Below are 72,089 nucleotides of genomic sequence, written 5' to 3' on the forward strand. Positions count from 1 at the left end.
AAGCAAACATGTACACAGATTTTACCAATACTTCAATCTACTGGTATCTCTATTAATTTGAATCCTTTCGTCTTCTACGTAAACCAGTCACGTGATTTCCGCGTTTTTCAATTCATTAATTTCAAATGAATTAGAAATTAAAAGATAAAGTAGTTAAATTGTAATATAATAACTTATACCTCTGTGACTTTCACTGACAAATGTTGTTCCTCACGCTAGCGACGACTCATCCATGAATACGAAAAAATAAAACTTTTTTTTCTAAAATGACCAGGGGTCATAAAGTCAATATCTTACGTGTTAGTGACTAAACATCATGGTAAACCTTTAATATCTAATATCACTTTTTCCTTGTGAATCCATGGGATAACAATTTATCTGAGATAATTTACTAGATTACAATTAATCTGATATGGTTATTTTTTGTTAAGAGATGAAACTGTTGTCGCCAAAGAGAAGAGAAAGAAAATTCTGATAGAAATTTAAGATGGTGAAAAAAACGATGAACTCACACATCCGATTGTCATGTTTACAAGAGTTAAGGACTTTCCATTGATAACATCTAAAACATTCTCTTAAAGTACTAAAAACATTTAGCCGTAATGCAATTTCCCACGGTTTTGTCACCAAAGAAGCTCGTAATATTTTGCTAAAGACGCTAGGGAGAAATTGATACCAATATTATTGTCCAGTGTTAGTACGAATCTAGTTATTAGTACAATAAATAATATATCTCTTAGTGTTTCTAATATGTCCACCCATGACTGTCTCTGCAATTGGTATTTTTCGGCTCACTCAAGTTCCTCTTGTATAACAGGTTTAACCGTCAAATGATAATGCCGTTTGTAAAATCAAGGACACAGAAAAACATGAACTTGAAACCTGCTACAGACCAAAACTGAACGTAGCAAATAAAACATTGATAAAGTGTAAAGTCGAATTGATAGCACACTCAAGAACGAGCATTCTTAAATAAACCTAAAGGAACTGAACCATTGATATTTAGACAAGATATGTCCATCTTTCCTGAGCAATTAATATCGATAAAAAAAACCATACCGGTCATTCCTGAGCAACAGATATCAAGACAAAAAATTCTAACCTTCCTGAGCGGTTGATATCGATACAAGCATATCGAATCGAGGGCATATCGTAACAAGATGCATCCATTCTTCCGGACTACTTGGTATCGAGAGGAAATGTAACCATCCTTCCGGAGCAATTGATATCGAGAAAAGATATATCTTTCCTTTCTGAGCAATTGATATCGAGACAAGATGCACCTATCCTTCCTGAACAATTGATATTTAACAAGATATGTCCATCTTTCCTGAGCAATTGATATCGATACAAAACATACCGGTTATTCCTGAGCAACAGATATCAAGACAAAAAATTCTGACCTTCCTGAGCGATTGATATCGATACAAGCATATCGATCTAGCATATCGTGACAAGATGCACCCATCCTTCCGGACTACTTGATGTCGAGAGAAAATGTAACCATTCTTCCGGAGCAATTGATATCGAGACAAGATATGTTCATCCTTCGTGGGTTAGTGATATCGAGACAAAACGTACAGGTCATTCATGAGCAAGAGATATCAAGACAAAACGTACAGGTCATTCATGAGCAAGAGATATCAAGACAAAACTTACAGGTCATTCATGAGTAAGAGATATCAAGACAAAACGTACAGGTCATTCATGAGCATATCGAGACAAAATGTACCCATCCTTCCGGAGCAATCAATATCGAGAAAAGACCTATCCTTCCTGAACAGTTGATATCGAGCTAAGATGTACCTTTTTTCGCAGACCATTTGGTTCCAAGATTAGATGAACCTCTCTCCAAGACTTATTATTTTCAACACCAAATGAACTTCTCGGTCCGACCATTTGATATCGAGACCTGATGCATCTATCCTCCCAAACCATTTGGTATCAATGTATCTATCCCAAACCATTTGGTATCGAGACCTGACGTATATATCCTCCCGAATCATTTGGTATCGAGACCTGACGTATATATCCTCCCAACCATTTGATATCGAGGTCTGATGTATCTATCCTCCCAACCATTGATATCGAAACCTGACGTAGCTATCCTCCCAAACCATTTGATATCGAAACCTGACGTAGCTATCCTCCCAAACCATTTGATATCGAAACCTGACGTAGTTATCCTCCCAAACCATTTGATATCAAAACCTGACGTAGCTATCCTCCCAAACCATTTGATATCGAAACCTGACATAGCTATCCCCCCAAACCATTTGATATCGAAACCTGACGTAGCTATCCTCCCCAACCATTTGATATCGAGACCTGACGTATATATCCTCCCGAATCATTTGGTATCGAAACCTGACGTATATATCCTCCCAAACCATTTGATATCGAGGTCTGACGTATCTATCCTCCCAACCATTGATATCGAAACCTGACGTAGCTATCCTCCCAAACCATTTGATATCGAAACCTGACGTAGCTATCCTCCCAAACCATTTGATATCGAAACCTGACGTAGCTATCCTCCCAAACCATTTGATATCGAAACCTGACGTAGCTATCCTCCCAACCATTTGATATCGAAACCTGACGTAGCTATCCTCCCAAACCATTTGATATCGAGGTCTGACGTATCTATCCTCCCAACCATTTGATATCGAGACCTGACGTAGCTATCCTCCCAAACCATTTGATATCGAGACCTGATGTAGCTATCCTCCCAACCATTTGATATCGAGACCTGATGTAGCTATCCTCCCAACCATTTGATATCGAGACCTGATGTAGCTATCCTCCCAACCATTTGATATCGAGACCTGACGTATTTATCCTCCTAACCATTTGATATCGAGACCTGACGTAGCTATCCTTCCAACCATTTGATATCGAGGTCTGACGTATCTATCCTCCCAACCATTGATATCGAAACCTGACGTAGCTATCCTCCCAAACCATTTGATATCGAGGTCTGACGTATCTATCCTCCCAAACCATTTGATATCGACTTCTGACGTAGCTATCCTCCCAACCCATTTGATATCGAGACCTGATATAGCTATCCTCCCAAACTATTTGGTATCGAGATCTGACGTATCTATCATCCCAAACCTATAATATCGAGACCTGAAGTATCTTTCCTCCCAAACCATTTAATATTGAGACCTGATAAACCCGTCATCCCAGACCATTTGATATCGAGACCTGTCGTATCTGTCCCCCAAACCATTTGATATCGAGACCTGATGTATCTGTCCTCCCAAACCATCTGATATCAACCCAAACCATTTGATATCAAGACCTTATGTATCTATCCTCCAAAACTATTTGGTATCGAAACCTGAAGTATCTTTCCTCCCAAACCATTCCAGTGGTGGATTCAGAAACTTTCATAAGTGGGGCCCACTGACTGCCTTAGAGGAGGCCCGCTCCAGTGATTTCCTGCATAAGCAACCAACTATTTTTTTTCAAAAAGGGGGGGGGGGGCCGTAACCCCATCCCGTAAACCACCTCTGCATTTGATATCGAAAACCTGACAAACCTGTCATCCCAAACCATTTCATGTCGAGACCTGATGTATCTATCCTCCAAAACCATTTGATATCGAGTCTAGACCTGATGTATCTATCGTCCAAAGCCATTTGATTTCGCAATTTCAAATTCTAAGAGCTTTCTTCCCCAAACGTAGAATTATATATTTGTGACCTTGACTTTTGACCAATGTCCTTCATGTTATGAACATGTTTCATCATCTGATCATTGCGAAATATTGTTCTAAAAAATTGGTGAGTGCCGATGGAGTTTACATTTGTATTTTCAGGGTTTACAGACCATAATACAGGCAGATTTTTTTTATCATTTGTGTTTCTTGACTGTTGTGTTTTGACTGTTGTGTTTTTTGACTGTTGTGTTTTTTTGACTGTTGTGTTTTTGCATTGTTGTGATTTTGACTGTTGTGTTTTTGACTGTTGTGTCATTGATGTATACCCTACATTTCAATTTATTCGAAATCCTTTTCATCCCGTCTGCAATTTCTTTGTTGAGGAGTAAAGATTAAAGTAACCAACTTCATAGTATTGTAGATATAAGATAAAACAAACGCTTTTCATACATAATACTCTTTTATTTTTGATTTTTGTAACAAAAAAAAACAACCTTTAAACACAAGGTTAAATAGTTAACATGGCATGGTCCTCTGATAGTGTGCACACATAACAAATGCAATATACAGTACAAAACACAACTGGTTCCCTTAATGTATAAAATCAAAAGGTAACAGTAGTTCCAATCTACCAATGAACTGATGCAAGCTAGTATGAGTTATGAAAAATTTGATTTAGAAAAAATGCAATATTTCTGGTATTATCTACGTGTAGTTACAAACTTATTTTTTAATGTGGTTTATTTCTATTTTAATATTTCTGCAAACATATCAATAATATCTTGCACTAGTTAATGTTCTGGGATATTGTTGATAAATGGGCTGATTATTTTCAAAATAAAAACCTTAAAATTAAACCACTTTCAATGTTGCTAGATTTTACAGTTTTCAAATCTATTGAATTGTTTTAATTGCATTGAGAATACACTAATGCATTTACTATTGCAACTGAAAAAAATCTAACATTAATTGTGTTTTCAAATTCAATGATTTTATTTTTGCTATCTGTATATCAAAAGCGTATTACTGAAAACATTTTGCTATCTGTTTATCAAAAGCGTATTACTGAAAACAAACTGATTCACAAAAACAAACATTTTAAATATCTCTCAAACGTCTTTATTTCAATTCCTTACGGAAGCCATGTTTGTTCTTTGCAAACCTTTTAATCATGACATTTAACAATAGAGAATTAAAGCAGTACACAAGAATGACATATCAATTAAACCATCCTTTCTCTAAGACCATAGGTCTCAATAAAACTCCTATTACCGGTCTCGGATATTACTACCGGAAACACAGACATAAATAAAATCAAAACTTGACAAATATTGACATCCTTTTGAACAGAAATTGAAATATGTTCGCTTTACAGTAAAAAGTAAACTTTCACAATAGAAGACTATAAACAGCTTAATTGTATTAATATTTTTCAACATGATCATATCTCGTTCTACAATCAAATGTTTGACAAGTTTTGTTATAATGGTTGATTTCGATGAAACAGCCTTTTGATTCTTACTTAGTTAACAAGTGGCACTAAGTGATGCATACGGAATATTATTTGTCTAGTTAATGGAGGTCGAGAGATCGGAGAGAATGGAAAACTCGCCAATTTCCTATCCTCATTCATTTGACTATAATAACAGCATCATGTAACCTTTCATTGGGGAATAACACAAAGTGAAATGAATAATCGCACCAGAGACTTGAAACGTCACCGTGTAAAAACATTAAACTTGTACTAATCATCCAAAACACCTGTTAATAACAAGCTCTCGATAGATACAATTGAAATTATCAATTAACGTAACCGATATTAATTTACAAAATTGAGGTAAAATGCATTAAAACACTTTTAAGAATTGAAATATAAGACAGTTTTTATCCCCCACATAATTGCACAAAGCTGTAACGACTTTCGTCTTTTTTCTTTCCTGTTCAGGTATATTATATTGTACGATGATATTCAGTACTGATAAGAAAGCAATCTCATTTTATTGCTGTATAAGGACACTTTATTCATAATATGATTGTCATATTAGAACGTATGAGAAAATAATCCCCTATCAAGTTTACAATTTAGTATAATAATATTTAACTTAATGTTTCAGATTAGTAAATTTCCCTATGGTGGAAAAAAATTATGACTTATAGTGTTGTAAATCAGTTACTTAAACAAGTCTGCCCAAAAAAACTTAAAATAAAAATCTACCTATACATTTTGAAGAAAATTTATACAATTTTCAACTATTTAATCATTATAGTTGACTTTTTCTGTAAGACCCATGGTAGACAATTTTGAAATCATTGAGACTATAATAAGAATTCAAAATATGCCAAGTATTGAAAATTGACGTCTGGTAAAGTTTTTAACACATGAGCTTCTCATAATAACTTTTCTTAAAAACATTTATGCAGATATGCTACATTTATAGACAATTATGCACATGTGTCATATTCTAAAACAATATTTGTGTAAATTATCATAAAGTAGATTTATAAATGTTAGAAAAACCTAGATTGTCAACCATCTATTTCATCTATTTTTTCCTAAACTTGGTCAAATTCAGAAGCATGCAATTGGTATATTAATAGAATAATGGATATTATGCTTGTATTACAGTATAAACAAAAATCAAAATCACTAAGAGTTAAATATGGCACTCTAAAACCTTGGTTAGAATAACTAAAGACCAGAAGTCATACTCCCAAAACGACCAAATCCATTGGTTCACTCCAAATATAAATAAAAAACACATATATACATAAAAAAATGCTGCCTAAGTCACAGAAGAAAGAGAGTCTGGAATTAAAAAAAATGCATCAGGTTGATTTAATATGAATTCCTTTTTTTTAAATCTAAAAAAATCAATGATCTAATCTTTCTTTTTCAATTAAAAAATAATGCTAAAAAAATAGACATTTCTTCATGGCACCCAAAACTGTATATGGCACTCACCTTGATTGCAAATAAAAAACAAATCCTTAAAAAACAATTATCAAAAATATTTACAAATAAATAACAAGATTAATTTATCAAAACAAAAAATGTCATGATTGTTTCAAGTTCATGAAAAACAAATACGTTAAAATCTGAAACAAACAGATCTTAAAATTTGTTTTCAATACTTTCATTGCCCCTAGTTACAACTCAATTATAATCAATTTCAAAATTATTACTTCATATCTATCAAGAAATTAAGATAATGATTAACTTCTTGACAAGATTTTAACTTAATATTTATTTATCGAGACTAAATGCGAATGCATGCTTATATTTAGTTTACTGTGCAATAATAACATCTGACCTAAATGTGCAATTGCTGATTATACATGTGCAATAATATTACAATGACTAGATGTCGTTTCCTTTGGCAACAATTTTTTGGACTTTGAAAACTTAGCAGAACAATACAACCTTTCATATAAATGCAATAATCTGTGCCCTACATATGACTTAAAAATGTTTAAATGCACTACACTGATTTACTGGGTATTAGAAGCTTTGTCAGCTGGAACCAACACAAATTGTTTATGATGCAGTAATAGCTTCTACACTGTGAGACAGTGATGTCGGAGGTGAAACCATCCTCGGCGAAGGACTCAAATAATGAATCGGTTTGGTATAATTGTCATTAGTATCTTGGTCGGAGTCCATTGTCATGGTCATGTGATCTTTAGCCTCTTCTTCATCCTCACTGCCGTTCTCACTAGTATTACAGCTGTTTAGGCGGAGGTGATTTGAACTCTCTGGATCGTATGAGGTCTGATGGCTGTATGAATTATTATGATTGTCAAATGAGTTTGACTCATTGTCATATGAGTTGCTGTTTGGATTGTCAAAAACACTTTGATTGTTTGTACTGTTCATGATACTGAGTTCAATTTGTTCCCGAACTTCCTGAGACAAGGTGCTGTCATCTAAATTATCTAATCTGTCACGACTCAGTATAGACTGGTGTGTATTCTCTAACAGAGCATTATAGTCTATGTTCATCCCAGACGGGATACAGTTACCTGTCTTCCAATGAGTTTTGAGTCCACTAGCACTTATGTATTTGCGATTACACTGAGGACATTCATAGGGTCGCTCATTTGTGTGAAGTCTTTTATGAAGCTTAAGATGAACGAATTGAGTGAATTTAGCAGGGCACAATTTACAATGGAATGGCTTTTCTCCACTATGTAAACGCATGTGTGTTTTGAGGTTGCTGGTTGAACTGAAACGTTTCCCGCACACTTGACATTCGTGTGGTTTCTCTCCAGTGTGTACCAGATGATGTTTCTGTAAATGTGCAAGTTGTGTGAAGCCTTTTCCACAAGTCTGGCAAACAAAGGGTCGTTCACCGGTATGTGTGCGCAGGTGAACTTTGAGGTTGGATAATTGTCCAAAAGTCTTCGAACAAACGTTGCATTCATAATGCATCTTCCCATCTCGCTTACGTAATGGGTATGGCAATGACCTGTGACCTCTAGAATCAATTTTAGGCTTGCTTAGGTTGAGAACTTGATCAGGCTGCTGTCCAATCGGATGGAAGGGTGGTGACATCTGTTGCTGATTGGCCATTGGATGACCAGGATGGAATTGTGGGTACATCTGCCAAGCGAGACCAGGATGATAAGGAGGGAATGGAAACATTCCTGGCATAGGATACATCCCTGGCATTGTTGGAGTTGGGAAGTATAATGGGGGCCCAGACGAGGGCATTTTACCCATACCTTGGGTCATCATTTTGTTGAACTCTTCTGTTCGACTCATAAACTGTTGCATCGGTGACTTGTCCATAAATGGACTCGGTGGCATGAACTTTGGTGGATATGGAAAGAATGGATTGAACTGTGGCATTTGTTCGGGAGTTTGCTTCTCTGGAAACTGTTCCATCTTAACCTTATGTTCATGAGCTGGTGTGATCTGAGGTTTTACATCTAGACTAGACTTGTTGAATGGAAACACATTGCCTCCATTTAACATCTTTTCTGGTATTTCTTCACCTGATTCTTTCATTTTCTTGTACAGTAAGTTTTCAATTATGCCTGAGTTCTTTTTTGGTGTACTATGAGCCATTGTTCTATTTTGACCAGGGAAAATACTGGTCGGACTATTCTGAATGGGTGAAACTTGTTCATTTTCTTTGCCACTATCATACTTGTCGTCTGGTGTTCCACATCGTGATTTGTTTTTGTTGTCATGGTTATCATTATCATCACTTGTAGGACTGCCGTCCCGTTTGTGCATGCTGTAATCAATTGCATATCCATCACTCTGACTGTAATCGGTTTCAACCATACATTTTTCCTTTGGCGACCTCTCAATGTCTGGTTTCAGTTCTGGCAGTGCCTCTTTGAACATTGGTCTATTTGGACATATTGGTAGGAATGGCTTCGGCATTGGGATTTGTCTTTCTAACATCTGCCGCCCTGAAAAGATAAAAGAAAACTATAAAGTATTTAATCATTTTACTGGGTATTACTCCCAGATAGCTAAAAAATACATGTTCATTCATAAGTTTAAATTCCTTAGATTTTTTTCAGTTCCCCCCCTCTATCAACCATTAAAGGTCAAAATTGAAGGAGTTTCCAGGTTGAACAAATATTCTTTGGTTGTTACTTGGAGATTCAATGCAATTTTAACCTTGAACACAACATTTTGGTGGCAGCATGGTAACATCATAGTGGCCTATAGAATAAAATGGGAGTAACAGAAAAAAAACTCCCATCAAATGCCAATTGATCAAATGCACCTGGTATCAATCCAAAATGATCAGAGCTCCTCTTATATTATTTTTAAAGTAAATTCAATAGGGTAAAAATGAAATAAGAAGACAGATATAGATGATTTGGGGTTCAATTTTGAGTCTTTATGTAAAAGACAGTTTAGGGAGGCAGATGCGAAGAAGAAGGAAAGGTTAGAGAGTTAGACATGGAAAACGATGATCTTTGTAAAAAATAAATGGGTTCTATGTATTGTGAAAGGTGAAAAGGTTTTAAAATGAATTATGATTAATCTGTGCTAAACTAAAAAAAATATTCTTTGTCATTTGTTTTGTGAACCTCTCTGAACTAGTGATTGAAGCAACTTAAATTTTCGGCAAACTGTACTTTACAGAGAGTGCAGACAAACTGTTTTTTCTAGTTTATTCCAAGTTGGCAAAACCAAATTTCTCATTTCATATTCAAAAAACACATAAATATCAACAAATGTTAATTTAACAAAGAAATAAAAATCTGTAGGAAGATTCAAAAATTTCAATTAAAAAAAATTTAACTTTTAATTTCATTTAAATTTGAGCATTAAAATGTCATAATGTCAATCTCACTGTGGATACAGGTGTCTCATCCAAAAAAATATCTTTTCTACAAAACACTTCCAGCGTAAAACTTTTACAAAATTACAATCAGCAAATTAAAAAAAAAATCAACGTTATAACGATATAGACTCTTGACAGTGCTTTAGCCTAATGAATAGACCGAAGTCTCATCCCTGTGAAGTATGCATGCAATCACTTTATAAAATAGTTGAATAAAACTGAAGTCTAACGAAATAGAAAATGATAATACCGGCTCGTACTTGACAAATCACTTGTAAGAGTGTTTTATATAACTGTTTGTTTGTCTTGGTAAAGAGAGCTTGGTGTTCTAATTCAAAGAAAGAGTACTTGACATTAATAGGCGACTTGTTAACAGTCAATTATTTGATGGCTTCAAAGAGATGATAGACACTCGCCATTATTTTCGTTTTCACTTCAGAAAAGGAATGTTCTCAGTGCTCCCTTATTACGAACGGGCGAACATTTTTTTTGTTATGTTTGTTAATTAATTCAAAATCAATTTCTCACCACTGACGAAAAATTATCTTGACTTTGTACAACTACTTGATTTTAATTCTCAATCAAATAATAAAGGATGATTCTGAAAATGAGAACGCCATTTTTTTTCTCGCTTTGTTTTGGCGAATTACTCATGTCTCCTGGAGGTTGAATCATACAATGACGATTCGTTAAACTAGACCAAAGTCATATTGATGAAGGGAAAACATATTGATGCTATAACTACAGCTGTAAAATGTTGTTGACTTCTGCTCGTACCAAGCCTACATCAGTTATTTTCTATGAAGGTTTTAATATATATTGAATAATGTGTTCTTTACCAAAAGTTATATCTATTTTGAGAAGGGATTGTTATCTACACGAAACTTTAGAGGAGTTGGTTCAGCAGTCCTTTATTTATCTTTTTGAGAAGGGGACGCTATCTACACGAAACTTTGGAGGAGTTGGTTCAACAGTCCTTTATTTATCTGTTTAGAGGAGGGATCTCTATCTACACGAAACTTTAGAGGAGTTGGTTCAGCAGTCCTTTATTTATCTATTTAGAGCAGGGATCTCTATCTACACGAAACTTTAGAGGAGTTGGTTCAGCAGACTTTTATTTATCTATTTTGAGAAGGGATTGCTATCTACTCGAAACTTTAGAGGAGTTGGTTCAGCAATCCTTTATTTATCTGTTTAGAGGAGGGGACGCATTCTACAAGAAACTTTAGAGGCATTGGTTCAGCAGTCCTTTATTTATCTATTTCGAGAACTCTGGTGCAAATGTAAAGCCTCTTCTAAAAACCTTCCTTTTTTATCAAGTTGGGGATAAAACAAGTTTCAGAGTCAAAATAAGAATTATAGAAGTAAAAAAACTTAACCCTGAGAGAAAGAGAGCCTAATACTGCTTAAATCAAACATTTCTGACTGATTGAGAGCTAGATCTAGTGCTAAGTTTTTCTTGCATATTCAGGACAAGAAACCATCACTTACATAGGTTCTAAATAGTTTGTCTAGTAGCTTAAAGGACTAGAAACATGTCTACTATTGGTAAAATGAGGACATTTGCAAGGTTTTTTGTGAAGTAGTTAAAGAATTTTTTTCTTGCTATGACTTAAATCAATTACATTTGGTCACATGTATTTATGCCGAATCAATATTTAAGATGAAATTTAAAAACAAATTGAAGAGCTTATTTTCCAACATCCATAATAAATTGATGTTGATAAGTATCAAAATATTGAGAGAACTGACAATGGATATGCTGGTCGTTGAATAAAGCCTGCTGATTGGTCCATGAAGATTATTATCATCAATGGCCTGAATTTTTTTTTTTATACAGATAAAATCTTTTGGATGACAATTTTATGCTTGGTAATAATCATCTAATTTTAATTATGTAATTACATCTTTGTTCTTTACCTTAACAGACATAGAAACCTTTCTACGACAAAACTTCACGACCTTACTTGGACCAAAGAAGTCAATCGAGCAAATGTACCAGAATTATTTTTCACAAACATCTGTGATTTTTACTTTTTAATGATGATATTTCAAATTATTTTCGCTTCACCAGTTTTAATGATTTCGAATAAAAGCTTGTGTTGTGTGGATTTGATATAAATTCTTTCCGGTTAAATATCGGAGAATGGTTATGAAGAGAAAGTTGTCAAACCCCATAATTAGGGGCAAGTATCGTGTTTCTTGTCAGAAATTATTATTAGGTTTAAGCATACAGAGCACGCCATTCTTGGTCGGTATTTTTTCACTGATTGATATTAAAATTGCAAGTTTGGTATTAAAATATAATAAAAGTCAGGTATTTAATGGACGATGGATGATGTTGGTGATTTTAAAAAGAAATAAATTAACTTCTTAATTATAATAAGTTAATATTAGGCTTGTAATTTTGTTGATTAATATTTTAATCTTTGCTGACATGTGTTCTTAATTATCCTGTGAAATTTTTTTATAACACTTTTAATTTGTTCATATAATAAAAAAAAAAATATTGTTTAGCAAATTCATAAATATTTTTTTTTATATACTGTGGATTCATTTATTTTCATGGGTATCAATTTTTTTGGATTGCTGAAAAACTTGTAATTTCGTGGTTTAGCAGATCTCTGTATACAAAATCTATTGAAAGTATGTTATTTATTGAACATTTTACTTCGTGGTTCACCTGTACCAATGAAACCCACAAAATTGGTATCTAACAAATAATAGTGAATTCACAGTATATTTCAACTATTAACATTTTCTTGACACGATTTTTGTTTTTTATTTTTGTAATGTGGTTTATACTGTTGCATTAACATAATACCACATATCCTTTTATCTGTATTAAATATCAATGGCTAATAATTCTATTTTTATTAGGAAATAGTTTCATAAAATCTAAAATGAAACGTCTTAGCTTTAAGCACAAATAATAAACAATTACAAAAAACGAGACGCTATAAACCATTTTCATTAACTTATTTCATCGTTTTTAGTTCCTTTGAAATTCCAAAGCAAAAAAAATCCAAATAATATCAAACGCACCCTAAGCTAGCATCAGTAAAATTAATCATACAAAAAATTGATAATAGAGTTCTCTAGTACCTTTCACCAAACAAGGCAATAGTCATAAAAAATTCTGTGCTCTTTGTAGCCTTTTCTTATTAATTACTTGTTTTTCAAGAGTATTAATTTCTAGAAGTTTTATGGATTTAGAAATGACGGTAATTTTCATCATGTTTCACAGAATCGTCAGACAAAAATTCAAATATTAATCAAACAGTAAAATACCTAATAATATCTTATGAAACAATAAAACTTGGCCTTTAGCTTCTCTTCACCTTTCATTTTTTTCTTCAAGACAAGATTAATATCCATCACCCAGAAAAGTTACCAGTGCTGATGTATTTAATTAGTAACCATGAGCAGACATTTTCATGGTAATTAGGGGTTGATAATTTATGAATAAAAGGTGACTACCAAAATGTCTTCCCTCTCTAAAGGGCACAAATGTTGATATTATCCCTATTTGAAGGGATTGCATGGTGTGAGCAAATAAAATTCCACAATCATAATTTATAAAAAGGGAGATAATTTGCTGCTTTTTAAGGGAAGAATTTCACCTAAACTACAAAATGTTCCACCTTACAATAATTGATTAATTGATTGATTATTGTATTATGAAAATATCCTATGGCATACATTCTTGTAGTTGTAAAAAGGGCTTGTTAATTACAAATTTGACAGAAACAGTCAACCACAAAAAATGTAACACTAAAATAATGTTCATGAAGATTTTAACAAGATTTGCATACATAGTCTAGAGTTATACAGCTTAAGATTTTTAGTGAGTCTATAATCCGTATTTTTAGATACACTTGGCTTTCTGCTTTTCATGAAAGGTATGAAATTTGTAAAAATAAAATTTAAATGAAGTTTTAAAATTTCAAATTAGGGAAATGGAAGTGTATGATAAGCATATCATTAATCACAGGGTTTTTACATGTATTAATCAGCTACCCTCCTATTCAGTTATATCATCTTTTCTCAATGCTAACAAACTTTCCCAATTACAAGGAATAAAATCAGATTACGAGCTACAACCTAGTATTCCAAGAAGAAACACTTATTGATAAAAAGATACATTTACTACAATAGCAAACAATCTGACAATCAAAAACAGGTGAAAAGAGATTAAAAAGTTTGCTTTAAGGATCTTTTAAGGTGATGGTCATAGGAAAACCTAATTGTATGACGTAGAAAAAATAAATAATGCTACTAAAATGCACTTGTTCTAAACAGGAAGAAATTATATTGTGTTAATTATAAATTTCCAAAGGACCTCATTGTCAAGGTGACAATAATTAACAAATACATCATATCGTCTCATTCATTGTTGGTTTTTTATAGACCTTGTTGAATTTTATTATAAAGGACCTAAAAATATCAGTACTTTCCACATAGAATAAGAAATACTATGAACCATGGTAAAAATTCTCATAAAATAGAAAAAAGTTTACTTTTTCAGTCAAATAGGACTATTGGGGTTTATCCTAAAAATGAAAGATATTTTTTCACTGTTTGTCAACTTTGCAAAGTGATTAAGTACTCTTGTTAAATTATACTGAGTACCTGTTCTATCCATTAGTTACAAGGTTCACAGATTACTGTTCATTAGGACAAAGTTTAAAGGGGGGTAAATTGACTCAGATTTGTTCCAACAATAAACTTCAGGGTTATGAAATGTATAAATATATAAAAAATGATATTAACACCTCCTTTCAAACTTTTTTCCAAAACAAAAACCAATTTCATTACAAAGATAAATACAACACAAAATGGAATCCTTAAATTTGTTATTTTTCTCTAGGATACCAATTTTTCGTTAATTTAAGGTAAACTTTTCAACAAAATACAATTTTCACAGAGGCTTGTATGCCGACTACAGCAACTTAAACCCATAAAAAAATCAATTAAATCCACGAAAATAAATGAATCCACAATATATACTCCTTCTCTCCTCTCAATTCAGTTTTTAAATCAAGATAACCTGGTTAAAACAGATTGGACCCCCCCTTTTTTTAATAACCCCAACCCAATTCCTAAGCCATTAACACGACCAATTTTTTCTGATTTAATTTTACCAAGGATTGGTATAGTTAGCTATACAAATCCTTGCTTTTACAGAATAAGTTAATTCTTATCTTATAACACAAGGGGGCTGTTTTTTTCAAATTTGTGACAAAATATTCAAATTTCAAATTTACAAAAATAAGGTTATACGTTGTAAAAATAAATCATAAAGTGAAACTTACGCCAAGTCTGCAGCATCTCTTCGCCCGTGAGGGGGTAGTTGAGGCGGTCGGCATACTCTCTACAGTACCAAACCATTAGTTCTGTATTGGGAGGAATTGGTTTTGTTGTGTAGAAATAAATATTAAAGTCAATTTGACAGGCGATTAAATTCTGCTGCGCTGTTGTGTTGTAGGAGAAATTCACATAGTGCATCCAACTAGATTTGGTCGTATCGCAATTATCAATAAACTGGTATACAGTATTGTTTTTGAAAACCTGCAAAAAATAAAAAGATATTGAAAATATGTATATCAGTATAAGTTATAAAAAAAATAATTATTTATAATTTTAATCAAATATTTGATTAAATTTGAAGAGCGAAAAATAAAATATTTTTTTTATCAATGTACAGCTGGAATATTATTATTAATAAAAAAATTTTTTTTTTAAATCTACGAAAATAAGTCAAAAATTAGTTCAAACATGTGGCAAAATCTATCTTAAAATCTGATATTAGAAAGTAACTTTTACATATGAGATTATTTTAATCATAAACATTTCTCATATTTCACAAATTTTGTGATGAAACATAATTTTTTACCCCAAATTAACAGGTGTCGGATAAGACGTTAAACAAGCACCTGTGATTAAAGACCTCGCTCCTCAATATTCATCCAACATTTAAACATCTTTTCACTTAAACACAAAAATTAAATGCAACAAAAAATGTTTCTATCAGTTAAAAGATTTAACACGCTATTAGTCCCGCAGGTGAAGCTTCGATGATTTGTGATTGTAGCCAATCAAATTAGGTGTTACAAATAGTACCTACAGCAAACTCAATAATTGAAGTGCAATCATTTACACACGACTTTCGACAAAAATTTAAAATTTTAAAAATTCAGATTTAATCGAAATTATGTGAAATATTTAGAGTGAATATTATAATTTTGAACTGCTGGATTGTGATACAACTTAATTAACATAATTAAGTCCTTTTAAGTTTTATTCGACTCCCAACCTTCATTAAAATTTCATTATATAATTTTCTAAAGTAAATGTCATCGCAGTGTCCTAACAATAGGCTAGTTATTACGATGTTTAAAAATAAGATATGTATCAGGGAAAGTGAACATTAGCGGAAACACATTAATCAAATGAAAATTTAAATATGAGTAATATTTTCTATTCTTATCCATATTTTTAAAATTATGAAAATGATAGAAATATAATTATCATGAATTCAATATCAAGGCTATATGATAACAGACTGTCATAAATAAACAAGATGAATGAATTTTGGACGTCTTGAGCTTTTGCATTTCAATTTATACAGTGATAGGGATTTTTTTTTACATATATACTTAATGGACTGCAGAAAAATTATTATTTTTCTAATGTTATTGTTATAGCATGTTTTGAAAATATTTTGATGCCATTAAAAAGTTAAATGGGAATAAAAGTGAATTTATAAATAAGCACACTTATTTCAACCCCCAAAAAATTTTTATGAGACAAATTATGATAATCAAATTTGAACTATGAAATTATCAAATTTTGCAATTCACTTTCTGTAGGAAAGTTAAAAAGAGAAAAAAAATTTACCTTCCAAATTGAAATGCGTTCTGGTTCTGTGTTGACGTAAGGCTCTTTGGTATACACTTCTCCAACTAGAGGTCCAAATCTTGTTCCTCTTGGAATATAATCTAAACTCCAAACTCCTAAACTCTGAGGAAGAAAAAAAAACACATCAACAATCAAATATTTTTTAAATTGTAGTTGACAATAAAAATAATAGGGAAGAAACCCACTTGTAACTTAAGAATTAAAAGAGAAAAACCTTTTCATCATTCTATACAAGATTTATTTATCTGCATGAAAAAACAAACAACAATACATTTCAAACAATGCATATCCCACCCTTGGAACATGAATAGATGATAAATTTAAAATATTTCATTTCTAAAAAGTACAAGCAAACATTTTAAAATTCAAAAAAAAAAAAGAAAAAAAATGCACAAACAAAAATGATTTTTTTAAGTTCCTACCTGAAAGCTTGTAAAGAAACAGAGTAAAATTCTGACAAGTGTTCCTGTATATATTTACTATAGATATGAATATTAATCTATCACCCCCCACACTTATAAGTACTGATAAAATAAAAGATGATTTTTTTATGATGAACTGATTAAAAGTCAGTAAATTACATCTCTAACTTTGATGGCATCGGGTCAAACCTGGAGCTGTTTTGAAGATAAGCCCAGTTGGAGCCAAGCAAAAACAAAACCCCTATATAAACCATACATTTTTCTAGGTATATTCAGCTGTGTTGAGGAGTGGAAATTAGGTATTTGTTTACTCTGCTTCATGGGGAGCTATTTATTGTGAATGAAACAGAATTCTAGTATCAAATCGTTGAACTATCTATTTAAGCCAGCTGATTTAGAATTGACACAAATCATTTACTTTCATATCGTAATTTTTTTTTTTCTTCATATTTTTATGTTTATTTTATTGATGATTTTTTTTTAAACTGACATTTGAAAAGACCTTTTAAATAACAGTAAAACTGTGAGAGATGATGCACCTAAATTATATTTTTTTTTGAGAATAATTTTTCTGCAGAATTTTTTGTTTTTGTTTGTTTTTTTACATTGTTGATGGTTGATTGTTATCTCCATCAAAGCCTGTCATAATAGCTTATCATCTCATTGACGATTTCCTCACAACTCTTTTATTCTAAATGATTGATATATTTGTGTTTGTACCTAACTTATAACATTATGTTTTTCTAAATTCTCCTATAAGATCGATAAATGTGAAAATAAAAACATGTTCAAACATTTTTTATTATAAAAATCATCTCTTTTGAACTTCTTAATGAGCATTCAGGCAGCTTTTTGGTCCCTAATTTCGTCATGTACCTATGTTAATACATTTTTATTTAATTCACGGAATTTTTTTTTTGAGTTTTCAGCATTTCCTATGAAGAAAAACTAGAAAAGCACTTTTAAAGCACAAAATGTTATTTTCATTTTTTCAAATCTTGTACATATAAAATAAATCTGAAATCTTCAAAGGAACAATCTATAGAAAAGTGCACTTCAATTGTAAAAGCATCCAGCCAAAATTATTTTTTTAACGGTTACTGACCTGTTACAAAATAATGAACGAAAAATATTCCAAACGATAAAATCAGAGATTTACCATCTCAAACTGAATATTGTTAGTCAACAGCTACGTTCAAAGCTCAGAAATTGAAAAAATCCAGAAATCTTTTTCATAAGACAGATAACAACTATACTGATTTTCACCAGTTTAAATTACATCTAATTCAAATAATTTCTCGTACTAAATAATCATTTTTCCACGTAAACTTGACCCTTAGTTTTGGATAGTCATCATGATAATTATCGGGCGCCTTATAAAGCTGGTAAAATTGGTCGATCCTTTCACTTTTGGACAAAACTGATTTTCCACAAATTAACTTTAATACTATTATGATGGTATCAATAACTATATGACAAATATCATAGCGGACTTAATTTCTGTAATTTGTTAGTATCTTATAATGACCTTTGAAGACAGTAACGATCAGGGTTGATCTATTGCTTTTATCCTAACAATAGCCGTATTGGTTAAACGTAAATTAATCTACCAATTTTTTGAAACAGGAATAAAAAGTGACGAAATCTTGAGGTGAAAGTTGGAGAAAGAAATTAAGTAGACGAAGGTCACTTGCAATCTATCGCTCACTTAAATCAAACGATTAGAAAATACTTATCAATAATTTTCCACCTCGTAATATTTTTTCTCCACGCTTGAGGTGTATAATTAACAGTAAAATGAGCACTATCGTTTAACCAATCTTATTTAGTTGTCAGATAGTATGTAGATGTGTTAAGATCATTCACAAATATTTAAACTCTCCAATCAAATCTATTTCTACCGATTTATCTGATTTATCCCGACTTGATCAATATTTTATATGACTCAATCATGAAAAATTTTAATTTCATCAATATGATATAGATAATATTAACTTATAAAGTAAAGATAAATAGAATCAACAATGAGATTAAGGTAGACAGTACTACAAGGTCAAAAGACGGTTAATCTCGTAACACCACCAGGACAAATATCAGTGTCCTTAAAGTACAGATAAAGCATAATAACTGCTGACTAAAGATCTAATAATATCTTAAGATTATTTTTTGGTTGCATAATTATTGTTTAGTAAAAACCTTGAAAAATATAACTTAAAGAAAAACAAAAAAATGTATAAATTTGTGTATACAATTTAAGAAAAATACTCATGAAGGAACATAAAAAATACTTTAAGTAAAGCATTCCTAAAAATACTGTCCTTGTTTGTCATGCAAAAGACTTCATTATCATCAAAACAAATAAAACATTTTCCAGACAATCACATGACAATCACATGACATCTTTTGATGAATGCTCTTGAATTTAGGGAAAGCAAAATATAAAATGCTACAACAGGAAATTTGTTTCTGATTAGTTATTTCAGTTAATGATTGGATAATAAAAGTAAAAGTAAAGTGCCAACAAATTGAATGAAAGAAAGACATGACCAATTCAAAGATTATTTTTTATTAGAGTAATCTCCCCTTTCATATTTAATAAAAGAGTTATCTCCCATTAAAAATGCCAATGATACTTTTCAACACTTTTCTTCAAAAGTTCTGTGGTTTACATAATATAATTTTTTTTATATCATCATCAATATCAATATAAAATATGGTTAACCAGGGAAATTTATGTCCAACTTTTGATCCTTCTTTATAAAAACATGTGTTATTATAAATTATTGCTCATTCATTTACTATTCAAACTTTCCCCATCTCCTTCTTCCATCGTTTCAAGCTTTTCATGAACAAAAATGAGCGGAAAATCATAATCAATTTTATCATTTCAATCTAAATAAACAAATAAAAATTAATCAATTTATCAAATGATAAGGATGTTTATCTGCGGCCCAAATTTTATTCTAATATTTTTTCGTAAAATTTATTTCAAATTTCAATTTCTTTTATCATTAAAAGTGAAAGAATTTGGAAGAACATGTACATTCGTCAAGGACTTTCATTCAAACGAAAGTGACAGCTTATTTTTCATCTTTATGAATATCTCCGCTTGTTAATTATATTTTAAATTGACAGGAAAAGATATCGTATTTCAAAGGAATGAAAGATTTAACTTTCTGATGTATTAATCATGTTATTAAAGCTATGATTTTACATTTAAAAGTGATATAAGAAATCAAATCAAATCTTTTAAAGAATTAACATAGTAATTATACAGTCAGCAGGACTTTTGCAAGGTTTGATTTCGCAAGGTTTGATTTCGCAATTCAGAACCTAATGTTTTGGTTTTTTTCTTCTTCTGAAAACTATTACAAGAGCTTTTAACTATTTTAAATGGTTTATGATTAAAATTTAAGACAACAAAATCTACAAAGCAAATGAAATTGCATTAATTAAAATGTACAATCAAGAATCAAGAACATAACTACCATTCTAAAGTTTCAAAACAAATGAATTGTTTTTTATAGCAGTGACACTTTCTTTTCATTGAACAATTTGAACAATTTAAAAAAAAGTCATCTTTTTAAATAAACATTTTATGTGATCTTATTTTGGATTCCAGTTCATGTTTACCCTCCCCCCCCCCCCCCCTTTTCCAAAAAAAAAACAACTAGCTATCCTTTCTTATAAAATTCATATAACTTTTGAGTGCAAAAATTTTGTTACCTTATTTTGACTGTAAACTGCTCTTATAATGCTTTGCAATAAGACTTTCGATCTAACCAATTCTTGACAAGTTGAAATGGTAAAGCCGTTTGAAGTTAGACATAGAAGGAGTATTGTTTTAACAACTTTGACATAATTCTAGAGCCTAGTATACACGTATTATGTAACGAATCGGTGTAGTTGGTCAAAAGGACATGTCAGTATTCTAAAGTTACCCAAATATTTATGCCAAATGTTTGTACCGATTCTCGAGTGTCGTGGAGAAAGTAACGATCAAATCGATTGATTTCTCCGCTGTGGTAAATTTTCTAAAAACAATGAGATCATCGTTGTCCTTTCGGAGCTTTTCTACTATCACTTTCCAGATAAGAGTGACACGTTAAAACAAAACAAATTTTCCTTGATATTACATGTTGTCAGTCAATGGCGAGATTAAGCTAGACTAACGGAGAATGTTGCACATATTTAAATATCGATAAGATTATAATATTGACGGAGGATGATAAAGGGAGATAACACTAACAATTATCCATTCACAAACTGTTGTTCGAGTGTTTTCACTACTCTCTCGTAAAATACTTGTAATAGCTTGCTTTGTCCATTTATCGTGTATTTGTTTATTTATCCGATCATCCTAGATCATATGATGTGACCTCTTGATTTCAAATGTCATGTGAAAGTTTCAAATCAAGGAAAACATTTCTTATTCACAAACTATGTGCACTTTATAATTTTGATTAATATATTTCAAAATGTTTTTTTTTTATTTTTTATCTTCACACCTGCACAAACATTTGCAGAAAATAACAAACTTCTATATTGTTCCATAGTAGTGCAAGCTGCAGTTTAAGTACTTTTTAAAATATGAAAACTGCAAGCAATCCTACTTCAAAGACTGCCTTCCTAACTTTCAAAGAAAAAAATCTTGAAACTAAATCCATTCCTGTCAAAATTTATACTGAAATTAAGAGTTCTTATTCTTTTTGTTCCCAACCTTTATTTATATATCATTTGATTTGAAAAATATGTCTCAATTTTCTTTTTCTTCATTTTCAACTCCCATCCCTTTCCCTCATTCCATATATTGGTTACTCTTACCTTAAATACAGATTAATTTCACAAACTGAACTTTTTTTAAAACAAAATGTCATTTCTCAAAAACAGCACCACATTTATCTGAATCATTCTATATAACTAAAACTCTCAACTTTCCAAAATAAAAAACGTGTTATCCTTTCTCTGTGTATAAATAATTAACGTAGAATTCTAACCTTGATGTAAAGTATCAAAACACTCCACTCTTACACTCTTGACGAAAAGTGACACTCTTATTAAATACTAACTTTTACTGAAAACTGACCCGCTAGTTAAATCTTGTAAGATCAGACTTTGAAAGTCATCCAGTCGAAAAAATAATTTCCCTTTTACACAATAAGTATCCTTGCAATTTAACAAAGTCTCTTCATAATTTTTATAAGTATGTATTATTTACAAAGGACGATATTATTATGATAAAGAGGTCTTTCACTTAATGTATGAAAACTTCAAATATAAAAAAAAAATGGAAAGTGAATTCATTTATTTTTTTCCGAGACTCAACCTTGTTAAAAGCCCATCTCTTTAAACTTTAGTTTAAGTAAATATCTCCCATGAAAGAGATAGCTAAGAGGAAAGTGTGCTACTCAGAAAGCTACAATGTCCTAATCCTCCACAGAGAAAGAAAATATGTATCAGAAGTTATTGAAATTTGAAAAATTACTTCAAAAAATGTTCAATGTCACTCGAGATTTTCTTTACTCACGAGTTGAGACAGTGAACTGAGTTGAAGGATTATCAAAACGAGTAGTTTGGAACTTTGTTTGTTGTCATAAACACTTTTTTATAAGATCAAAGTTTTTACTTTAATGCATAATTTTTTTGCAGACATATTACTAACAGTTAAGTAGGTGGCTGACATGAAAATCAATCAGAAAGTCCTTTATTTGAATTTTCCTATAACTGTGTGTCCCTTCTGTTGTGTGGACACAGAAGAATGTAGTCCTGTGTATAGAAGGGCAAACATAATGCTAACTATTAATTTAAGTGTGTGGCTAGTGCAAGAAAATCAATTAAGAAGGCCCTTTATTTTATCTAAATTTTACTATTGCCTTTGTTTGCTGTTTGTCCCTTCTACTGTGTGGACACAGACACATGTTAGTTTGAGAGGCAGACACCTTTAATTTGTTGATTTTATGTTGGTTTGTCCAGTAGCAAATAATTCATGCTTGTAAGAAATTATTTTGCTGAAGCCTGTATCTTGACCTATTATAGATGTTTATTTTTGTTTATTTGTTCTGGCTTGCTGCCTTATTAAAGTATACCTTGAAGTTGTCTTTTATTGAAACAATTTAAGTCACTAGATTAAAAGAAAGAAAAGATATAAGCTTATGCTTAAATCTCACAGTTTAACCAGTTTCTTGTTTTCCAGACAACATTAGCTTGCCTGAACTCATCAGTTCTATGCTATGCTTTTAGCAGACAAACCAGGAACAAACTACAGTAAACATGTATCCTCATGTAGTAAAAAAACAGATTAATTAAGTGAGCCACTAATTGGGAACTACCAGGAAACAGATTTAATTGGAAAATTAGGTCATTTTTGAATACTTTGGATTCATAATCATTTATTAGGTACAAACTGACATGTATTTCAAGGGAAAAAATTAGCAGTAAAAATTAAAAAACCAAGAAAATAATTATTCATGAAAATAAATTATTTCCTCAATTCATGAAAATAATTATCCACAAAAATAAAAGAAGCCATAGTAATTAATATATAATCTTTCATGTCATTTAGTAAAATATTGTATGTAAGTGTACTAGTCTAGATTCTACCCTCTAAATATTATAAGAATCTCTTCTGACTGTTTGAAATATTTTGAAGTAGATCAAAATATACTTTCTTCACAAGTGCATCTTCATAGATATATTTAAATAGACTGCCAAAATCTTAAAACGGATTAAAGTAATTTTTTCAACAAGTACTTCACTTCTGAAGTGTTTTTAGTCATACATTTAAATTGTGTTCCTCCAAATCTCAGCACATGAGGGTGAGATGCTGGTCTTATCTATGGAAACTGGAAAGTCATTTTAAATTTATCAGAGAGAATTTATACAATGAAATAATTCGTTGCACTTAGTATGTAAAAATATCAGCTCAACAAGGAATTCTATAAACAGGGTGTCCTTCTTTACTTTGTTTAGGGGTTTTGACTTTATATATATATATATCTAACTTTGTGATTAAAGGGATTCCCTACCTTTGTACAGAACCTTACCCCCTCCCAAGCCACTTATTTATGTACAGACTCAACTTGAGTTTGATTTTTCATTGGTGTTTAACACTATATTCAGTGACCTAAAGATTTCATGCCCATGGTCGAAAGTTCTAATGAAGAAACTGTTGTCTATCACAGGAAAAGGACTGATACATAATTACCATACAAAATTTTTTTTGTCAAGGTACTTTTTTAAGGGAAGATAACTCAGAAAGTTCCAATGAACAACCAAAAGACGAAATGAACGAAGCTGTAGTCTTTCATAGGAAAATCCCTGATACTTAATTTCCATAAAATAGTTCAAGTTGAAATTTGTGAAAAAAAAAAAAGCTTTTATCAACCAAAGATATTTTTTCTAGGGGAGATAACTCATAAAGTTCCAATGTAACAAAAGACAAAATGAACAAAAAGACACACAAATTGAGATCTTATTCTTATACTAATATTATGTAACAAGTTTTCTAAATGAAATTTAAATCTTCAAATGAAGACATAAAAACTTTCCCATGAAATTCTGATACTTTTTTGTTCCTTTTTAATGTTCTCCTCTGTAATTATAAGACGTTGATAAATTATTCACACCCATCTAATAACAGTTCTATCATTACATATAAAGTCTCATTACAATGTTAAACGAAAGTTGATTTTTCTCTCTTAATCGGTGAAAACGTTTAAATACTAGAAAAAAGCCATTTAAGGACATGCTATAAGAAACGTCAAGATTTAATAGGGATAACATGCTGGGTTGACTAACATGAACTTTCAAACACCTTTAATTAAGAAACGGTAGAGAAACAATATCAGCATAGTGTCCTGTTTCTGTAAACAGTATACGGTTTATTAGGGTAAATATTGAAATTTAGAAATCCTGATGAAGTGTTACCATCATTTACTAACATACAAAAATTATTACATTACAGGGTATCGGTGAAATAGAAATTATGGAGAAATTGTTTCACTTGTTTGAATTAATATAGTGGTAAAATATATATGGAAAGGTACCTCATAATATGAACCAGGTTGAAATAAATTTTATCAAATTACAGGTAGCCTAATGAACAAGTCTATACTTCATGTAAACAGACTAAGAGCTCAAAGATAACTTATATGTTTGCTATGAAAGTGTCCCTCTATAATCCCCCCAAACTCTGTCATTTTTCTACTTTTAATTTTGAAATAAATGTAAAATTAAATAATCATAAATGACTGATAAAAACAATTTATAAGGGGAGATAACTCATTTGACATCTTAAAAAGTTATCTTTAGAGGGGCCCTGCTCAAAAATAGAATTCTGCTTGTCCAGAACAAAATCTATGCAGCCATTGATTGATTGATTATTGGTGTGTTATTTAGATCAGCTACCAAATTGTTGGGGAAAAAACACCAACTATGAGAAATTCTAGTCTTGGACAGTCACCAGCTACAAGTGAGGTTTTAACTCACAACCTCAGTTTTGACCATCAAGTTATCACTGCAGATAAATAACAACGACCAAACAGTTACCAAAGCCCCTGCAGCCATCGTCTACTCTGATCTAAATAGCACAATTCCTAGGCGTTAAAATCAGAAATGGGGCTGACAACTGTCACACGGTACAAAATCTTAATCTCTCTTTCATAAATCAATTTTGTTATTAAACACATATCGGCTTTGTTTTAACTTAATCAATAGATTATACATGTGTGTATCTAAGTAAGGGTTACATGAAATATTTATTTCACTCTTATTTGATTCTTGTGACGAAGCAAATTTTTCAACATTAAAAAAAGTTAAAGGTTTTACACCTTTGGTGACATTTTTTACATTAGTATGGAAAGACATTAAAAAAAGTTTTTAAAGTGCAAAATTTTGCTTTTTTTCATGATAAAGGTTTAATTGTGGTATTTGCAAAATTGAGAATCGTCTTATTTCATGTAAGATGTTTTTCTGCAACAAAGCATTGTTCTTGTCTCCCATGGCCCACTAATTTAACAAGTTTCTAATAGGCACCTTTCTAATATCCAATCAAATTCTTTAATTCAAGATAATTTAAAACCAAGATTTTTCATCATTTCTCAAAGATGCATTATTAGTGGAGGAAAAAAACAATTAACAAATCAATTTAAAAAAAAAATATCTAAAAATAACCAAAACAAGTTTCATTTTCCATTAAGATTATCTCATTTCTATATTAATATAAGTCAATCAAAACTTATAAATAATTTTTGATATAAACCAGAAAATCTGTAATCTAAAAAAATCACTTCCTATAAATCTGTCATTTGCCAAAAAAAATCTGCAAAAAAATATCAAAAAAATCTGCAAAAATATCAAAATAACATATCTCATAAACATACCTTATGACCTATGCTTGTCTCTTACAATGAAATATACCAGATAACAAAATCAAATCTTATATCCCAAAATCTCTGATAACCCAATCAAATTGATCTAATTTTAAATATTTAAAACAAGCGAGTTGCTGTTTTAACATTTAGTAAAAGTCTTTGAAGTTCACTGATTAATTCTGATAAGGGGAGATAATTGCTGTCAAAACACTTTTTCTTCTTATCTTTCCTCAGTTTTGTGGCTTCTTATTTTTATCTGGCTTCATTTGTACTTTCTTTATTGAAAAAATATTTTTAATTTTCATTCTTCTTTTATGAATTTGCATAATTAATAATGATAAAAACAATTTCAAACTTAAAAAAAAAAACTAAAAAAAAATACTTACTCTAATTTTTAAAATTGAAATTGTAAATTAGAATTTATACTTGAATTGATCTTTTTGTAATCTTATCAATTTTTTTTAGCAATGCACATTTTTTTCTGTTTTACTCAAAAATAATCAAAACTTTTAAAACTTTTTAAGTATTTGTTCATTGAAAATTAGGGCAAAACATATTCAATTTGACCAAATAATTTAAATTACTTTATAGAAATTACATCAACATTGCAGTTTCATAATTATAAGTTTTTCAGGAAATTGAACCGTTCTGAAGTGTTATATTACAGATATTAATCAGGCTTTTCTCTTTCACTGATATAAGAGGATCTTGATGGTGTGTTTACAAAACAAGAATTAAGTTGGCTAAAAAATAAGAATATAGATAATAATAGGGTGCTCAAATATAAAGAAAAGAGAATAATTGACCCAGCAAATAAAAAAAAGTAAAATATAAAGATTGAGAAAAAAAGTAGAGAAAATAATAAAATTTGAATAAAACATTTCAGGAAAAAAAGAAGACTGACCCATGAAAAACCTCATTTAATTTCTATAAATACTACAGGTTTCGAGTCTAAGTGCTGACATCATTTGCTGAGTAAATTCTAAGTATAACATTCTTCCTTCCCCTAATTTACCATTGATGATGGAAGTCTATTGTGTGGGTCAGAAGATTATTATCTAAGGGACCAATTTATAGCATGATAGTCAAAGTCCCATCATTCTATTAAGGTAAACAAATTTAGGATTAATGTAGGGGTTTATTGTATGGTATGAGGGACCAGTAATTCATTCTAATTACTCTTCCATTTGTCCCATCAGTCTATACAATTGTGTTTATATGTTGTATGTTTGCTTTTTTCTCTTATTATTATCATTTTGTTTTTACTTGTATTGCATACATGTATATCAGGGCCTCAGGGAAGATTAGTGATTGTAACTAACTGTGTTTACCCTCTTTAAATAAAGAATTTATCATTATTATTATTATTATTATAAAGGTTTAAGTGTGAGATTTCATGGATGTAGTGTGATGCCTGAAGTCTCATATATGATTTAAGAGGACTGGGGACCACTGACTATTCTTTATTGTACTTAAATTTGTCCAATTACTCTGTGAAAGTTCTAGAATGAGATTTCTTGGTAATGATATCTGGGGTCTATTGCATGGTATAGAGGACAAGGGACTAGGGACCAGGGACCAGACTATATTGTATATACTCTGTGAGGGTTTTAGAGTGAGATTTCTTGGAAGTGAGGACTGGGGTCTATTGTATGGTATAAGGGGACCAGGGACTAATCTATATTGTACTTACATTTGTCCGCTTACTCTGTGAGGGTTTTACAGTGAGATTTCTTGGAAGTGAGGCCTGGGGTCTATTGTATGGTATAAGGGGACTAGGGACCAGGACTAATCTATATTGTACTTACATTTGTGCCATTACTCTGTGATGGTTTTAGAGTGAGATTTCTTGGAAGTGAGGCCTGGGCTCTGTTTGGACACACTCTTTCACAGGCTCTGTCATGAACAATGTAAACACAAAATTCTTCAAAGTCGTCTTCCTTTAAACTGGAAATGTCCCAGTTATCGTCCATATCTGAAAACATAAAACAAAACACACAGTTAAAATCAAATTTCACTATTTCATCAATCTTTACAAACCTACCACATGCAGATGTATAAATAAAAGGAGATGTGGTATATTTGTCAACAAGACAGTTACCAACCAATACAAAGAAGAAAAAGAATGTGCAACATTATTACCTTGTGTATTGAGAATATGAAATCCTATGATCATGAGTCTTGCATAGACAATATACTTACTACTTATATTTATTTCTGTTTACTATTTGTTGTTCAGTTGCTGTCTCATTGACATTTATCCCATTAATCTATCAATTGACTGTGTTTTGTTTAATATTTACGAGATTCCAATATCTATGAATATCACCGAAAGGTGGTAAACCTCAAATATAAATATTTGATAAAAATATAATTTCAAGTCACTCTAATAAGAGCCAAATGATAAAGCCACAAAAAAAGATACCTAATTGATAAAAAAAAACATTTTCAATGAAAATTGATAACTATAAAAGTAACTTAATTAGCAGTATAATTTGTTTAAGCCCATTTTTTTTTTTACACTATACTTTTTTTACAGCAATGATTATTTTTTGTCGTTAAAAAAAAAAAAAAAAAATTATTTTTTTGTCTAAAGAAAGAAAAAGCTTACCTTCCTTGCGTAATCTTAGAAGCAAAGAGTTTTCTAAGAATGAACTACATTGGTGCAGTTTTTTGGACACTATAATTCCAAAGCACAAAGCTTTTGTGATTAGTAAAAAGAAAGAAATGTTAACATTTTTAACCTACCTGTTTTTAACATGGAAGCAAAGAGTTTTCTGAGAATAGTAGATGCACCTAACCCGCAGGGAAGTTGTAAAATGACTACTAAGCTTCTCCCTAATTTCATTTTGAAAGCTGAAAGTGTTGGATAATATTTGTTCTTAGCAATCTTCTTCCCTATGAGTTCATAATTCTATTTCCCTATTTCAGATATAGAAAGTCAAATATCCTATTGCAGTCATTATGAAGCCTTGTACTGATAGCGTCCTTCAGTCTACAGTGTTAATTAGTGGACAAAAAAAAGATACTTTTTAAAAACCCAGAAATAGGGAGGTTAATTTGATATCTCAAAACAAAAACAAGAAAATAAAGAAATGTTTTTTTTAAAAAAGCAAGTTTCTCATGTTGTAAATATCTTGACATTGTTCCTTATCATAAATATCAACAAACAATCTATTTGTTCACTGGTTATCTTCACTGAAAGTCTTGACCTCTTAAAAAAGGGGGAAAATGATACTGAAACAATTTCTAGGAATTATTTTGACAGTTTACACATACAGCTTCCTGAACTAGAGATAAAATATCATGTACTGAAAGAAACCAAAAAGGTTAAGAAAATAATAAAACAGAGTTTTCTCCCCTTGTTTCCAAGGTCAATTTCTAATTTTATCAGTGAAGGATGTTGAGTCTGCAGCCCACAGAGAGAGAGATAGGACAGTATCTTAAGCAAACACTTTCCGACCAGCCAGTTTAGACACGAAATGAAACTGTTATCATTCAAAAATAACACTTAACTTGTATCTTGTGGACTTTCAACGTAACTAACTGACAAATTTTTACTTGCAGAAAAGAAAAATGGGCAACCACTCATCAAAATCTGTGTCAGATGATTACAATATTTCATATTTTATCGCGTTAATGTGTAATTTTTCACTGTTTATCTGCGAAAGCTCCGCAGGTACAGGTCCAAAGTTATCAGCGCTAAAACAATTTTTAATAACGTGTCTGTAACCTTTCCTATCCTGACCAGAGCTTGGCACGGCAGATATTAAAAGTTTTTTTTATTAAGATTAATAAACCTTCTCCTCTAAACATGATTTAAACCAAAATTTCTTGCTGATACCATTATGACAGATATATATATAAAAAATCGTTACAGGAAATAATAAAAAAAAATTGAAGAAAGATTGTACGAGATTATTTCACACTGCTAGACATGACATAAAAATATCGGAGAAAACCTTTAAGTATTCATCAGGTCAAAGAAACATATATTTCATCTTAAATCTGCCAAAGAAAACAAGCAATTAAACTTCTCATTGATAAACATTTTTATATTTCACTTAAGTTTTCAATCTTTCAATTATAAACGATCATAATTTTGATAATTTTATCTTATCTGCATGAAGGCATTTGCTATAAAAGTTGTCAGTTTTTACTTTCTAATCAAACTATTATTAGTTCTAAAAGAGATGACTTATTTCATGATTATATTTTTGTCTCTCAGCATGGTAGATTTCTCCTTGGATTTAAATTTAAACTTCAAAGTTGACTGAGATTTAAAAGTAACCCACAGAAAAAGTGGTAAAAATACAAATAACAATACAAATTAAAAATAGAAATAAAAAATACATTTTTGATTCACAGCATGGTAGATTCTCCTTGAATTAAATTTAAACTTCAAAATTGACTGAGATTTAGAGTAACCAACAGACAAAGTGGTAAAAATACAAATAACAATACAAATTAAAAATAGAAATAAAAAATACATTTTTGATTCACAGCATGGTAGATTCTCCTTGAATTAAATTTAAATTCAAAGTTGACTGAGATTTAAAGTCAGAAATACCCAGTTAGAGGGCAAAGGCAAAGACGAACAATGATACAAAATATCTATAAATAAAAAGATCGAGCAACGATACCTGTAACTAAATTAACAATTGAATAATGACATATAAACATGATAAATGTGTTGATTTTATCATTAGGTTGCTGTCTCATTGAAGTATGTCTAGCATCCCTACATATATCTGTTAACAGTTTGGTGTTAATACAGATATCTGTTAACAGTTTGGTGTTAATACAGATATCTGTTAACAGTTTGGTGTTAATACAGATATCTGTTAACAGTTTGGTGTTAATACAGGTTTCACTGTACAAATGATACTGATTCTGAATTTGAGTACATGCATACTTGTTATACATCCTTTATAATTATATTTTTACTGAATGTTTATGAATTCAAGATAATATGTTGGTAAATATCAAAGAGTTATGAGACTGTCAGACAGCGAAAGTATAATTACAGTTCATAGCTATTCTCTGATACTAAATTCTTTCACATCTTTTTCACTTTTTAAATAGCTTAGTGCATTGTTAAACATATCTGCCTATTGTAGAAGACTACATTTTGACCTCTAGATGTCTATTTACTATTTATGTAGTCAGGTTGCTGTCTTTTGACATATACCCCACATCTACTTTTTTCTCACTTAAAAAGTTTCCTTTCTGTTTCAGTGAAGCTATTAAAGACAAAATTTGTTTTCTCTTTATCTTGAACAAAAATGATGAAAGATTGTCAGTAGTGTTACACCTAGTTTTATGGTCATAAGGAGGGACATTGTCAGTTCCACTTTAACATCAAACTTCATTTTTTCTTTGAAAAAAAGCAGTGAAATTATTATATAATTACGTATTTCATTTAGGTTTATCTATAGATATCATAATGTTGGTAAAACCATTGATCTAGTTTATGTAGAATTGCAGAAAAATTAAAAATATCCTATCAGTCGAAATTTAAAATTTAAAGCTCTAAGGTGCATGTGTTTTTACCTTCTTCAGGTAGCCTTCATTATGATTACAGCGCTAGTGTAATATAAGGGCTTTGCTCATTGTTGAAGGCTGTACAGTGACCTATATTTGTTAATTTCTGTGTCATTTGGTCTCTTGAAAAGAGGTGTCTCTGGCACATGCCACATCTTTTTTTTTATATATTTAGACAAGAATAAGGAAAAAAACTTATCCTAGTAAACCTCCAATATAATAAAATATTTTAAAAGCATAAAAATTAAGCAGTACTTATAAAATAATGTCATAAGATTTGTTACTGACTAAAATGTTTGGCTGAAAATGGTAGAGGCAAAGTTAGCCCCGCTTAAGAGAATGGGAGGGCACATGCAAACCTTGCCTAGAATGCTATTATAACCGCTATTATGGAAAGACAAACAGTAGGGCAACAAAGAGTTTAAATTGGGTGAAAGGGTAAAGTTAGACATACACCTTCTGTAACAGTTGAGGGCAATACAGTTGGACAAAATTTCATTGTCCTTAAATTACTTTTGTGCAAAAATATATTTTATCATATATATCTGGACCTTTAGTTTTCACTAAGTTTCAGTGTCCTTAAATTACTTTAGAAATAAAAGATAATTTAAATTAAATCATATAATTGGACCCTTATGATAAGAAAGCAAATTATTTTGATACTAAAATGGTCACAGATTCATTACTAAGCATCAACTGACTGCGTAGAAATTAATATCTACAAATTTATCAAATGGAAAACAAAAACGGATTAAAAAAAAACTTACGCAACTTGTGCAACAAAATAAACATTTTCCCCCCGCAATCAATGAAAAATACTTAAATGGTAGATTAATTTGAGCATGGACACACTTTTGTTACATCGGTGAGATATTATCAATTAAATATGGTACCAGCTGAAGGATACAGTCAATAACCAAAAATTAATAATGGAAACTAAAACAAGTTTTAATTTACTACTAGATAAGATAAAGTGATGTCATTTGCAAAGAAAGCGTTCAGTAACAGATTGAGGCACTCGTTTTTTCCCTCTACCGTGGGCAACATGTTGCACAATTGTTCTAAGAGATGGTCGTTAGATTAAAAACTAATGTGAAAATATTAGAAAAACTAATGAAAAGCTATTAGATTTTATATCAAATAATCGACGATTGATTTGTCATTATAAAATTTCTTCATAAAAGGGTGTTTTTTTCTATTTCAATAATTTGCTGTTACATTATTTAGTCAATAATTTTACACTGAAAATTATACGAAATACCTAGGTTTAATCGAACTCAAATTTTGACGACTCCAATACTTTTAATATGAAACCATAAAAATTAAGAAATCTAATTTATTTTCAAACTTTTCAATTCTCAAAATTATTATTATCACTATTTTAATTTTTTGTTTGATTTTAATTATAATTCATAACTTCAAAAGATTTTCCATTTGTCTTCAGAAAGTTAATTATGTTATAATAATTATAACTCAACTACAATAAAAATTAATAGGTTTAACCAAATAGTGTTATATAACAAAATGAAAATCACATTATTCACAATATATTTTACAACATTTAAGATAATATTAAAGACAATAACTAATTACATTTACTCATATCGAGGAACAGATATACCCCCATAAACTTAACAGATCTTTAAATCAAATAATTTAAAATATGCCAAAATTATTGAAACAAATTTAAAAGAAAAGAAAATTTTGAAATATAATTTTCTTACTGTTCATTCTAAAATTTCTTCTAAATCCAGGAAAGTTTCTATACAGCATCTTGACACTGTAATCTGTACTATTGTTTTACCTGTACAGGTACGCCTCTATCTACCTGGGTCTCAACAGGTGGGCTGGGACAATTTTATTACACAGCATCTTTTATCTCCCAATGACATGTTTATTTTATTAAAAAAAAAGGAGAAGCAAGAAAAATATCTGAGAAATCACAATTCAAACATTGATTATGTTTAATATTAAATATTTCATACATGGATTTCAATAAAAGTGGGCGTTTTCTCAATGATAGCAAATATTATGTACATTTCAGCAGGCATCAGTTTCGATCTATAATTCTCACAGCAAGCAATCAATTGTCTGTGGCTGCAACTGATCATTGGATTGGCTGATGAAATGAAATTAATTAACCTCATATAATTACAAAACTGTTGATGGGTCACGCCCCCTATTTGTCTCCTGGTGTTTTATTTACAGTAAAACTAGAAGTAGAAGGAAGCTAATCAGACTGGATATGTTCATTTGTATTCAAAGAAATATGTTTATTTATTAATATAAGGCGTCATAGTTCATTATATTTAAACACTTAAAGGAATATTTATAGATAAAGCATATTTGTAACTTTTTGCTTTCAACACAATGAACACTGGGTATTGAAACTGTTTTTGGTTTAAGTATGAATTTAACAATTAAATGTGAATGAAATAGAGTTCTGATTAAAATATGACAAATATTTAATATTCTTAACTTTTTTTTAAACAAATATAGAATAACTTAGATTTAATTTAATAAGAATTTGAAGATAAATTTATTATTCCTCTATCACTCAACGTGGACTTGAACTTTTCTTTTTATCCCCATGTTTTGACAGGGCTTGAATTTATCAGCTTTTATCCATGATTTTCACAGCCTTTTATCAAAATGTTTATCAATCCTCCATTATTTGAATCATTTTAAACTCTCTATAACTTTTTATCATGGACTTTACTGCTAATTTATTATCATTTAAATACCAGTGTAAACAACTGCGGATTCAGCAATCCACTCTAGGTATCCTGGATAATTCATTTAAATCCCCCAATGTTATAGATTTAACGGGATTATGACATCACGATTTAACTTCCTTTGTTTCAATTTATTTTAAAAAATCAATATATTTTTCTCCTCAAAAACTTAATTTTTCATTAAAAATAATTAACGCTTTAAAATATGACTTTATTGTCGAAGTATCTGAGAAAGGGAAAGGATAGAAATCCATGAGGATGGTTGAATTCAAAAGTCACCAATCTTAACAGTATCCCACCTATCTGTTTTTTAAACAGGTATTATCTATTGGCTTAAACACCTGTGTGATTCTTTAAAGCCATCCGTCTAAAACCCATTGATTTCTGACCCCTTGACCAAAGTTCAAGTGAATAACTCCACTAGATAAATTCATCTTTTATTTATTCTTTACTTAAATTTAGTCTTTGTTTTTCTAAACCAATTAGACCAAAGCAAACAAAGGTAGTTTTTTCCTACACAATAAGATATGTTATCTGTTTTGGTAAAGAAGGCACTTACATTCTTTTGTAATGCTTGATTGTTGTTTGTTTAATGTTCAGTGGCAAATTAGAAAAATCCAGAAAGGATAAAAATTATAATTAAACAAGGTGGTTTATTGGTATGGCAGTAATAAATTGAGAAGAAATTCAAGTTTAGGACAAATTTAATTTGTAAAAGTATTTACATATGCTGGTTAGCAAAATAAACAGGTAAACAGAAAGATGAAAACACTATTGACTTTCCAATCATAATATTGGTATCTGATTTCCAAATTTTAAATTCAATTTCAAACTCATTACTTGAAAATCAAAATATGTAAAATATTCTGAATCAATAATCAAAACTTGTCAATCAAATAGGAATGTCAGACATTTTCAATTTCTGATTTATTAAAGAAAGCTGGCATATTAATTGCCATCCCTGTCAACATTGGTCAGTGGGTGGTCAATCCTGGTCATTGATTGGTCATTTGAAAGAAAGACAGGTGATTTTCTCTTCAATACACTAAGTACATGTATTTCAGTGATTACAATGTGTCTTAATTGCACCCTGCTGATTTGAGTAGTTAATAAAGGTGTCTTAATTGAACCATGCTGACATAAACAAAATGATAACCCAAATCGCAATTTTCATAAATCACATTTATATCTTTATGATTGCAAATGTATGAATTTTGAAAATTATGAAATTAAAAATAAATTTTACAAATATTAACCTACCTTCAAATAATATTCAAAATATTATAAAATTGAAAAAAAATTATAACTGAAAAAAATATCACCTGCAATTAATATATGTGTTGACGAGTTATACATTTTAACATTAAAAAAAAAGCAATTGCAATATTTTTAAGAAAAAAATTCTGTTGAAAAAATAATCATCCCCCTATGCCTATAATTTTTCACTGAAAGCATAATTACAGTGAATGAAGTTACAATGCCAGTCTTCATTCCGGATAAAATTTAATTTGATAGACTTCTTCATAAAATCAGCAAATCATATATTTATAAAATTATACGGCAGACTATGAATTTCATTTTCTTTCCCTATAGAAATTTATTTGAATATCGTCGCCAGACTTAATAATGCATTACATCTAAAATTACACGGTGCGGGAAAACAGAATCAGAGAACAGCCTATAAAGTGTCATCCGTGAATGTTGACTTAGCCAGTGCATTACCTGCAAAAATACAACAATTTCATCGTTTTTATAAAGAAGGTCTTGTTCTCCGAGATTTGTTAGAAAACTGAAATATTGACTTTCTTTTCAATCAAAAGTAAATATAAATTATTAATTTTGTATCCATTCATAAGAAAAACATGATGTTCCTTTTTCCGAAAAACTTTCACCTTTTTTTTTACAAAGTTGTATGATTATACGCTAAGTGGGTAAACATTCAAATACCAAATTATTTCTTTTTAAAAAGAAATTCAATTACTTTTTCCTGGCTGTTCATTTTTTAACAGCTTTTGAAGTCAGCGGAAGACCTTGTTTACAAATATTAATTCTTTGTTATGAAATTGAAAAGTTGGAGTAAAAACATACATATACAATGAGGACTGAGGCCAACGGGAGTAAAACAGTTATGACTTTGTTCGAGCACAGCCTTGATAAAACTATATAATTCAATTTCAGAACTAAGAAATTGGACCAAATTTAAGGTAAAGAAAAGACTGAAAGTTTTCAATCATATTTAACGTAAAATCATATTTATTTCTTTTTTTTCACAGCATAAAAAACGTGTCAATTAGAACTATAGTCCAGTTTAGCTTTCACTTACAGTTCTCAGTAAAAGAAAATTAAAAAAATTACAGCTGCAATCTTAATTTGAAGATATATAAAGTTAATTGTTCTGAATATGCACAAGATATTTGTCACTGGACATGGAGTAAATAGCAATCAATCAATTAGTCAATCAATAAAATTAATGCAAAACAAAAATTATTTCCAGATCAATTGATAGAATTAGAAACAGAGGCATATATTACAAATGGAACAGCAACTTAACCCAAAAAAAAACACTTTAATTATTCTGATAAAAAAAGTTATATAAAGAAAAACAAAAAAATAACTGATCATAATGAAAAAATGTTTAGCAATTTTAACAAATAAAGTAGTAAGGTCTTTTAGATCAGTGTGAGAAGAACTTACAGAACTTTGATGAAGAACAGCCAAATAAGAAACTTAATTCTGGACCAATTTATGATGACATAAGATTTGTTTCATTTTATTTATCTACAGCATGAACTATTTGTCACTGGACATTTTTAATACAGTTAAAAACCCATCAAAATAAGCATAAAACTTCAATTTAAAAAAAATCTAAGATGTACATGAATTATATTATGCATAGATAATCATGTATTCAGTGTAGGACACAGCCGGTCGCCTGGTCGCCAAATGCGACCAAAACCTTGTTTGGGCGATTAGAAACTGTAAAAAGATAGGTTGTTACTGACCCAAAAATAAATCATTGGGCGAGTGCATTATTATTCTCAAAATCGTAATTACTCCTATAAATAATGCAACCCAACTTCGGAACAAATATTTTCGGAAATCCTCTGGTCACATCTTTAAAACGTTCAAGTTGAGGAGGTGTTCCATAATTGGAAGGATACACATATAGAACAAAAATACGTGCATTAGAATATTAACATGACAGATGACAAACACATTGTGCGTGATATTGCGTGTTTAGTAGGTCAAATAACGCTTTACTGGCAATGGGGGTCGCTAAACAAATTGTGTTTTATAAAAGATAACGACAGCCATTGACAGTAAAATCCCGTCTGACCCACTAAACCAAACAAGGACAAGGGAATTTTGAAAAGAACTCCAAACACGGAAACAACCACAGGCACTTGTTTCTATCCATACGAAGGTCGACTATCCATAAAGCATGGATAGAAACAAGTGCCTGTGGATACAACTGAGAACCTGTCAAAATATTTTTCATACGATTGTGGATAGTACACCTCCAAGAACAGAAACAAGTGATCAGAAAATATTACGTTTATAAAATGTCTTTTGATTTTGTTTTGCACTGAATTTTGGACTGAAATACAAACTTTTGAAATGACTGACCGAATAGAATATCGCGGAAATTCCCAGTACTAAGATCTACTAATTTTAAAAGATCAATTCGCAGAAAACTGTTTAATTTTAAACACAAGAACAAAATCTTCAGTGACGGGCACGAAATCACTATGCAACCGAATGGAACTTCACTTCTCGCTACTCTCATGAAATGAGACAGAGAGATCACTTTTTTCTCTTCAATACCCTATATCGATCTATATTAGGCACTGAACAGTGAGGTTCTATTAATTCAGTGACAATGAAGATTGGAAAGTTTTTTTAGTGTTATGTGTCGGCAAGGTTTGATTGAAGAATTAAGAATTTATATTGGTTTTTTTTCATTTTTTATGCGTCAACATGGAAAAAAAAAATGTGTAAAATAATTGGGCTACCAATTTGCATTTTGGGCCTGTGAAGTAAATTTTTTACTGGCCCAAAAAAAAAATTTTCGGGCCAGCCTTTGGCTGGCCCGACTGTCCTACACTGTGTATTATTGTTTTCTAGTTGCAAATTTGGACACTATGGAATGACAAAATGACCACCAACACATTTAAGCTGAAGATCTCCGACCGTGAATATTGACCGTAATCCATTGATAACTGATGAAGACCTCCTCAACAACATTGAAAGTTTTATCTTCCCTAATATGATCTATACAAACATAGCAGTGTTATTATCAGTTGATTTCCTTTCTATTCAGGTATTTAAAGATCACAAAATCACTTTCAATGTGTTTGTTTATACAATAATCCAAATCTACAGGTGGTGTAAAGAACTAAGGTCACAGGTCAATATCATAGTAATGCTTCCTTCAGTTTTATTAACTTTGTCAAGATTTATGTATTTTTCTGATTTTTAAATTTTTCATTCAAAAGTAAATTTAATCTTATAAGTTTAATTTTTAAAAGACTACACGTGTATTCAAAATATATTTTTTGTTTTGTTTTTGAAAAAACAAAGAATCAGAAGTCCAGGAAATAAGGAGTTGGGGGATAAGGGGTCTCTACTATGCCCTCTCCCCTTCAAAATCCACCAATGCTGGGAACAAATAAAATTACAACATCATTGAAACAAGAACCTCCAGAATCTAATCAGCATATAATTGAGAATGGAAACAGGGAAAGTGTTAAGGAGACAACAACCCAAGCAGGAAACAGCGTGAAGCCAACAATTTTTGCAGTGCAAAAAAAAGCACATTCTGTGTTGTCCTAAATTTCAAAATTTGAACTTTTTTAATTTGTAAATTTCCTAATAAAGTCAGCCTACTTGACACAATCTTCCCTTCCCTAGTGTAGATACTTTACACAAAAAATTGACAATTTTAATCTGGTTTCAATCCTATTGTCTACAAAAAACCATATAAATTTCTAATATTAGCCTTACTTGATGATAATAAAAAGATAAAAATTGACAACGAAATAATCTTTCGCCAAGCCCACGTTTCTCATCCTCAGCATGGCATCAATCTCTGACAAACTGCCGATTTTCTATATTATATCTTCAACAACTTTCCATATCACGATATCTAAGGGACAGGTTTACCTGTATGGAATTTACCTGGTATCTAAGTGAAATATACAAGTCGACCTGATGGACAAGTAGTATATAAGTGGATAAAAAAGTATCCAGCATCGTAGAGCCTTATGACTTCCGCCATGTGAATAAACAAAGCGTTAGTTCAGGTGTAATGCATATTTTCTCTTCAATCAAAATAAAACTTTTTTCTGTGGCTTAGATAAGGTTTCCATAGAAACTAATGTAGGACGGTCCACGGTCATCTTCAACATCACTTCACTTCTGATCATTATGTGGCCGATTTTCTATTAAATTGCGGATTATGACCTATTCAAACTTAAGAGCAGCGGAAAAAATATCGTTTTTAAAGATAATAACTAAATATTTAGCAATATTTTTCAAGTGAGGGCAAAAACATTTATTTATTGACAAAACCACGGAAACAATCTCAATTCTTGAAATCAGTGATAAAAATCTCACTATCATAAGAAATGATATAAAATTTTAAGTAATGATGAATTAAGTCATAAAATCGTAAACAAAAAATAACAATCGTAAATAATGTTTAATAACAGGGTAATGGTTTATTTATGACTCTTCTATGACACAAGTAGATCAGTTTTATATAACTATTTAATTTTTTTTTTTAAAACTCATTGAAAAAAGTTGAATGTCTTATTTATCATGTCTTCATTATAGAATTATACTTGTTCTATTTATTAATGAAAAGAAATGTGGGGTACAATTCAATTAGACATGCAGCGGCCGTATATAAACAAAAGACATCTTGTTGGTAGCATTCACTAAAAGTCGTCCTTTATAATCTTGGTGGCAGCACTCACTTAAAGTCTTCATTTATACAATAAGTCAAGTCTCATATTAATTGCCACAGCACAAAACATCATAATTTTCACTTATTGAAAGTAAGAGCTATCGTAATGAAAACAGTCATGTCCACTTTTGTTTAATATAAGGGTGAAGGTTGGTACCTATTAAAACTTCATTTTTGGGGCCTTATTTTTGGTTGCTGATAGGTGTGAGCCGAGGCTCCGTGTTGAAGACCGTACTTTGACCTATACTGGTTTACCTTCACAAATTGTGACTTGGATGGAGAGTTGTCTCATTGGCACTCATACCACATCTTCTTATATTTATATATAGACTTCATAACAACAAGACCACAGAGTCTTCCTTAAATGATCAGTTTTGAAATGTAGCTATCCTTTCCCTTTGTGTCTATTCAATTTTTTTCACAAAATAAGATTATTTTTTTTTCTGATCATGGCCTTTGAATCGATCATTATCAAAACAAGATTAGATTTGGCTGTGTAACAAACTATTGGTTAAAGACTTCAATAAAACAATAAAAATAGAATTGAAAATATCATTATATAAACAGATCACAAATCATTTTACAAAAGATTTTCAAATTGTTATTTTTTCTCATTTTTATTGCTCAACTGGTGTGAATAGTCAATTTGCCTGCCTCATCGATTTTCAATAGGAGCTTGCATGACAAAACCATAGCTTCATTTAATAGATCAAAAACCACAGATAAAAGTTAGATATATTTTGATAGCAAAGTGGGGGTTCTTTAATGCTGAAAACAAAACCCTGATTTTCTTCTAATCACCGATAACTGACCAGTCATTGTAACACATAAAGATATTTTTTAAATTTATCAGATGAATACTAGAAATCAAACCGAAAAGAAATCGTGCATCATGCACGTTAAGTTTTGATCAGTGAAGATATATTGTTCTAATGGTTCAAATTCAACGGATTGGAGTGACATCGGGGTCAACCAAATTGACGATCATCGAAAAGATAATTAAATGACAAGGACCAGAGAATCATAGGTAATTATCAGAAAATCATGGGTAAATTTCATACAATTTAAATGTAAATGATTCAACAATTGATACTGCTCTTATTTTACACATTCCTCAAATAATATTTGATTTTTAATGATTATATTGTTATATTATGCATAAAGACGAGTTAAGAGGAGTAGGGTATAAATTAGTGGTTAAAGTGGTTTGGGAGTTAAGAGGAGTAGGGTATAAATTAGTGGTTTAAGTGGTTTGCGGTACTGCATAATAAATTTGTAATTTCTGTGGTCAGTTATATGTAATTTTGAACTTTCCTATTGATGCGTAGAGTACCGGGTATTGAACTTGAAATTATCAGAGTATGTTATCACATACATAGCAATTCTCACCCAATCCTTTACATTTCAGGTATTTTTTATTTGCACAAAAAAAAAAAACATGCTTTTTGCTCTCTCCATTAGTTGACCATAAAAACAGAGATATTCAAATGTGGTCAATTTGAAATGTTTTAGAATTTCATTTTCAAAATTCATTTCTGAATAAAGAAACATTTAAAAGGTTTCAAAATAGAACAATATTTTATCTTATTTTTTTCATCATTAAAAAGTACATCTGAATCAACCCACTACATTTTGAGCCCAGTGTACAGTAGGGACCATTTGTTGGTCTTTTTATTTGTCTGCTAATAGGTCCAATATTTGGAGTGATTTCTGTGATCAAACAATTTGTTGTTGTGCATCTTTGTGTTCATTTTTCAAAAGTAGTCGTGACTGTGTTCATAGTTAGTCGGGTCTGTTCTTTCTTGTGCAATTTGTCTTATCCTTTTCAATTCTTATTTATGATATATATTCCAAACCCTTACACAAACCATATGCCATTAATTAGACAATATCTACTATTTATAATTAAGATGCATATTTTTTTAATTTATATAGTTCCTTTTTTTTGATCCCTGACTAATTTAAATGAATGGAAATATGAGTGATAGATATAATCACAATCTTAGAAAAAAAAATCTGGAAAATAAAAACAACTTTTACAGTTTAGATGATAGAATCGTCTAAATACACGAAAATGATAGTTCAAATCACAATTAAAGGAAATTTAATTCTGATAGCCAGGAAGTCAAATCTTTATTTGTTACCAGATATATGTATATGAAGATTCTACTGCTACATTGAGTCTGAACAATATTTCTACACTCTTTCCTTCTCCATTTTAAGCTCCAAATTAGTAAAATTACTATATTTTTTTATGGATCAGTGTTCGATAGCCTATCATAGCCACAACTGTCCGCCTTCAAGCAGAGAACTTAGATACCTTCAATATCACAACCTTTATAAATTTTTGTCTTAATGATGTATAATTACTTTAAGTGCATCAGGACTAAGAAAAAGTCAAAACCAACCAAGCTAAAACAAAATATTTTAAAACCACTTTCCCCAGTGAGTGCTTGTAATTTGTACATTAAAACAAATTGACATTTTTTAAATGAACAAAGCTATACTTTATAAACCAATATTATAGTAACTGGTCAATTCAATCAAAAAATTTTCAAGAGTCTTTTAAAACATTTGCTATGTTTGCTGAGGTTAAACTTTAGAGGACTAGACCAGAGATATTTAATACAAGAGATTGGCAACTCAGCGAAATCTTTGCAAAATTAGGTTGTGTAAAATTGGGGTAGAAATAAATGGATTGTACTGCACCAAGTGCACATATATCTTGCAGTAACTATAAACCTGGGTGTTCTTAAAAACTATTAAATCCTTTCTGTTTAGACATCAGTAAAACTGAAACAGAAAGTGAACATAAAACTTCTTTAATAGAAAACATAATCTGATTTCATATTTTGATATAAGTATAAATTGGAGATATGAAATCATATCAGATTGAAGGAAATTTATTTTCGACTTTTTATGTATAATTTATAACCTATCTAGTTCTGTCGGATTTTGATACAAAGGCAATATTCCACAAAATAACTGATGTCAAAATTTCTATCTTAAATCTCTATCAAGTAAAACTTCCTGCATTAATGGCAGAAACGACTAGTTTTCATAATTTTACAGAAGATTCTTATCATTAGAGAGTTGGGCACGGAGTCACCTGTTAACTATTCATAACCTAGGTGCCAAAGAAAAATAATTTTCAAATAAATACTTAATTTCCTTCCTTGTATCTTTCCCCTATCTGGATATCATCTCTCGGTATGATCAACATGTGTACTTTCATTTTGAACACTTTACTTTACTCCAAAACCATTCATAAATAACATCGCTAATCTCATCGTTATAGATATAACAAGATAGTATAATGTTCTCCTATTTCCTCTCTCCTTCAAGACACAGCGCCACCATAGCACGCTGCCATGGCTCTTTAAGTACAAGTCAAATGGTGATTTTACAGATAGGGAAAATGTTTATGTTTTTTCATTTGAAATTAGTGTCGAGGGCTCGTGGGGATTATTAAATCTATAGATATATTCTGATTAGATCTGTATTATCTTCTTCATCTCTTACTTGAAAAAAGTCATTTAAGTTTTTTATGTAAAGTAATCCTAACTGGAGTCAAGAGGCTGCTGTTAGAACCACAGTCAAAAGTAAAAGTTTTGATGTTGGGATTTAAAAGAAATCTAGAACTTTTGAAACAATCTTTATATCCTTAGAAGATGCTGATAAGAAAATTTTAAAAGAAGAAAACAGTTCTTTTCATTAATGAAGATTTTATTTTTTAATAGATGAAAAATCTTTTTTTTATTTATGTAGTTTTTATTTATACTTATGTATGATATGACCTCTAGATAGGCATCTTATATCAACCAAATACACTAAACCTTTGATGTTATGTTGGCCCTTAATTATAACACAGTTGTTTAAAATCTTAACATGAGAGGGATAATAAAATAGAGAAGAAATAAATCTCTTAAATAAGCTACTTTGTATAGAAGATTTAGAGTTTTGTGTCAGAAATATTAAAAAAATGAAAAATAATTTCTATTCATTCATATCTATCTTTGATTTCCCAATGAATTCATTGTAATCTAAAATGTCATTCCAAAATTATGATTTTTTTTAAACCTAAATCATTTAAAAACATTATTTTGAGATTTAAAAAATCATTATTACAATCATTTTTCAGAATATGTTTTTCCTCATTATAACAAGATTCAAATAAAACCTAAATCATAGAACATCATTTTTTTTCCTTTCTGAGAATTTCAAAGTTTCACCAACCTGTTCCAGGAGAAGATTTTTCATCATTTTTACCAGATTCAGAATTACTATCTTCGTCATCTGATGTTTTGGGACTGTCCAATTTCTGCATTTTTGGATCAAACACTTTCCGCTGACAACTGGGTGGAACAACAATGGGAAAATAACATGTAGCGATTACTCGAGCATCATCCACAAACTAATCAGAAGATGTTACCCTTCATTTGAAAAATTGTCACAAGGGGCCAAGTCAAGCGGAACAGAAGTGCAAAATTGGAAAAAGAAAATTTTAATAGGACGGCCTTCCCATCATTAAACATTCAAAGTGGGGATGGTATTAAATTTGTTCAGAACGATGTGAATAGTATTAAATGCTTTATGCGCTTAAGTTAGTGTGAAAGTTAATTGTGACAGCATAAAATTTTAATACTTGTTTATCGTTTTTCACCTGCGGTGACTTTTGAAGATGGAGGTTTTAAAATCCATATTGAATTATCATTTCAAACATAATTTAAGATACATAAATGAAACTGAAATGATTTTATTTGACTATCATTACAAATAAAGTTTACGACTTAAAGGAACACTGGTTTAATTTCGATACGAATTTTACACCTTATTTATTTTGACCATGTAAAAGTAATTATCTCGGCTCATCCTATAGAAATGAAATTGTTTGGAATTTTCACTTGCAGACACAAATCAATTTTTTCTAAAATTCAAAGTTATTAACCGTATTCATTTTAATTCATTTAAACGACATATCTAGTCCGGGTTTGGTTACAAGACATTTATCATTTTAATAATTACATATTATTTAATTAAAGTGAAAACACATTTCGTCCTTGCGCTTTTAGCCCTTAATTATCCGTATTATATCATTCCGCCTTTCTCTTCCATTGGTAAATATCTCAATTAAATTTCATACAAATAATATTTTCAAGGAGTTTATATAGATCAGGTTTCAACAAATTACTCCACTAATAACCTGTAATACTTATTATAATCAATTTTGACAAAATTTAAAAGTGAGTTTTTATGTTGTATCCACAAAAGCAACAAGACTTTTAGATTAGACACTCACATATTTAAATGTAAAATTAGAATCAAATTTCAATTGAATAAATATGTTTTCAAAATGAATTTGATGTTCAGATCAATTTGTAATCAAGCTAATTGGGTAAAATCAAGACATCATGAAAAGAATTGTACATTTATTTTTCACCCAATTCAAAAAAGCTATGCACATTTGAGTCAAATGAATTCAATAAAGATTTGTTTTGAGCCAAAATTGATTTCAATCCTGAAATTTATATTTCCTATGATAATCTTGAACATCATATTTTTGAAATACATGAACTGATATTCATATTTTGATCATATATTGAATTATACATTCTAAATCATTGCAGTGAAATGTAATTACATGCACCATGCATATGCTTCTTGGAGATGACACATTAATGAATGTAGGAGATGTGAAGTACATGTCAATGAGACAGCAACCCAACCATACAAAAAAAACAAAAGATTTGCAAACAAATGCACAGGACACTGTTTTGATTTGTGAGTTAATCCTAAAGGAAAATCATGAAAAAATGTGGCTTTCGAATTCACATACAACAAAATATGAAGTTAACAGATGCTGCCATTTTCCTCCATATTACTATGCATGCTAGCAATGTTTATAAACTTTGGACTGGTTTCCTTCTCAGGAAACAAATGTGGTCGAAAATGGTGTACCCTATAATACAGTGAGTACACAACACTCAATAACGACACTTATTTCAAAATAGTTTATCTATCTTGTGCAAAAGATTCATTTCTAATCACAAATGTATCAGACTTACTATGATTTTGATTCATAATGTAATCTTTTTCTTACCATGAGAATGTTCTTTAAAAGCTGAAAACTTTTATAAGAAAAAAAGTACATACCAAAATTTTGAAAAAAGTGAATAAAGGATGTCTAGTCAAAGTGGAGACAATCTGGTTGAAAGTTCATCACAGATTACAATTCTAACAGAAAGTGGTTTTAACAGGTGACACACAAAATGCTTTACATTGGATAATTCACACAAAAAGTGATCCTTAAGATGATTCATACATGAAGGGATTCACTGAAAAGTCCCTCTTGCTGGTGTTTGTAAAATCACTGTAACAAGGGATTTTAGAATTGCACTTACATGTATGACCCTGTCATCTAGTTTCTATTAAAAAAAACACAGCCATATTTCAGGGTGACCCATCCACAATCACCCAAATTCATTGTGAAAATTAAGAGCAAAGAATATTTTTACTGAATTGTCTTTAATGATGATACTCAATAGAAAGTTTTAATAGAATACTGAAGACAGAAAGGCCGATTGTGGCCTCTAATTTCAGGTTTATCTAATGAAATATTTTGGACATTTATTGAACACTTAAGTGTCTATTTCAATTGATTCAATTAGTTTATGTGAACGATTTTAACTGATTTAGTCTGATTCAAGCTTAAATATGAAAAATCTAATATGCCAAAAAAGGTCACTTTTCAGATGGTTTTTGTCAAAATTTTCGGTCTAAAACTTAACTAAAATGCTAAAATTGTGAAGATTTGAGTAATTTAGCATGACTTAATGATGCTATTACCAGATATATGTGCATTGTATTGTCAACAACATCCCGTATTTATGTAGCAGAAGCATTCTACTTTCCAGTATTAAAATAGCTAAAAGATTCCATTTTCACAATTTTGTAAAACTGCTATATATTGGGGCCAAAAAGGAGTCTTACTGAACCTACTCCTTTATCAACTAGACAAAATTGTACAAATTAAATTTTATGAAAAAAAAATGAATTTTTATTAAACATATTAATACTATTTGCCCTGGTTTGCATTCATTTTTTATAAACAGTTTATCTTCAAATATTGGATTTTTCAATGGCGTTTTTATACTGCTTGTAGAATCAAATTCATTTTATAAGTCTTAACATGATAACAGATTTCATTAAAGACACAAAAGCAAAGGCGGACAAAAATTAGAAAACAATTTCGTTTAAAATGACTTTGCAAGATTTCTGTTAAAAGTACAAAAGTAAACACAGAAAAAATACACACAATTTTATTTTTACATGCTCCTCACATGTTTTCATGTTAATAGTAGATATTTAACAGAAAGACTTCAATTATTTTATGTAAATATCAAATCATTAATCATATGTTTTGTCACTGAATTTCAAAGAGCAAAAATTGACCCTTAAAATTATCATGATAAAATTGTCAAAATTCAATCAAATTGCAGAAAAAATATAATTTAGTTAAGGTAAAAAATAAAATAAAAATATCATTTATAAGCGATTATTATTTATTAAAATCATATGCAAAATTTATGCAGTAGTTCTCTCCTTAACAAAGGAAGGGAGTGTGACTCTATCAAGGATGAAAGCTTGCAATTCGTGTGCATCTCAAATAGAATGCCTCCAGCAAGCGAGAAGTGCGACTGGCACAAACGTGTTTACATAGATGACCATATATATGTAATATGAAGAAATTAGTTTTCTTGCACTTTTCATCAAAAAGAAATATCATTAAATGAAATTTGAAGAGGATTTTGTTATTTTAGAACGTAGATTAGCATACGAATATCAATTTTGAGTACCCCTTGCCAAGATAAACAGTAACTATGATGTCGTATAATTATCCTCCCTTTATCAAATGAAATCATATTATGTAGCGCTCAAGGACAATTAAAAGTTACGTGCAGTTTTACGTGAATGTTACTTTGACTGACCTTCAGATTTACTTTAGGACGGAGGTCACATGAATAATTAATCAGCAAATGAAATTTATAAGTGTCATTTTAATATGCAAATTATTAGCACGCCTGAAGTACAAATTGTACTATTAAAATGATTCAAAATAAAATTTAGATTTGCAGTAACTAAATTTATGAGTCTCAAAATTAAATTAACTCTAATTTATTCAGTTTCACAAATTACAGCTAGGTTACTATGAAAATGAAACTTTCAGTTATATGATTTTCAAATTTAATATACAATGATTTAGCCTTTTTTTTTTAACATATTCTTAAGATAATTTTGTGGTTTTATACAATGATCAAATACAAAAGGACATGGATGGAGAGTTGTCTCATTGGCTCTCATACCACATTGAAGTTCTTCTTCATATATTTTTGTGGTTCACCAAACTTCTTATTTGTAAATATCATATGAGTAAAAGAAGATGTTGATTGGGACTGGGATCTAATAATGCTAGCTTAGTAAAAAAAACCTTGAAACTGCAAAATACCAGTGATAAGAATTGTACAAATTGCTGAATACAATGTACAATAAACCCCATTAAAGGTTACTGGATTCTGAAATAAAATGGATGAACTTTCAAACAGCAGATATAAGATGGAAAGGACAATCTATGACCTATATCCCAAACAAGAAAATAGTGACATCTACTGGTCTTTCGTATTTATCACTTATTGAATTGTTGATTGATTTTTGGTTGCTTAACCTCAAGTTGCAAATATTTCATGCATGTTCAAGACAAACTTTTGCATTGTAGCTGACTCAAAAGAACTTCAAAATAAACACTTACAGTTTTTGAATAAAGGCCAGACAGCAACACTTTTTAGTAACAAGTTGTAACTAATTATTTTTCATTAATTCAAGAGTTTTGTTGTTACAATAATTAGCATATTTGATTTATGCTTACTCCGATTACCGTGTAAAGTCTATATCTAATTATTGGCTGGGTTGGAGAAAACTCGCAACATGTTGCATCCAGTACCAAGTGTTAATTTGCCAAAACCGTAACAAAATACTTTTATTTTCTCAATTTAAATTCTAACACGTGTTACGACTGGGCCCAGAGGCTGAATAATTTAACAAGAAACGTTACTCGGGTGCCTTCGAAAATTAAATAAGGTCAAAACCTTTATTCATAGCCAGCGGTAAAAAACGAAACCAAAACTTTAGATAAATAATTAACTCCTCAATGCAACATATTCAATTTCTACGTTAGTCAAACATAGTTAACGTCAAAATGGATTGCGTTATATCTGAGTAAATATGATCCCTGCATATATTGATGAAATACGTCAGATTACACAGGCTTTGTATAAAATTTATTATCAAGAGCAACTATTGTTCCCTTCCTAATGAAAAGATATAAAAAGTAATTAATTTTCCCACTTGAAAGAGAGAAAAGAAAAGGTTAATTAGATTTGAATGTCTCAATACTAAATTTTGTAGTGAAATCGGCTCTTATTATAAATGTTTTGCAAGGTCATAAAAATTGTTGTCTAGAAAACCAATTCTAATTTTTAGCAGTACATTTCCAACTTGGAAAACTACAATATATATAATCAGAAAGTTTTAATAAATATGTTTAAAAAAAAAATGATAAAAAGAAACTAACATTCAATGTACTAAAAATTACAAAAATAAATCCCAGTTTTCTATCCAGGCGAAGGATATCTCTTCGAAATTCATGGAAATATAATAGAAGAACAAATGTCAGCATTTGTTTTCGTTGGTACATGTTGCAAATTTCGTTGATTAAGGAAACACTGTTTTTTGTGGACACTTGATTTAATGGTGTTACAAAGTTCTACAAATCAGATATTCTAAGGTCAAGGTATTCAACTACCGAGAAGCATTGTTTACATATTGCAAGCTCTAAAAAAAATTCTGTTCACATACAAAAAAAAAACCACAAAACAAAAATAAAACCCAAATACCTAGAAGAAAACAAAACGATGAAATAAGCATGAAAAATTGAGCAGAATATTGTAAAGTCTGAGACAAAGTATCATAAAAATAAAAACTTTAACAATTGTTTAAAGAATTTTTATCTTTTGTTGGAAGTTACTCAAAACTAATCAAGATAACCCTCTCCTGCTAGTATATCACTTTCATCAATTTTTCAAATCGTGTATCCTCTTTCAGACATAGAATAAGAAAACACTGAAAGAAAGATCAGGTTTGTGTGTCAGAGCATTCATTTGACTTAACGAAAATTCTATTTCTCAATCTTGAAATTAGAAACTGTATCATTTAGTATTTATTTGCTCATAAAAAGTGAAAAGTGTTGAATGTGATCTGTCCATTTAAATGTTAAGATACAGGTGAATTTTAAAAGACTTTGGATTCCAACGACAATATTATGTCTTTACCGGTGGTTTATTGAGACTGCACCATGCAATTTGTGAGAAATCGTAAATGTAATAATGGCTGTTAACGGAAATCGTCCGTAACAAAACGTTTTAGAAATAGAAACAAAATACTATGCAAATGAATACCAAAGAACTGAAAGAAAAAAGTTAAAATGATTTTGTTTTCAATTTAACACTCAGGTAAAAACGTAATAAATTATGTGCTTTGGGAACACCTTAAAAGCCTGTCTATTTTATTCTCTCGGGAGCATCTCTATCTCCGTGTCGGATGACAACTGTCAACATTACATCTTGATGAAATTTAACGATTCTTTTACACCTGAGCGTACCTCAAATTCTACCGGGTAAATACAAAAACAAAAGACTGGTATTTTTATGTCACAGTTTCACTATAGATGCCAACTTTGATTTCAAACGTTTTACAAATCGTACAATTCCCAATAGTATTAATTGCATTTGTCCGTAACACTTTTCTGCAGACAATTCTTTTAAGTTGGTAAAAGTTCGATAAAGACGACACAATAAAGGTCATATTATCTCCCATTAGTGACAAGAATTTTTATAAAAAGTCACATTCTTTTGTTGAAATTGAAAACTTTTACTTCAGAATTTATCTTTTTGTTTACAATTACAAGTATATCTTTTGGAATCTTAATGGATACAGAACACAATGTTTACGAAAAGAATAGTCCCAAGGCTAAAAGAAAAAGATCTTTACAAAAACATTTCTCATATCTTTTTAAAAAAAAATCCAAGAATCAGCAAACATATTCAAGCAGAAAAAGTTTTAAATTAGTTGGAGCATTATTTCTTAAATAATTTTTTCATATAGATAACTGCAAATGTCTGAATAATAGATTATACAATTGCATTTGTTTTTGGAGAAAATTGGATATTTTTGTGTCTTTCCAATGGCATCAACCATCAAAAACAGAAACTTTTTGATTGTTAAAAATTATTCGATGAATATGAATCTTCAATTGTTTAATTAAAAAAAATGTATTTTGAACCTGATTTCCCTAATATCCTTTTTTGTTTTGTTATAATTAAAGTGATATTCCAAATATAAAAGTATTTCTTTGTGTAATATGTCATCAGTCAAAGCTACAAGGCACCATTAAAGTCAAATCATCCAACTAACAAGCGAAAAAATATAAGGAGAAAATTGCAGTGCTATTCTCCTCTCAATTTGTATGTGATATTACTATCATAAAAAGTGATTTGAAGGCCAAATAAACAACAATATTTGCCGTAATGATACTTCAAGAAAACCTTTTTTTCTTTTCTTTTATTTTATGATGCTTCCATTCTTTTTACCTTATTTACAGTTAAAGATATTAGGGCAGGATGAATTCTATATCAAACATTAAAAAAATTCCAATAGACCTAACTTTATCTCAACCAAGTCATTTAATAATCTTAGTCATTTTAATAAAGTATCAAAATGAATTTAGCAAAAAATCATTTGTATGCTAAATATCTTATTAATTCCACATATCTAAATTTTGTAAAATTCATTAAAATACTTATAAATATGATATTTCCAAGTTTGCATGTCCTCAAATGAAAAACAATGATATTTATTAGTCCCACCCCTTTTACTTTCCTTGACATTTGAATGGGTGAAAGTTAAAACAGAAAGTTTAAAATATCCAATAATTTCACTTCTATTAGTCATGTGACTACTTACTTGTTGTTTCTTCTTGTTGCACAATATGATCAATGTCCGATGCTGAATTACATCTGCTCTCCATGGTGGACGAACTTTCTACAACAAATTTACATTTAGAAATGATAACTTTTATTTCAAATTAAAATTTTATACACATGATAAAGAGATTTTACAGTTGAATGGTATTTTTTCAGCTTTTGTTATAATCAACGTTAAACAATTGAACGGGACAAGATTTTTTCTGTAATCTGATCCGAAAATTCATTGTTCATTACTTGAGATTAAAAATAACTTGAGTTAAAGATACAATTCAAATGTTACAATTTCGTCAATGTGAGTGCCCGCCTACAAAACAAAGACTAATGTCATCTTCGCTGAATACTTTAACGGAAAATCTTATAGAGAATAGTGTGTTTTGCTTGGCTTATTTTCACACTGGTTAAGAACTATAGGATCGTAATGATAACAAATTTCTCAGTAGGGGACGGTTTCGATACAAAGTTTCAAATCATTTCAGAATTATGATGGCTTTTATCTTTAACATGCATTGACACGGAACACGGTTGATAAACGTTTAGTAACTTTTGTATCATATTTAATTGTTTTTGGCGTGACTGTACCAGTAAATTTCATGTTTAATCGCAAATCTCTAATTAAAATTCAGCTTATGTATTCAAATTAATGGTATAAAACAAATATGTTTCTCTTACGGTATTATTTAATATGATAAAAGAAAAATTTATGCAAATTTCATTTAAATTTCTACAATGAATTAACAAAAGTCTTCGGATAACACTTAGATCCAGTATCTAAACTGATTCATGCTGCCACCTTATAAAATTTTCACAATCATAAATGTTAAATTATCTTAAACATTACTGAATAACAGGGACTCTAGAAAATGAAAACCACAATGTGCTAATTTATTCATAAGCTTTTAAGCTGTTTACACACAAAATAGACAACATTATATTAAACCTATAAAACTAGATGTTAAAAAGATTAAATTTAACTTCCAAAATATTGGATCTTTTGTGAAAAAACTAGTAAATCTCTAAATTATCCACAACTTTTTCTCACTCTCATGAAAAACGGTGAATCCTTTTGTTACAAATAATGGTGTGAAAATGGAATACAGAAACAGCCGATACTTCCGATATTCTGTTAAAAAAGTTAAGTGACTCACTTTATAATAACTATATCCCTCCTCCTTGTTCTATCAACTTCTCTCACCTAGAAAATGAAAAGATACAAAAGAAAATGTGAAATCTATGCTAAAACGGTATAATATGATGTATATATTCATATAATACTCCTCTGCAAAAAATCCATAAGATGCACTTTCTTTCCAATCTGGACACTTCTTTTTTTTCTTCAATATGTTTATATTTTTCAACTGGAAGCTTAAATACTAAAAAATAACAGAACCAAAAAGTAATTATCTTTTTAAAGAAATTTACAATAGTTTTTTAACTAAATATTTCCCTTCCAGTTACCTTTCAGAAAAATTTAAATTTAAGGAATTATAGAATTTGTCTAAAATATTGCAGAGTCCCACACAAAACCAAACTCCTTATTACAGTGAAGCATTGGAGTCTGATTTTCCTTCCAAAATTACAATTTTACCAGCTGGGTACAGTAAGCCTCCACTCCACCAAGTAAGCTATAGGAGTACCACATTTACACAGCTAATGGAGAGATGTGATACATATCGACTTAGTCAACTACATGACAGGTGCCACATATAGAGCAGGATCTGCTTACCCTTCTGGAGCAAATAGCATCATCCCCCTGTATTTGGTGGAGTTCATGTTGCTAAGTCTTTGTATTTTGTGTACTATTGTTTGTCTGTTTGTCTTTTTTCTTTTAGCCATGGTGTTGTCATCTTATTCTGGACTTTGAATGTTCCTTTGGGTAACCTTTCACCTATCTTGGTCAAGGGAGGCATTGCTACACAGTAGTATACCTTTAACAAGCTTGTGCAAGGCAAGCAAGCATGATGTATACGAACTTCTTAAATGTTTATATGCACAATGCCAGCTGATGATTGTGGATCTTCTGCCAGCAAACTACATAAACTACAGTACATATGTACCCTGAACTAGTATACATTGTTTTGGGCTTGCTAAAGCCCTCCTCTGGGTGAAGGATTTTTTCTGTGTTGAAGATCCATTGGTGGCCTTGTGCTGTTTTCTGCTCTTACGTCTGGTTGTTGTCTCTTTAACAATCATACAAAATCTCCATATTCCTATCTCTTCACTTGTTATTTATCATCAAAGAATTAAACAAAAGTGGCAGGATGGATATAAACTGCTGACCCTTCTAAAGCTCCTCAGTTTTCCCAGCGTTTTTATGTAGTTAGTGTTGCTCAACTCTTAGTTTTCTGTTTAATGTTTCTTTGTTCATTTTTCTTATGGCCATAATGATTGTATGTTAAAAAAAATCTTTGCAATTGTTTATCGCCTCGCAATCATGGTATCTTTTACCTCTAACTTTTATAATTTTCTCTTGTCTTAATAAAGTTTTGTAACTACATACCCTTAAAGAGAGGTGAGTAAAATACAGGAGTAGTGCAATCAGGAATGTCTGATTTAATTGGAGCAAAAAACTGCTGATCTACCTCAATTCCCTCCTTCCCCTCTGCTTATATTTTATTCAGTTTATGTTGATCAGTTTTGGTTTCTGTATAACATTTCCTCGACCATTTGTCTGTTATTTTTTTTCATCTGGTTATCATTAATTTTGATTGTCTTTTAGTTTCAACTTCTTCTCATATTTGATATTCTTTCACATAGACTGGCATTACTAGTTTAAACTGATTTAGTTCTGTTCTCATATGCAATTTAAAAAGATCGACCTTTACTAGTTTTTGCAAAATAATCAAAACTATTACCGGTACTGTAAAAAGACCAAAACCAAAGAATTTTCTAATAACTTATTCCTGAATATAATAATGGCTAAAAGTACTCTGTTAACTTCCTGTGATGAAAAAAGCAATCGAAAATCAAGCTGAAAATAATTATATGATTAACAAAAATTATCTAAAAATTACTATAAATTTCAATTAATTCTCCTGTAAACAAATGCTTATTTAACAGATTAATGAGTTAGGTGTGAACCTGTGAGGGTCGTACAAGTTGACATATCATGACAAGAAATCGTTGGCAGTAAAAAATTATCGAATATGAGGTTTTCTTAATAATTTTAACATTAAAAATCCGGAAATCACCAGTTGTGGTACAAGTTGTCTGACATTTAATTTTGAGAAATAAATGTTTGACGATCTTTAATGAAAAAGGAGGAAAATCATGGTTGCATGTTTTAAGAATATAAAAGAACAAACCAGCAATTTCTAACTGCACTGAAACGGAAGAATAATTCGTCGAAAAGAGGTCACTAAGAAGTTTCTTGTTAAAAAAATAAAATTCTGTGATTTTTAATTATCTAATCACTGTAATTAAATAGGGAAGAAAATGACCAGAGAAAAATACCGCTAACAGATAATTTACTTCCGTCCAGTTTTCATTACAGAAATATCTACTATAATTTCATATAAACAAAAGAGAAAATCATTTTAATCGCATGACATAAAAAAGATGAAATTTTTTCTCACAAATTCTATTGTATTTTTAGTTTTTGTTAATTTCTGAAGGAAATAAAGTTTTTCAAATAAAATGGAAACCCAACAGATATCCTACATGTCCATTCAGTCTTTGTATTGGATATTAGTTACTTGTGAACAGACATTTGTCTCCTGTTATGTTTAATTGTAATCTACAGAGCCGGAAATCTTCTGAACTTTCCATTCAAATTTCCCAACCAAACTAGTTTGTTGCTGACTCTACCCATATAATTTTTTATTTAATTCTCAGTAGCTTACACTTACCAAGGTCACTATCAATTACCAAGGTCATTATCAATTACCAAGGTCATTATCACTCCTAAAGGTTGAAAATCTTCATGTTTTCCACTATCTTCATTCCCAATCAGCAAACTAAACTAACATGTTTAACCCCGACACATTTTTTATGTATGTGCCTGTCCCAAGTCAGGAGCCTGTAATTCAGTGGTTGTCGTTTGTTTATGTGTTACATATTTGTTTTTCGTTTATTTTTTTTACATAAATAAGGCCATTAGTTTTCTCGTTTTACATTGTCTTATAGCTGACTATGCGGTATGGACTTTGCTCATTGTTGAAAGCTGTACGGTGACCTATATAGTTGTTAATGTTTTTGTCATTTTAGTCTTTTGTGGATAGTTGTCTCATTGGCAATCATACCACATCTTCCTTTTGTATACACTACTTATTTTCTTCGATTGTTTCTTCTAATCTTTCTTCCATCTTTTGGTCATTTTCTCTCCAAAAGCAGTTCTCTACCATTTTGAAATTTCCTGTCTACATCCCCAGATTTCATATTTTTCTGTTCTGCCTTCCATGTAATCATACCTCATTGAACTAAAAAAAACAAATTAATACAGTTGTCAAATATATATATAGTTGGTCTCATGGGGGTCTAAGCGTGATGCGGGATTGACAATCTTTTGTAAGAGTGCCACAAAAATTTGAATAATTGTGCCGTGAGAACAGGAAATGAAGTCTAGCGGGACACAGGAAATTACAAAAAAAATGAGAATTGCTTATGTACATAGTGTAAGCGGGATACGGGAATCTTACAAAACAGTAAGCCAGAAACTGGAATCTGACAAAACAGTTAGCGGGATCCGGGACCAGAACCCCCCAATGAGACCCCTTATATATATTTAGCATTGAAACCAGAAACAGGGAATGTGTCAAAGATAAAACGACCCGACCAAAGAGCAGAAAAAATACCAATGGGTCTTCAACGCAGCAATAAAATCCGCACCTGGAGGCGTATTCAGGCCCCTACACCATAGTGCATACTAAGTTCATCAAAAAAGCATTAAACCATTTCGGTCAATATTAATTTATAGAATATGGTGCAATTGCTAATTATTAACAATAAGCCAAATAATGTGGATGTAAGCAAAATATTGTTATGAACATTATATTTTTATATAATTTTTACCTCAGAGCAGACAATTTAAAAAGAAAACTTAAATAAATTTTGAATGTGTCCATGGGACACAGATGATGCCCCTGCTTGCATGATATGACATTATAAAGGGGCATAACTCAAAAACTGTAAAAGTGATGCTACCTAAAGGAGTAGGTCCGGTAAGGACCGATTTTGGCCTCAAAGATTCAGTTTCATCTGACGAAAGATTTTGACCGCAATTTAAACACTTTAGTGTCTATTTCATATGATTCAATTAATTTATGTGAAAGATTTTAACTTATTTCGTCAATAAAAACGATCCGTATCAAGCTCAAATATGAAAAATCTACCAAATATGCAAAAAAATGTCACTTTTCAGATTGTTGTTGTCAAAAACGAAAGTGGCCGCATCCGTGTTCATCCTCAACCTTTATATATGTTATGTATTATCATCAAATACAACTTCCATTTCAATATTTTGGATGAACACTAATGCAGCCACTTTTGTTTTACACGGAAACCGTCTAAAATTTAAGTAAAATGCTGGAATTGTTAAGATTTCAGTAATTTAACCTGACTTAATGGTGCTAGTACCCAATATATGTGCATTGTATTGTCAAAAACAGCCCATATTTATGTAGCAGAACCATTCTACTATCCAATAAATAACTCAAAGTTTACATTTTAACAATTTTGTAAAGCAATCCATATTTTGGGGCCAAAAAGGGGTCTTAACGGACCTACTCCTTTGTACTTGATCTGTAATTTGTGGCAATACAGCATTGTTTGTAAGTTTCATAACATTTAGTTGAGGCAAACTTAAGTTAGAGAAAGGAAATAAAAATTCTGCAATTTTTCTGTTTGTAAAGGAGCATAACTCTAGAACTTTAAAACTATAAATTTTTGGAAAGGGGATAGTTACTTTCATTTCTTGGTCCTAATTAATAAATGCTTAGAAACTGACTCCTCTCAAATAACAAGCAGAATCAAACAATACTGACGTTAAGGGCTCATGCACTTGAGTAAATTACCTAATGCACTTGTTTCTGAGTAAATTACCTAATGCACTTGTTTCTGAGTAAATTACCTAATGCACTTGTCTCTGAGTTAATTAACTAACATGCAAAGTTCATGCACCGAAATTGTGAAAATATATACAGTTCATCTTTTCTTAACGGTAACCTTGCTTTTTCTTATAATTGCATTGTTAAGTATAAAAAAAACATTTGTAAACAATACATCTGGACCATTTATTTGTATAACCTTTGATTCCATTATCTCTCCTATGATCTAATTGCAGTGTAAGTTACATAATTTAATTGTTGACAACAAACTTGAAAATAATCGGGTTTTTTTTTTAAATAGAGACCCTATATTTCCTCTCAAATCAAATTTCCAAATTCATAATTGCAGGAATATTATAGCCGAAACCTGTAGTATATACTTCTTTCAAATGAATCCCAAATTATCAGTATTGTTTCTATGGAAATGTGTTCTGTATTTTCTGTATTCAACTTCCATTTATTTTGTCTTACAATCATTATTGTTTTGCTGTATTAGAAATAGATGGCCTAATTAAGGCTGAGGTGCAAACTTGAAAAAGAAATGTAAATGCTTATGAAATACATTTTGTTATAACATAAGCTAGCTGTAACTAAAACTTAGATGTTACTATATATAATTGAGTTGACCAAGCAACTAAAACTGGAGCTGGGAAAGTTAAAGAACCTCTTGTGAGCAAGCTGACCCCCAGGTACCCCATGAGGAGGAAAAGCTTTTATTGACCTGATGGCATAGTTTTTTTTTGGTTTACTTTAAGAACTGATTGTTTTCAGTTATGATTTCAGACATTAGTACGTGTACATGTTTCGTGTGACATATATCTAATTTTAAGTGACTGTCTTAGAGGTCATCCATAATTGTCAACCATTTTCTAAAGTGTACAAAACATACGCTTTGGTTGGAGGGGGTTAAAAAATCAACATTTTTACCGTACACTTTTTTTTAATCATCAAATAAAACAGTCAAATATGTTTCAGTTCTTTTTGCAATGCAATTTTCTTTATTAGACCAAACTGTAATAGAAAGGATCTTCTTTTTTATTAAGAATGATTAAAACTTGTCTTGAAATATGAAAATGGTTGATATACACTTTTTGACGGAGGGTGGGGGGTCTGAAAAAGTGTATGTTTTGTACACTTTGGAAAATAGTTGACAATTATGGATGACCCCTTACAAGTAAAAGGTTAAGCTAGCTATAAAACCAGGTTAAATCCATTCTTTTCAACTTTTAAGGAAGTGCCTGTACCAAGTCAGGAATATGACAGTTGTTATCAATTTGTTTGGTGTCTTTGAGCTTTCAATTGCCATTGCCATTTGCCATTTAAGGGACTTCATGATTTGATTATTTTTTGGAGTTTGCTATTCCTGTTGTCTCATTTTTTATTAACTTTGATCTTTCTGTGGAAGTACATAGTTCAGTTGTGGTCATTTGTAATGTCCATTTTTTTTATGATTCTTGTAATCCTTTCCCATGTACTATAAATCTCAATGCTGTGAAATACAATTTTCAATTTGGGTGATTTGGGGACAATTGTTCTCTATAACTAGGTAATTGTTGTTTTATGAGAAATAAAGTATGTTGCTGGTGATTTTGGACACCTGATAAAAATGTTTTTGGTGATTTTGCCATCTGTTAATATTGTAAGTGATTGTTCTGATTAAGAGGTATCTTTGAAATGGTCTTTGCTGCTTTGGTGTGAATTATGAAATGGTCTTTGCTGCTGTGGTGTGAATTATGAAATGGTCTTTGCTGCTGTGGTGTGAATTATAACATGGTCTTTGCTGCTTTGGTGCAAATTATGAAATGGTCGTTGCTACTTTGGTGCAAATTATGAAATGGTCTTTGATGCTTTGGTGTGAATTATGAAATGGTCTTTGATGCTTTGGTGTGAATTATGAAATGGTCTTTGCTGCTTTGGTGTGAATTATGAAATGGTCTTTGCTACTTTGGTGCAAATTATGAAATGGTCGTTGCTGCTTTGGTGTGAATTATAACATGGTCTTTGCTGCTTTAGTGTGAATTATGAAATGGTCTTTGCTGCTTTGGTGTGAATTATGAAATGGTCGTTGCTGCTTTGGTGTGAATTATAACATGGTCTTTGCTGCTTTAGTGTGAATTATGACATGGTCTTTGCTGCTTTGGTGTGAATTATGACATGGTCTTTGCTGCTTTGGTGTGAATTATGACATGGTCTTTGCTGCTTTAGTGTGAATTATGACATGGTCTTTGCTGCTTTGGTGTGAATTATGACATGGTCTTTGCTGCTTTGGTGTGAATTATAACATGGTCTTTGCTGCTTTGGTGTGAATTAAGAAATGTTGCTGATTACTGGAACATCTGTGAGATTTTGTTGCTTTTATTGTATGATTTGTTGACACCTGTCAAAATTTTTTGGTGATTTTGCTGATTTTTGGACATCTGTAAAATGTTGTTGGGGGTTTGCTGCTTTGGTGTGATTTTTGAAATATTGCTGACTCAAAGACATCTGTGTGTATTTTTTGTGTGTAATTTGGGGACACCTGTTAAAAACAATTTAAATGACTTTGGTGATTTTGGGACATGTGTGTTGTTTTGGGGGATTTCGGGATAACTGTTTACACTTTTGGTGATTTTGGTTATTTTGTGATATTTGGTAAATCTTATTTGGAGATTTTGATGGATTTTGACATCTGTAAAAATGTTGTTTATGATTTTGCTGATTTGAGGTCACCTGTAAAATGGTGTTAATGATTTTGCTGATTTGGGGTCATCTTTAAAATGGTGTTAATGATTTTGCTGATTTGGGGTCATCTTTAAAATGGTGTTGATGATTTTTGCTGATTTGGGGTCATCTGTTAAATGTTGCTAATAATTTTGCTGCTTTGAAGTCAATTGTAAAATGATGTTGATGATTTTTCTGATTTGGGGTCATCTGTTAAATGATCTTGATGATTTTGCTGCTTTGGGGTCATCTATTTAAAGATTGTTGGTGAATTTAGTAATTCTGTTAAATGTTGTTGATTTGGCCTATTTGGTGATATTTTTGAAATGGTGTTAGTGATTTGGGTTATATTCATAATATTTTCGGTGATTTTGGGAATGGGAGAAACATTTTGGTGATTTGAAGAAATCTGTGAAATGTTTTGGTAGTTTGGGGCACATCTTGGAATTATCTTATTGATTTTGGAACATCAGTGAAAATTTGTTGGTGATTTTTTTGACATTTATGAATTCTTCTGAGTAGTTTTTTTAATTTTGGGACTTTTATATAAAATTAATAAGTATTAAAAATTGAGTGCTGAGCACACAAAAAATGAGTTTCAAATAATGAAGACAGTTGTGATTTTCTACTAAAGCAAATAAATGCTTAAGACTTGGACAAAGTTAAAGTATTTCACTGCAGTTTAGTATAAAATCTGATTTAAAAAAAAAAATAAGCACTTTCAATAGATTATTGAGGAACACATTGTCAGGATTCAGTCGCATAAAAATTTCGTTTTACAAGAAGAATATATAAAGGTAATGCAGATGGTCATTGATTAACTAAAACAATTGAAAAGTCCTCATGGACAAATAAATAAAAAAAAAATGTATCACATCTTCTTTCTTTCAAACATTTCTTTTCATCGAATACGCCAGATAAAATTTTCATGCAAACTCAATGGTCCTGAATTTACTGTTGGGTAAATTAAAAATAAAGAATGATCAGACATGAAAATTAATCATCTTATCTGCCAAGGTACAAATGTTAAAACTCAGTGAATTTAAACAGTAGCTATTTCTGTTAAAAGTAAGAGTGAAACTTGAGAACTGTCTCCATAATCATTAAATGAACAGATCCCTGAAATCAATGATTTTTAACAGTTTCCCTTATTTTTCTTTCAGCGGGTCATTAGTAAAGGAAAGATACCTTTTAAATCTTATCAATTTCTACGTTAACAGATTAGCATCGGGTTACGGCTCAATTTCTCCACGTCCTATCACCTGATCACAAAACCTATCACAGGACACCTGGTGGTTGATCATGTAACGTGAAGGAAAATCTAACGAAACACCTGGGTGAGCGTTCTCTTCTGTAGGTATAGTGACAGCGATATGTTCGTCATGATTAAAAACAAAAACATTTCGCTGTCTTGTGGGAACTTTTTCTCCAGCAGATATTTTATCTTAATGATGAGTATCAAAAGACACAAAAGGTGACGAATTAGATCATTTCATCGTCCAAAAAGAGAGCAATAAAATTTTATCTACTTCGTTATTGGTCCTCTATTGAAAAGAATGATTTTCCACTTGTTGAGTGTCTTTGTTTCCACTTCATCGGCTGACAAAGAATACTGTAATTTTGGTACGCTGGGAAAATAGCAGAGGAACAATAGAATTCAAATTTTTAAAACATACAAGTGATTCTTTTTTTAGCATTGATCAATAAAATCTAAACGGAATCCAATTGAACAATGATAATTTTGTATCCAATTTCTGTTAGAATTTAATTTTCTTCATTTCGTCACATTCTTATGTGATGAAGTTTTGTTGTTAGTTTTCTCACACATATAACGTTTTTATCTGTGTTAGGACGAGTTAACGGTCTTCTTTGTTAGTGAAGCTGACCTTTCCAATGTTTGGATGCTCCCTATCGATACATCAGTAAATAGAATGAAATTCGAAACAAGTTAAAAACAGACAAATAATCAAAGAAAAATTTAAATGTCATTTTGAAAATTCTGTTATGTTCTTTTTTTCTATAACCCATGGGAAATAAACAACTTTTTAGCTATGAGTGTTGATATGCTATCTTGGTAAAATATTTTCTTTTATGACAATTGAAATTGTATCCCATGAAGATATACAAACAAATTTAAAAGTACTTACATGATTATAAACATCCAATTTTTTTTAAAGGGTTAAGATTTTCGGTGTTTGAAAAATGTTCCCAGCCATTTAAGCATAAATAATGCAATCTATTTAAAAAAAAAAAGGAGATTTGGTATGAATTACCAGTAAGACAACTATCCACCAAAGTCAAATAAAGTGGATGGAAGCAATTATAGGCAACGTACACCCTTCAACAATGAGAATATTCCATACAGTATAGACTGTTTGATATCAATAATCAAAATATTTCTCTGGTGTGTATTGCATGCATTGTGGGACACTAAATATTACAATATTTGTAGGAATGTCTCACCAATTATAAACATTATTTAAAAAAAAATATCTTATATAGAAAATAGAATATTGAACATATTGTACATTTCCATTACCATTGGCCTTTTTCATTGAGAATTCTGCTCATGACAATTTGTTTCTATATATTTTGCAGTTGTTAATACAAATGGCAGTATTTGCAGGAATTGTTCGTGCCATTTATTTCTAGTTAAACTTCAGCTTAAAATTTATCTTTACGAAAACATTTGTTGTTGTTTCAATAAATATCAATCAGACTTGTTTTGATTTGATAAATTGGCATTTTATGCCACTTTCAAGTTTCAACACTATTGCGCTATTTCGTTGCAGTCGATTTTTATTGGTGGAGGAAACCAGAGTTCCAAGAGAGAATAAATATCATAGATTTAGATAATCTATGTATTTATTAAAGTTGAGCATACATATGTTTTCTTTTATGAAACAATCACACGTGATTGCGTGTCCGCATAGTGGTCATCTATTGGTGTTTATATTGGATAAACAGGTTTGTGTTTTATATATATTTTGGATTGGTCAATATTTGTCGCATTGCGTAAATATATTGAGTATGATATTTGTTATGTAAATAGCACGGGATTTTTAAAGCGCGAATAAGTGTCTTGTTTAAGTAATTTAAGACATATTGTCATTCGAAGCTCGTATACCGTTCAGTAAGGCAGCTTAGTTAAGGTAAAAAAAAAATAAAATAGCTGCACATGCTGGCGAGCTATTCCTATGTAACAAGTGTTTGACCAATTAGAATGTAACTCAAGTTATTGATAGGGACCAGGGACTGTCTGCAGCTTACTTTGAATTGTTGATTTAAATCAAAGAAAACATTTCAGTAACAATCAAGATGTAGAACAGCCATAAAAAAGTCTATTAACTTTTAACATATTTTGTTAAGACACTTATCAATTGTAAATCATAGCCTCTATATTACTTTTAGTTATTTGTGTTAGTTTGCTGTCTCATCGACATATATACACCACAAGGGCAAAACTATTTAAAAACAAACTTGACAGCTTTGCCATATGGTCATAACTTTTTATATCTTTACCCGTACGACAAGCCAGAAACTACAACATTTTTTTTCTTCAAATTAGTATATATATCAAAATAAAATTGGAACAAAATGTTTAAATTTTCACCTGTTTTTAACAGGTGGTAAAAAGGATTCACAATTAATTATCAAAGCCTAAAACTGTAAATTTTAGATTTTTCAAACCAGTACAAATTTTGAATTTGAAATGTAAAACCCCTAAATAGTATAAGATATCCCGTTTGGAGTACTGCCACTGACCTATAGCAGTAGATCAGAAGAAGATGTAATATCATTTTCAATTATTTTTTTTTAATTTGCAAACAAATGTAAATTTGGAATTAAAAAATCCAATAAATTTCTGGTGTTTATAATTAATCAAATGCATACAGTTATAGTGCAGGGCTGAAATATCAGTAAAACTGATGGCCTACCCAGTTGCAATTTGATCTATAAACTGCATGATAACAAGTTTTGATACCCTTTTTAAAATATGCCGTTCCTACAACCTGCATAAAACAAATCTGTTCCTCTTGAATATATTAAGACAAATTTCTTTCCTTCCACCATGCGCTATTTTTCATATAGATAAATCTATATTGAACTTGTTTCAATGCTAATATAATATGAAAATTTATCTAAAAATTGATAAATAAAGGTATATCATATACATGAAATTTTCTAGTGCTCATACTGACCAGGTCCAAATTTAGACATGAGCATTTGGCAGGTGTCCCCCCCTTTTTTTTTTACATAAAGAAATTAGATTACATATGGTCCTCTATATCCTTATTCTTAGCAATTACTACACCCCCACACACCAGCACGACCAACCCCACCCCACCCCACCACCAACATACACCTGTAGAATCTGATTATTCTCGAATTCTTCATCTATTTTGTAAAATTAAAATTTCCAGAAGATACCTAAAAGGACATGTGTGTTTACCAAATTAACCATTTTTAACATTTTTTTCATTTTTTTATGACTCCCCTTTAGATAAAAGACTGAAAAGATTCCCCTAATCCATATCATTTTCATTACTCCCAAATAAGACTAGAGAGTTTCCAAATTGGTGTTATTTTTTAGACTCCCCAAAAAGATATAGCAAGGAGAATTTACCCAAATTCATTTTGTTTTGGTTGTTGCCAGAGTGATGAAAATAATTTGAATTTAGAGAAAAAGACCATAAAAAGACTACAGAGTTTCCAAACTGATGCTTTTTTCATGATGCCCCCTAAAACAAAAGACAGGAGAGTTCCCCTAAAGTTATATTATTCCCTTATAAGAATATAGATAGTTTTCAAATTGACGTTATTTTCATAACTCGCTAATAAGAAGATGGATTTCAACATTGTTGTTTTTTTCCTTATTCGCTTATAAGACTAGAAAGATTCCAAAACGAAGTTATTTTCATTATTCCCATAAAAGACTAGAGAGTTTCTAAATTGATGTTATTTTTACGACCCCCCCTAAGACAAAAGAGTAGAGAGTTTCCATAATGATGTTATTTTCAATATTCCCATATAAGACTAGAAAGATTCCAAAATGAAGTTATTTTCATTATTCCCATATAAGACTAGAGAGTTTCCAAATTGATGTTATTTTTACGACTCCCCCTAAGACAAAAGACAAGAGAGATCAGCTATCATAGCAAGAGTAATTAAAATGCATCAAACCTAACAAATAAGATAGACCTTTGATAATCTCTAGGGTTAGTTTTTTTGTCATTAGTTTCAATTGAAATTGCGTGATATTCTATCCCGACTGATTGAAATTACGATGAAATAGTTTGGCAGAATTCCCCGTCTTTTATGTTTCTGTAATGAAGAGAATCACGTTTACAGTTAAGATTTCTATTGATGGCATATTTGAAACTGTTACCAAGTTAGTTAATCTCTTTCGTTTATCGCAATAAATATCGACAGTCAACCGAGGGTGACAATGGCAATTAAACCCGCCATTTAATTTTGACAAATATTCAAATTAAAAGGACACTAATACACTTCAAATTTCAATCATAAAATCATCTATAATATATGACTTTAAAACTTGCAACGGAAAACTGAAAAAAAGTAAAAATCTGAAACAAATTTTTTCTTTTTCATCAACTTTTTTGTTACTGGTTTATACCCCCATTTTAAGCTGATGAGAGTGCATGGGCTAGTTTATACATGTCTAATCTTTTATTAAATTGTTATTGTTTCAAAAATGACATTGTTATCAATTTCTTTAAATGTTTATCTGTATTTTGAAATGAATAGCGTGAGATTAAAATTTGAACTGCAGCCCAATTTTCTTAATAAATCAGATCTAATTTATTGTTTTGAAAAGCTACAATTCTCAATTGAAACATGATCAAATTTCAAGTTCAATGTAAGTTATCGAAGCAATCAAAATCAATAAAATATTAGCTAAAAAAAAATTATAAATACAATGATCTCGATAAATCTTCCTAACAGAGAGAATGGGAGGGGTTTTACATTGAGTTTTAATTTCATATTAATTTATTTATCAAAGTAAAATAAGAAAAACTTTGGGGGATTCAGAAAAAAATGCTGCTACCCAGAAGTTTGGTCTTATTAAATTTCCCAAAGAAGATGAGTGTTGTATGTACCTGATTCAGATTTTAATTTATCAAATAAGAAATAAGTAAACATAGATTGAACCAAAAGGAGGTGTTAAGGGGTCTGGAGAGTTTAGGGGTTAATGGATATTGACCCCCATTCCCTTTTTTGAAATTTTATTTTAAATCGCATAAAAACTGAATCGACAAAGTTGTGCCAGAATATCTAGTCCATTTAAGATTAAAAATCCTATATTAAATCTTTGTCAGGATATACAAGAGGTTCCCAAAAAAATTAAAGTCAGACAACCATTCTAATCGATAGGAATTGTTGTATGATTGTCAATAAGGCCACATTTAAAAAAATGCCTGTTTCCCCTCCCCCGGGTCTACCCTTTGTAAACAGACCAGGGAGGCAGATTCTTTTTTTTTTTTTTAACTGGATGTGATTGTCATAGCATGGTCACATAAATGGTTTGACTTGTCCAGTCCAGGCCACTTATCAGTTGTTTGTGCTCAATTTGAGTGTATTTATTTAGATTATCAATCCTTCTGCTTTCACGCACTTTCCAAAAATGAAAACAAATTATTTTCAGGAAAAAAATAATTTCGAATTTTTTGTGGAAAATATTTTTTTGACCCAGGGGCTTATTTTTTACCCGGGTGGGGGGAGGGGAAACAAACATATTTTTAATTTTGGCCTAAATCAACTCTCCTAAAAATAACTAAAACATCTCTTGCTTTATCAAATATATCTTATATTTGAAAAGTTTTATATAATTCAACAAATTTTTAACATTTCATTCAAACATATTACCTTTTATTTTTTTCTTTCTCCATCACCACGGGATTCTGAAATACCACCAGATACAATGACAATAATCTTCTCTGAGGATAAGACCATGTTTCTTGTCATCAAATATGGAACTAATACCTGAAAACATTAGATGAAAGCCTCAAGTGAATGGTGGCGAAAAAAAAAAAAATATGATTTACAATTAAAACTCCCCAATAGGAAGTGTAACTCAACAACATATGTGCAAATCTAAATTAGTACAGTTTCAAGAATCTGTGTTTAAAACTGCAGGAGAAGCTTTGCAGTGGAGAATTGTCTCATTGGAATTAACACCACATTGATAACTATTTTTTTTAATTTATTATATTAGACTTGTTTATGTGTTTGCTCAAAGTCATAAACATTGCCAATGGTCGGGTTTTTTCAGCTTGGCTAATACAATACATCAACCGCTATTTTTTTTTTCAATGTTGTAAGTTGTTAGGATGCTGTCCAAATGATTTGTATCCCACATATATATCTTCCTTTTATTCACATCGATAGATTTAAGTTTTTAAAAATAATTTAGCACTAAATTGATAACCTCCAATTGTCCTTCACAAAATATGACAAAAACGTCAACAAATCTACCGTGACATACCGTCTGATTAAGGTCACCATGTCCACTACTGATCGACATCTGGCCACCTCTGGGCTAATTTTATTCAATGGTCAGTTTAGAGTGACCCCTGTAATTACACATTGTGTACTAAAGTTAAACGAGACTGAGGCTGTAATTTGAATTAAACGTAATCGTCACTTACAACTACACATACTGTTCGCTATTCATATGTGCACTTGCCCTGACCTTAATTTATTTGACGTGCATTTCATTTTTCTCGTTTTTGAAGGGAAGTAATCAGGACTGACAGAAGTAAATTTGTAGCAATCATTTTAAAATGAAATGTGTGTTGGCTAATTATATATCTATAGGAAATAGAATGTCATTTTAGCCACATTTAACCTATACATGTCTGTCATAAATTCTACAGGTCAATTCTAAAATCTCAGCAGTGAATGTTATTAGTTTTCAAATATCTGAATGGAGAAATAATTACAATTGACTTGACTTCAAACTGAGAGATAAAATATTCAAGCAAGAAAAAGGGGGGATTAAACTTTTCTTATGGCTAATCTTATCTCATAAAGGATCCTCAAGGTTTATATCAAGGCCCAATTTTTGTAGCTATAAAAATTTGACAGTTATAAGTTTATATATAATTTTATAAAAAAAATAATAAGATAGATTATAAAGCTATAATCATTTGAACTATCTATTTCTTTAAAAATTCATTGAAGATTTCTCATGTAATTAAGAGAAAACTTTCTGTAATTTTTTTCGTAGGAATTTTATTCTTGGACTTGGACTTGGAATTATCCGGCTTTCTGGTAAAGACACTGTTTCTGAAGTAAAAAATGCACATATTTAAATTGTTTTGAAAAAAACATAAATTCCTCCTGGCTTAAAATGCATCTAAATTAGTAATATAGTGTAAAGTTTTATGCAAAACGAATACCACTTGCAAAATTTAGACATGTACTTCAAAGAAGCGAGTGGTGGAATTTGATCCATCAAATTATCTTTCACAGAAAACGAAAAATACCCTTTAAACATTTAAAAATTTGAATTACTAATCATTCCACCAACAATGCACTACAACAAATTGTCATAATAAACTAGAGAAATTCAAATATTAACTGAAACTTTTGACTCTGCTTAAGGCTGAAAGTTTTGACTTTGCATACAAACTTTTGTAATTGTTGGCGACTCTAAATTTGACGATTCTTCCCTCAATAAAAAGCAACAAATGCTTTACCGAAATTTTCCCACATTCAAATTTCCTGTGAAAGTTGCCTGGAGTAACCATACACCTGTCACTTTCAATACCTTATAATTACCTTAAACCAAGGTCAAACAAGGTCAACGACAGCTCATCATCTGTTAAATCTGAAATAGTAAAAGTATTAGGTTATTTAAGAATGTTGCTTTCAATTTAAAAAATGTACTTTTAATCATTTTTCATTTTAACAAAAATGAGCTCCAATGAGTGGCTGATCCAGAAATTTTCATTAGGGTTAAGGGGGGGACTTACTGTCTAAAAGTGGGCTTGATATACAACAGGTTAACTCAGAGTCAAAAGTTGCAAAAGTGATCTATATATACAGCTGCTGAAACTTTACCAAGTTTAACTATATGAAAATCAGCAAAAATGGCCTCTTTCCTCTAATCTCATGTCTAAATTTATCTTTAAATACTTTAAAATTCCTTGGAACTTCATATAAACCCACCTAAAATATCAGAATTATTCCTCCTAAAAGTATTTGCTGGGAAATAAAGTTCAAATTCTACAAAAAAATTACTTCTATTGAGATTAACAGACCCAAATACTGGATGTTGTCATATTTTCAATTAATACACTAACTTAAGTATTTCTTCAAAATTCAAGAAAATCTACTAAAAAGTCTTTCTGAAAACTTAATTTGCAAGATAATGAAGGATGAAAATCCTGAACATGAGTTCCTTGGCCTTAAATAATCTGGTAAAATGCATTTTTTTTTTAATTTCTGAAGGATGTTGTCTGTACTTAGTTTCATGGGTCATGCTGGTAGAGCATGTGTAAATATAATGATACTCATTCTCAAATATCAAGAAAGTGTGGAATTCTATCATTATAAATGTCCATGTTTACAATTTCTGAAATTTATATACGTTCAAATTAAATTTATGAATGAATAAATCTATGAATGAATGAAAAGTGAGTTTATCTATTGTCTGAAACTAGAGAAACTGCACAGATTCATTTCCACGGTGATTTAAATAAAAACAATTATAAATGCAGAAATAATGGGATTTCATATGATTTTTTTTTATCCTTTCTATGGTAAAATTTCATCTCATAACAGTTTTTGAATAATTTTTCGGGTTCGTCGGTGTAGACAAAACATAAATCCATGAAATGAAACTTCAAGCATGTACATACTCACGTAGGCCATTGGAATATATTTGCTTACATGTAACAGTGTAAATTTCATCTAAACGTCCCAGTGGGGCTAATGTTTACTGAAATTTCAGTAAAGAATCATCTATTACCGTTAAGCATAAAAAGATTTGTTTTGTAATTTTTAAATTTATAAGTAACATTGCAGTAAACTCCCATTCAAATATCTGCACACCTAGAATCTGGGTGGACTTTGCACATGAAACCACATCGTGTTTCAAATAGTTGAAGAAATTAAATACATTAATAACATAGAGTTATATAAAGCATTTCGCTTCACAGGAGTCAGATCCACTCAAATAGCCAAAGAAACAACTCCCTTTGGTTACAAGTATAAATACCAATATTCATGGCTTTTGTGGGTACAGGAAAACTGCGAAATTAAATGTTCAACGAATAACTA

At 30.6% G+C, this 72,089-nt stretch overlaps 1 protein-coding gene across 6 annotated transcripts; it reads right to left on the reverse strand.

Moving 5' to 3' along the window:
* Positions 1 to 4,124: 4,124 nt before the first annotated feature.
* On the reverse strand, positions 4,125 to 54,451 carry LOC134686780 (PR domain zinc finger protein 1-like). Of its 6 annotated transcripts, XM_063546537.1 has the most exons (6): positions 54,186 to 54,451; positions 53,018 to 53,095; positions 28,504 to 28,670; positions 16,882 to 17,004; positions 15,297 to 15,552; positions 4,125 to 9,091 (listed from the first exon to the last, which is right to left on the reverse strand). In XM_063546537.1, exons 2-6 carry the CDS (start codon positions 53,079 to 53,081, stop codon positions 7,206 to 7,208), a joined length of 2,496 nt encoding a protein of 831 aa, XP_063402607.1. In that variant the 5' UTR covers positions 53,082 to 53,095; positions 54,186 to 54,451; the 3' UTR covers positions 4,125 to 7,205. The 6 variants fall into 6 exon arrangements, with proteins under 6 accessions (XP_063402607.1, XP_063402606.1, XP_063402608.1 ...); XM_063546536.1 differs by lacking the exons at positions 53,018 to 53,095; positions 54,186 to 54,451 and adding an exon at positions 45,179 to 45,337; XM_063546538.1 differs by lacking the exons at positions 53,018 to 53,095; positions 54,186 to 54,451 and adding an exon at positions 33,964 to 34,080.
* Between the last annotated feature and the right edge of the window lie 17,638 nt (positions 54,452 to 72,089).

The sequence above is a fragment of the Mytilus trossulus genome, chromosome 10 (genome assembly GCF_036588685.1).
Source record: "Mytilus trossulus isolate FHL-02 chromosome 10, PNRI_Mtr1.1.1.hap1, whole genome shotgun sequence".
NCBI lineage: Eukaryota > Metazoa > Mollusca > Bivalvia > Mytilida > Mytilidae > Mytilus > Mytilus trossulus.

Excerpts from the sequence above, each read along its gene's own strand:
- LOC134686780 (XM_063546535.1), bottom strand. The coding sequence starts at position 29,543 with ATGAAATTAGGGAGAAGCTTAGTAGTCATTTTACAACTTCCCTGCGGG. Across the intron at positions 28,671-29,443 it reads TGCTTCCATGTTAAAAACAG|ATATGGACGATAACTGGGAC; the intron begins GTAGGTTAAAAA and ends TTATGTTTTCAG. Across the intron at positions 17,005-28,503 it reads CACAGAGTAATGGCACAAAT|AGTTTAGGAGTTTGGAGTTT; the intron begins GTAAGTACAATA and ends TTTCTTCCTCAG.